The following is a 72,089-nucleotide window of genomic DNA, read 5'->3' on the forward strand; positions in this document are numbered from 1 at the left end:
TACCTATGTTGTATCCTTGGATGAGCCTGGAACCTAGATATCGTACTCACGTTACCTTGGATTCGATAACCTTTAGAATACTCTGCGGTGAAAGCTACATCGGTATCCGTACGCTTGCAGATTCTTTCATAAGGTTCAGCATACCCAGACATTCTCTTGTGCCGCTACTAGTTAAACTGGTAGCGATGTCAAGAAACGTCAACAAGCTTTCTGGCTCCGCAATCGAGAAACGGCAACTACTTTATCTTCAAACCCAGTCATCCTCGTATCTTTTCCCTTTTTCCTTGATTCTACCTCTACCCCCGCTACCCATGGAGAAGCTATCTTTAAAAGCCTATCTATCCAGATGTATTCACTGTACTTTTTAATTTTCTTTCTGCTATCTTTACCCCCGCTACCACGAAGTAGCCTTCTATCCACAACCTTTCTGCTCCTAGGGTGAGTTCTCTGAGCCATCATCACCTGCCTCATTTGGCTATGAACTCGACTCTTGCTTTATAGCCATGATTCGAAAGCAACCCTTCTCTGGGGAAATTGAAGATCCCTATGACCATTAGCGAGAATTCGAGGAACTGTGCTCGGGCCTCGTAGTCCTAGATGCAACATGGGCTAGATTCTTACGCCTTTTGGCATCTAGCCCAAACTTGTGTATACCCGAAGATATATCATTGAACATATTTTATTCGGGTTTAGACATGGAATCTGCCCTAGGGCTCAGCATTGCTGCCGGAGGATGGTTTGCACACGTAAATCAAATGGAAAAAAGAGAGATCTTAGATAGCCTCTTAGAAAACTCTTTCTTTCCTACCGACCATAGAGAACCCCATCGGGGGAAATCCACGTCGAGCCATGAGAATTTCTCAACACATGGATCTGAGCTTTAATCTTTCACATCCCCATATTTATCTATTGAGCCCTCTCCTGAACCATGAACACCGAAGGAAGAAGAAATTCAACCTTCGGAGTTCTCTTTTCGATTCGAGGATGACCGTTTAGGAAACATTAGAAACACCTCGAATCATCTTAGGCACGAAGAGCCTACAGAATCGTTATGTCTTTATGAGACCTTCGATGGATTTTCCTGCCATACACTCGCAATGGATTAGTTGAAGGAGGCAAGGCAAACTTCTGAAGTAATTCAGATTAGCCCAGCCTCCATGACCATCCCTTGTTCTATGAGAGGAATACCGTAGATGCTCTTTATGACCCTGCTGCTGAGGTTTGCATCATACCCGAGTATCTCATGGATACTCTTGTGGGTAACAAGCCTCTAACCCCAACCAACAAATACTTTAGAAGTCCCTCCAGACTCTTTGAATGTCGGGAGATCGCAAGGGACGTGCCTTTTATCATAGACAAAATCGAGATGTGCTTAGACTTCCACATCTTTGATATCCTCGATTTTGATCTTCTCCGAGTCTCCCCACTTGAAAAACTTCTCACATCTTATCAAGGGAGCCTAGATGAAATGCTAAGGGAAAATGCTTCTGCCACTGCTATTCCTTGCTTAGAAAATCCTTTGGCAAAGCCGCTTCCCGAGCTAAACCTGCTTGAGGAGATGATGCATCCATCTCCGTTCGTATTATTTGAGCCCGTTCTCTTGGAAGTTGCAAAATTTTCGAAATAGTGCAACTCGAAGGATACCCTTCACCTTTGTGAAGACGAATGATCATCATCATCATTGATCGAGTTTGAGCCTCCTTCCACTAGCCCAGAGTATGTTGTTCTCGACCATGATCAAAGATACAACCCTGATTTTTCACGATGCATCTCTTGAGATGGAGAATCAACGGGCCATGGAATTATGTGAGGCGCCGACTCTACAGTTCGAAGAAAAGGATTCCATAAATGAGCATAGGAGTTTCACCCCTAAAATACCATGAAAACTATGCTCATCCAATGCTTTGTCAGAGTCAGGCACACTTAGTGCCCCGCGCACACACGAGAAATGCAATCACCTCAACATCTTTTCCTGCAAAATCTTGAGGAGTGTGGTTGTAGACACATTTGTTTATCGTAAACATTGCAGATTTCGTGGGTGCACTATGGCACTAACCTTTTTGTCTAGCTTCAACAATTGGTGGTGAAACAATGACATATCACCAATGATAGCTACAGGAACTCTCATGGTCAAGCTTACGACCATAAAAACAAAGCACTGCCGGGAGATAACCTGGATTAGCTTATACTTTCCTTTTTAATAACAAGCAAGAGCATGTTTTAGAATAGTGTTTTCCTTTGGGTATTTTTGGTCGCTAATCATTTTAGGTGGGGATCAAAGAGGACAATGGATAGACAACACCTACGACATGAGCTACACCGACCGCATCACCTTGGAACGACTTGGTGAAGGAACAACAACAAAAGATAACTTGAACTCCGCACACTTGAGTTTTGTTGTCCAGCAATGCAAACTCCAAATGTAGGGGAGGTAAGTGAGCCCCCCCCCCCCCCGAGTATGTTCCATCCATGACTATCATTATCTTGGTTTGTATATGGTGTTAGTTCCTGCATCTCGCTCTATAAAAAAACAAAACATGTCCATATTTTCACATTAAACAAAGCCCTTCTGGGAGGTTGCCCGAGGATCACCAGATTTGTGCTCATACTTGTCCCTGTTTGAATAAAAGCTTACTCATGCTCCATACATCCTTCATTTGATCTTGCATGCGCTGGTTTGAATGCGTCTTGCAAAACAAATTCATAGGCCTTTTAAATTAAGTATGGTGCTTAGGTTAAAATGCCTTCTTCAATTAAACGAGACATGGAGTTAAGTTTGATTGATGAACCTAGAGTTAATACTTTCATGAATTTTCGTTGTATATATGCGGACTAAACCTCTGCAGGAATTTCATCAACTTTAAATCGGTGAGTCATTAAGCTGAATTCAAATAGGAAGGTAAGCCAAGGCATTGTATTCATATTGTATAGTATTCTCATATTGATGCAACATCAATTCAGCCTTGCTTGCGTAAGTTTCATGGTGAGAGTAATTTTAGTTCCAATAAACTTTTGGCTCCCCGGTGTTAATGCCGGTAGAGCCCCCCTTCGATTTTATGTTTTTGTCTTGTCTTTATGCATGATTTGATAAGCAGGTCGAAAACAAGTGTGTGGGAGATTACCACGACATTTCATACCTACACGATGCGATCACCTCCGAACGTCACGTGGACGTCTCGTCTCTTATCACAATTTTGCACACTCTCACTCATTTTCTCCCTACATCCTTTAAACATGATTTAATTTCCAATTTAAAATTATTTGAAACATGATAATATTTAAAAAGGGGTTCGTCAACTTGATAAACAAAAGCATGAATTTTATTTTTTACTAAACCCGAGTTTGTGAACCATATCTTTAGAACCCCGAGCCATTTGAATTGTTGCCTTTTGTGATATGATCAGATTTTATCATTTTAAGTTACTTACATTTTTTCTTGTGAGTTTGTGAATTTATTTTTTAAAAAAGACGAAAATAAATCATGGCCCTTATTCCCTTACATATACCTACCAGAGTCATATGCTGAACCAAATGAAATAAACCATATCCATAGCACCTAGCAATCACCTTAAGATTTATCAAATTTTTAGACCGTTGAATGATATGCTGAGTTTACTTTTCTGATTTAGTCTTGTGCACATAGGTATATTCATTCTTAATTACATATATACGCGTATATTATCATATTTGCTGCGATTGTCAATATTAGATAGTCCATCATAGTAGAATTCGCCTTTTGGATCGAGGACTTGCTCAACAATAAATCCGGACAATTGTTCTTGAACCGCCATAATCTTTTCCTCCGGTATGAGTTTATCGCGCATCTCCTCGACCTATGGAAAAAGGGGATAATTAATTTCGACTAATTAAAAGACAAGTTCAAATATTAACAAGTTTTTTACTTACTTCCTCCTCCCAATCTGTCCAGGCCCTTGGAGGACCTACCAGACCATGGATGTTCTCGCATACATAATATGCACATAAATTAGTGCCTTGTTTCTGCCTCATACACTTTAAGAGAGAAGAAATTATTAGGTATTTACATGAATATATAATAAAACTAATGAATTGTGCAATGAATTATCCAAGTGTGTACCGCAAAATCTGTCTTGATCTTCAATTCCTTGTCAAATTTGCCTGAATGATTTTTAGCGAATTATTTCCAAATCCTGTGCATGATTAGAACAATTATAGTCAAGTAACAAAGTGATTCAAATTATCGGTCATCGACGGAGTAGTGGTAGAATTACTTTTTCATCATGTTAAGAAGGTTTTCGTATTGTTCTGGATTTCTCCTCAATGAGTCCATAACCACGAGTAGGCTCTTCTCGGGAATTATGACAATTAGGACCCAGTGTTCACTGCAAGATTATACGGAGGCAGTTCTTGGTAGTTAAGGTTTAAACAATTCGATTACATAATAGAAAGAGTTAGACGGAAGGAATCACTCACGCAAAGTTGTAAGGAAACAATATCATTTGCTTGTTGTGATGAACGCTTATGTACTTGAACAAGTTTTGGAATAGCTCATCGGAAGTGTCGCGTAGAATCCTCCAATTACAAGTAATTGGGTCGATGAAGCCGAGGTGAGAGTATACCTTTCTCCTGCAAGTTTGTATCTCCATTCTACATGATACCGAATAAATCAAGGGATCAGTATGTTGAGATCATGCAAAACAATACGTAAGGAGAGTAAAATACTTATTGAACCCACAAGCCGACCATAGAGATGTCAAGGTCCTCCTGATGGAATAGTTGGTAAATTTCTTCCCAGTTTATCCATATAATGGCCTCCCCCCGTAAGAAATCATCATCTTTAATCTTTGCACCTACATGAAGATGCAATCGGCCATCGCACATATGTAGTGCTGGTGCAGCTTATACATTTGCGTTGGAAGCACGGACACTACTTCGGGGGGTACAAGAGTTTTGCCGATCTCATACGTCCATTTGACGACCACATCGGCCTTTGGAATATCTTCTCCCCCTGCAATCTGAGCCGCCGTCAGGTTTGATTCTTTCAAAAATGTAACAAAGTCTTGTTGTTGCGTCGTCTGTCCCACTACGAGAGGCTCTATTGATTGTTTCTTTTGGGCTCCGAGCTATGGAACGTCGGACGATGACGACTTTGATTGTCTCTTCTTTTTCTCAGTAGTTTTGATAATTGTGCGTTCGTAGTCTGAAGGGGGATCTCTCGGAATGAATTTTCTCTTATTTGCTTCGCACATTCCCTTAAAAATTTCAAATCTACCGGATTTATCACTTTCTCGGGCTCCGGCTTCGGCTTCAGCTTGAAGTGCTCTTTAACTCTTTCTTGAGTTATCCGATCGCATTCTTCAAGGCTCATGTCCTAGGGTTTAATAGGAGCCTCCTTGGTTTTCTTCTTCTTTTCCTTCTTCTTTGGAGGCTCCTTAGCCGGTGCAGCTACCTTCTTTGCCGGCGGCTGTTTCTACTTCTTTGCTGACGGCGGAGGGGGTGATCATGGAGGCGACGGTGACGGTTGAGTGTTCATCGGCGCATGAGATGATGGTGATGGAGAATGTGCCGGTGAACCTTGCTGAGACAGTGCTGCCCTTAGGGGGTTTTGCAGATATGATGGCCTTGGAGAGGCATGCTGAGATGCCGGTCTTGGTGTTCGATCATCCGACTTTAGGACAATATAGCGCTTATCCCATAGGATGTAGCCATGAATGGCTTCTGCTAGTGTCCTCTCCCCATCGCCTCCAGGAATATCAAGCTCGAGCGTCTCCCAACCCTGGCACACCTGCTCCATGCCAACTCTTGTATATCCTGCCGGAATTTGCTGCCCGTGGTACACATCGCCTAGTTGGGTTGGCTTGGAGGTACCGTACGCAACAGTGAACATTAAATTCTTAATGGCAGTCTGCAGGTCACAAGGTGTCCGCTGGGTGATCTCATCCACTGGAAATCACTGTGGGGCCATCGCTTCAACTGCGGCCCGGATCCCCATTGGCTCGACGACGACGTCTGTGGAAGCGCAGCTGCTTTTCCGATGAGACATATGATCGGCTGCGACATTAGGCTCTGGAGGCACTGTTTGCGCTTGCTGTTGCTGGCTCATTGCTATGGCCACTTGGCATTGAACCTCTTCCTCCAGTCTTTGATCGTGTGATATGAGCCATTCCTCTAGCCTTCGCAAGTGCTCCCGCTCATCATTCTTTCTTCTTTGCCGGTTTCTATATGATTCAATGTAATCACTGAACCCATACTTCCACGGAACCATGCCTTTGCCTCTTGTGCGGCTCGGATGCTCTGGATTCCCAAGGGCGTAAGTCAGCTCGTCCCTCTCTCTATCCGGCTGGAATGTTCCCTCGGCCGCTGCTTGTATGGCCTCCTATAGTCTCTGGGCTGCTAGCTGGATCTTTGGCCCATAGATGCAGTCCCCAGTCAATGGGTCTAAGCTTCCCCCGTGACCATAAAACTAGGTCCTTGACCTTTCAGGCCAGTTCATGGTCGCAGGTTGGATGCCTCTGTCAAGCAGATCCTGCTCTATCTTCTCCCATTTAGGTATTGCAAGCTTGTAACCTCCTTGGCCTAGAGTGTGATGGTACACTTTCTTCGAGGCGTTGTCTTTGGCCTTCTGCACCTTCTGAAGCCCAAGCTCTGAAGACTTGTATTCCACAAATGCATCCCAGTGACCCCTAAGCTTTTTGAGCTCGCCGGTAAATACAGGTGTGGTCCTGGTCTTGATATATTTCTTCGTCAAAATTTTCTTGAATGATTGCAGATATTCGGCCATCTTACCCAGGGTCCAGCCCTTGCAAATCTCTTTGGATTCAGCTTGAACCGTGAAGTTTTTCTCAAGCTCCCGCCAGCACCATTCTTTTTCTCTTTCGGGTACCGCATCCCGTTCCTCGCTTGGATTGGAAGCTTTCCAGAGCCTGAAGCTGATCGGGATGTGGTCCCTGACAATACATCCGGATTGTCTTATGGATTTTTAGCGGCAGCTTCTGGAGCGATCAGTTCGCCATCTGGACCAACTTCCGTCATAATGAACCGCCCTTCCAGTTTTTTTGTCGGGCCTCACTTCGTCTTTTTCTGCTGCGACGATGATCCAGACGGCTATAAAAAACATTCATAGTATTCATATAGATTCAGATGAAAATATGATTTTCACTACAAATAAGTATAGTTGTGATATGTACATTAGCACTTTGTTCACCAGCAGCGTCATCCTGAATAGATGGTGGCTCAATTCCATCACCGGACATATTCAAATATATGTCGGTATTGCTGCCATCATCAGCTTGTTCAGGGACATTTCCTTGACCTTCGGCAATCATATTCAATAGGAATTGTTCGTCTTCCGCATCTGTGTGTCACGGGTCCATCGTAACTAAAATATGAATACAAATAAAACCCTTAAAAAATTCTCTAAATAATCCACATATTTGAGAGCATTTGATCGGAATTCGCGGGTCCATCTTGACTAAAACATATAAGAAAAATCACTAATTGCCTATAGATGGACGAGGTCGAGAAATATTCTCAAAGTAATTCAAGAAATATACATGAAATATTTTGTAGTCACTAAGTAATATATATGAAATGTATAAGTCACAATATTCAATGAGTAACAATGTTCAAAAAGTATACATGAAATATTATAGACATTTCAATAAGTAATTCAAATATATGTACACAAAATATCACAGTCCAGGAAATACATGAAATTCTATCAATAATTTCACTAAGTAATGTTCTATCAAATATATGTTACATTTAGATGTCGGCGAGGGTTGAAGGTCGATGAACGAGGTCGAGAAGGGGGGCGGATGGTTTAGTGCTTGGTAATGATCGATCGGACGTCCGTGCCTACATAAATTTAAATACACTTTACGCACACATACAAACATACATACACATTCATACATTTAAAAATTAAATATACAAATTTTGATTTCATTCTAAATAACATGAACTCATATTCACATTCATACACCAATATGTTTTCAAATTTACACAACAATTTATGATGTCACTCCAAATAATATAATTTCAAAAGTAATTAACAAGTTAACAAATACTCTATATTTTAAACAATTATGATTTCACTCTAGTTGCCATCAATAATTATGATTTCACTCTAATTGTCATCACAATTAAATAAATTAACAAATAATCAATATGTTACAAAATAATTTGTAAACAAATTTGAACTCATGTAATCCATATTTTCAAATTTCACTAAAAAATAGACATTAGAGTTAGGGGGCGGCGTCGGCCGGCAGTGCACGACCGGGCTGCCAGTAGGGCCAGGGCGGCGCGCGGCGCACGTACAGTGAGAGTGCGCATAGGCGACGGCCGAGGCGCGGGCCAGGCAGCCTGGCCGGAGGCGGAGGTTGGGGAGGAGGACGACGACGTGGCGGCGTGCGGCGTCGGGACGGGGAGGAGGAGGACGATGGCGCGCTCGGGGAGGGCACGGGGCTCGCGGGCGGGGGCCGGTGATGGCGGACGACGGCGCTCGGGGACGCCGCCGCGCGGTGGGGCAGCGGAGCTCTGGCGGCGCGTCCTCTTGAGGTGGAGGTAGGCGGCGCTCGAGGACGACAACGACGGCGAGCAGGAGGCGGTGGGAGCAGGGGACGGCGGCGGCAAAGGGCGCAGATCAAGAACTGACAGTGTTGGGGGGAGGCGGAGGAAGAAGGGAGATATATGGGGGGGGGGGTCTTTTGTCCCGGGTGAAGCCACGACCCGGGACAAAAGGGGGGGCCTTTTGTCCCGGGTGCAGCCACCACCCGGGCCAAAAGGGCCTTTTGTCCCGGATCGTGGCTCCACCCGGGACAAAAGGTGTTTTTGGACAGGCCGGGAAAATTCCCAGCCCGCGGCCCACCTTTAGTCCCGGGTGGATCTACCACCCGGGACAAAAGGGGCCCGTTTTCCCTCGTTCCCGCCAAATCTTATGTTTGTTTTTGTTTATTTTTACTTCTCTTTTAAAATAGGCTTTCATTTGTTAATTCAGTTAATAAATTTTAATTTCAAAAATTATGGAACAAAATTTCTTATCTCTATATAAACTTGATACACACAACAAAAATAACTAATTTTCATTCAAGTGATTGGGTCAACGAAATATCTAACTTTTTTGAAATCATATTTGTTATTTTGACCATTCAAAAATATATTAGGTGAATTTTTTTTCAAACTATTGCTTTTCGACAGAAAGTGGATTCTATCACGATATTAACGTTTAAAAAGTGAATTTTACATAAAATTAAGCAATTTCATGATATTATTGAGTAGTGTGTGAGTTTGAGAGATAGTGTGTGTGTTAGTGAGATTGTGTGTGTTAGTGAGAGAGTATAGTGTGTTAATGTGAATGTAATTTCATGAAATAAATAAAATTAGTTGAGTAATCCATTATTGAATGAAAATTATAATTGAGTCTAGTAATTAAGTGAAAAATATAAAAAATGATATATATAACACATAAAGTATAATTGTACAGTACATATATAATAAAAGTATTCGAATTGCGATTACGTTTTTATACAATAATATAAAATGATTCAAGTACATGAAGGATTAGCGGTAACATACTTTCTCTTCACAAATGTTCCTTGATTATGATCACGGTGCAAGTATGGAGCATCATCATTGGCTAGCAGGATGCATGGATCAACATTTACTTCGAAAGGTGGAATGGCAACAAAATTATTATATTCTTCTGACAAGTCTGTCTTGTCCTCCACTCCAACGATGTTTCTCTTTCCTGATAGAACTATGTGTCGCTTAGGCTCATCCTTTTGCATGTTTATCCCCTTCTTTGGCTTGCTGGACATGTCCTTAATGTAGAAAACTTGAGCGACATCCTAGGTAGGACAAATGGCTCGTCTCTATATCCAAGATTGTTGAGATCAACAATTGTCATCCCATATTCATCTTTTGTTACCCCTCCTCCAGATAGCTTAACCCATTGGCAACGAAATAGAGGCACCTTGAAATTGGGACCGTAATCCATCTCCCATATCTCTTCAATGTAGCCGTAATATGTGTCATTTTTTCCATTATTGTCCGTGGCATCCATACGAACACCGCTGTTTTGGTTGGTACTCTTTTTATCTTGGGCTATCGTATAAAATGTGTTTCTATTTATCTCGTACCCTTGGTATGTTAAGATATTCCAAGATGGTCCTCTAGCCAATAAGAACAGTTGTTCACTTATATCCATGTTATGCATTAGATGTTTCTGCAACCAGCTGCAGAAAGTGTTCATGTGCTCACGTGTAATCCATGCCTCAGACTTTTCCGGGAAATTGGAGAACAGAATTTTCTTGTGTTCCTCGATATATGGGTCAACCAAGGATGATTGTTGAAGAACCATATAATGCGCTTTCTTGAATGAGAAATCATCTGTGCAGACATAAGATTTCTTTCCTAATGTACCCTTTCCAGTTAGTCTCCCCTCATATCGCGATTCAGGGACTCCAATCGGTTTAAGGTCATCAATAAAGTCAACACAAAAGTCAATGACCTCCTCAGTTCCGTAGGCACTGGCGATGCTTCCTTCTGGACGAGCTCGATTACAAACACATTTCTTGAGTACCCCCATGAACCTTTCGAATGGGAACATGTTGTGTAGAAATACTGGTCCGATGATATCAATCTCTTTCATAGGGTGCACTAGAAGATGTGTCATGATGTTGAAGAAAGATGGTGGAAATATCAGCTCAAAGCCAACAAGACATTGCACCACATCGTTTTGCAGCTTTATCAAATTCTCCGGGTCAATTATCTTCTGAGAAACTGCGTTGAGAAAGGCACATAGCTTCACGATGGTCAACCGGACGTTATCAGGCAGAATCCCCCGTAGCACAACCGGAAGAATTTCTTCTCCGCCAAATTTAAGATTCCTTTTATATTGGATGAGTATCCAGATGGAACCTTTATACTGCTCAAGCAATCAAACATGGTTTCTTTCTCTTCCTTGCTAAGAGTATAGCTGGCAGGACTTAAGTATTGTCGTCCATTATCTCGCTGTTGTGGATGTAAGGCATCTCGTTCTTCCATACGTTGCAATTCTTGATGTGCTTCTACTATATCTTTTGTCTTTCTGTACACTCCCAAGAATGCTATCAATTGCATGACGAACATCTAAGACTTCCCAATATGGTAGCTCCCAAAATATAGATTTCTTCTTCCACATGGGCGCCATTCTATTTTCGTTCGGAACAGGTTGGCTACCAGATCCCTTTCCAAAAATAACTTCTAGATCTTTTACCATGTTGAAGACATCTTTACCACTACGGTGCATTGGTTTTGTTCGGTGGTTCGCTTGGCCTTTGAAATGCTTGCCCTTCTTTCGTACCGCATGCCTGATGGCAAGAAACCGACGATGACCCATGTATACAACCTTCTTACAGTGAGTCAACCATATATTATCGGTATCATCTAAACAGTGTGTGCATGCTTTGTATCCCTTGTTCGAATGTCCTGACAAGTTACTAAGAGCAGGCCAGTCATTGATCGTTATGAATAGCAATGCTCGTAGGTTGAAGTTTTCCTGTTTGTATTCATCCCACACCCGTACACCTTTATCGCCCCAGAGCAATAAGAGTTCTTCGACCAATGGTCTTAGATACACATCAATGTCATTTTCGGGCTGCTTTGGACCCAGGATAAGCACAGGCATCATGATGAACTTTCGTTTCAAGCAGAGCCATGGTGGAAGATTGTACATACAAAGAGTCTCAGCCAAGTGCTATGACCACTGCTCATCTCACCAAAAGGATTCATGACATCCGTACTCAAACCGAACCTTATGTTCTTCGCATCCAAATCAAATTCAGGGTATGTTCTATCTATTTTTCTCCACTGCGACCCATCAGCGGGGTGTCTCAACATCGAGTCTTTCTTGCATTCCTCTTTGTGCCATCGCATCAACTTAGCATTATCTTTATTTCTAAATAGACGCTTCAAACGTGGTATTATAGGCGAATACCACATGACCTTCGCAGGAGCTCTCTTCCGGGGAGGCTCCCCCTCGACATCTCCAGGATCATCTTTTCTAATCTTGTAATGCAATGCACTGCATACGGGACATGCATCTAAATTCTCGTACTCACCTCGGTAGAGGATGCAGTCGTTGGGGCATGCATTTATCTTTTGCACTTCCAATCCTAAAGGGCAAACAAGTTGTTTGGCTTCATACATTGTGGTAGGCAATTCGTTGTCCTTAGGAAGTATTTTTTTAACAAGTTTGAGTAATTCACCAAATCCCTTGTCGGATACACCATTTGTCGCCTTCCATTGCAGCAACTCCAAGGTGGTGCCAAGTTTCTTCAATCAATTTTGACAATCTGGGTACAACAACTTACGGTGGTCCTCTAACAACTTCTGGAACTTCAACCTCTCTGTTTCACTCTCACAGTCTGCCTGCACATTGTGCAATGCCTGCCCCAGATCGTCGCTGGGATCATTTTCTGCTACATCTACTTCGGGCTCTTCCATGGGAATATCGTCATCGAATGCACCGATTCCAGCATTCCCGGGAAAGTGGTCGTCAAAATCTTCTTCTTCATTGTCTTCCATGGTAACCCTCTGTTCTCCGTGCTTCGTCCAACAAACATACTTCTCCATGAAACCATTTGCGAAAATGTGGCTGTGTAGGATTCTTGAAGATGAGTAATCCTTGTTATTGTTGCAATGAACACACGGGCAGCACATAAAACCATTCTGCTTGTTTGCCTTAGCCACAGACAAAAAATAATGCAGGCCATCAATGAATTCTTTTAAACATTGGTTAGCATTGTACATCTATTACCAGTCCATCTACATTTTAAATAAATCGATTTGAATTCTTTACACGTATCGAATAAATAAAATATATCAAACCTAAATTAAACTAAATATAACATAACATGAATAATTAAAAGATCTGCAATATCCATCATACATCTTGATTAATTAAAAGGAGTACTTAATCCATTACAGAACTTAACAAAGGAGTACTATACATGAAACTTAAAAATTCCGACAACAACACATAGGTTTTCAACCGTCCTTGCGTTGGAACGCAGAATGCTCTAACGGATTTCTTGCTAGCGCAGAAGAAGATGGTGGAGCTAAAACTTCCGAGTTTGGTGGTGACGAACTGTAACGCCACAATAAATCCTCAAGATCAAACGGAGGTTCCTCGTCCCCTGCCACGCATTCTCTATATTCTTTTTCCAAATAACGGAGCGCTGCCCTATGAAAAGCATTAGGTTTTTTGGACCGACGACCTACTCGAGTTGTGCCCTTCTCTCCAAAAGGACAACGATCACCCCCACCGGCGCCACTCCCTCCAACTGCTGAAGCCATATTTTACTGAAAAATACCTTTATTTTCCACAAAATTATAAATTCTTACCATGATAATGCAAATATTATTTACTATTACAATTACAATGATCAGATTAATAACTCTTGCAAATAACAATGAAATCATATAAAAAAACGAAATGTATCATTAATTGAAAGAAATCTCTAATTAATTGAAAGAAATCTCTATAACTTCTAATTACTTTGACACCCTTCAGTTCCAGGAGTACACTTTTTTCAATATCTAGAAACCCTCTAGAAGAAAAAAAACCTTTATTTTTGAAAATGTATATGTCAGTAACCTCAACCCTGCGGTGATGACACTGTCTTTCAGGGGGACACGGTGCGGTACAAGGATGTCACCAATCGGCCAGTCGTAGCACCAACATTTACGATTAATAGGCACATCACTTGGCACTGGCAGCGTGCTCGTTGATATGCTCTCAGTACAACAACGGCCATGCTGACTGCGTCAAATGATGTCTTCTTATCAATCGGAAGTGCTGGTGATGCGACCAGCCGATTCGCGACGTCCTTATAGCGCATCGTGTATCCCCGAAAGGTAGTGCCATCACCGTTGGATGGAGATTAACGACGTATACTTGTTTCGAAATAAAGATTTTTTTAGCTTCTAGATGGTTTCAATGTGAGCCTGAATAAATACATCACTAGAGTGTCAAAATAATCCATTCATAATACAAAAAATTCTAATATACTCATTTCATTAATTCATTCATGAATACAAAAATCAACTATCCACAATATGGTCATATATACAAGTACATCACATGAAGTGTCTACACTCATTCTAAAAATTTCTACTATCCACACACTCATCTAAATCTAAAAGAAAATCACACCTACATATGCAATCTAAATGTCCAAGAAATGAGCTAGCTACACATTTTCTCTATTTCTAAAGCATGAAATGAGCTATACAAGCCAAGGAAGAAGAGAAAAACAAGCCCCAAACCTTTAGCGCCGATGTATGGACGGGGAATCAAAGATCTTCACAAATGTGGTGAAGAAATGAGCAAGAACTCCTCTCTCCCGAGGCAAGAACAACAAGAACAAGTGAGCTGAATGGCTCGGGCGGGGGGAGAGGGAAGGGGATAAGGGGGCCAAGGAGTTTTGTCCCGGTTGGAGACACCAACCGGGACAAAAGGGGGCCTTTTATTCCGGTTGGTGGCTCCAACCGGGACAAAAGGCTGCGCGGGCCTTTTGTCCCGGTTGGAGCCACCAACTGGAATAAAAGGCCACCCTTTTGTCCCGGTTGGTGCCTCCAACCGGGACAAAAGGCCCCTGTCCCCCCGCTGGCCCGGCTAGCCGTTAGACCCGGGACAAAAGCCATATATTGTCCCGGGCCCAAAGGCTGCCGGGACAAATGGCCTGGAACAAAGGCCTATTCTGTAGTAGTGATGGCACGTGGTGTCCTCGCATTGGGCATAGCGAGCTGCCTAAAGGACCGTGCCGGGCCATAAATTTGCCGTCGTCCTACTGTGTACAAAAGCGTACGCTCTAGGCAGAATGGCAACTAGAGATGGAAACGGTAAGGAAATAGAAAAATGGATATCCGAGAATATCCGAGATATCCGAATCCGTATCCGTGCGAATCCGATCCGCTTCCATCCTAAGGGTTGGAAATTGGAAGGAAACACAAATATGGTTATCCGAGATATCCGAATCCGTATTCGTGCAAATCCGATCTGTTTCCATCCTTAATGGCAACGGCCATACACTTGGCGATGCCGCTACGGTGCATAGCAGCTAGGGGCCTAGGGCTCTCCATTCTCCCTTATCCATATCCAAATATCCAATAATAACTACACAAAAAACATATTGCCAGTTCTTGTATGTAGAGTTCCTTGAGAAAGGAATAACAAACTTACAATGAAGTTATCAGTGCTTGTTTGCTTTCTATCCTCAACTTCAAAGCTGTGCCAAACATTCTTGCCTAACTTGTGGTGATGAAAAATGGCGTCATTTTAGTCATCACGGATAGAGTCTACTGTAGTGTCGCCACTCTAGTGTCTATCACTACTACAGCACCTCTATTACCGCCGGTTCAAAAAACTATCACTGCCGGTTTTGGAGGATGCTGGATTTAAGTCGATGGTGATGGGGCGTTCATAAACCGGCAGTGATGAGTGTGCCGTCACACCGCCGGTTCAAGAAACAAAGCGGCAGTGATGAGCACTCATCACCAACTGTTTGAATCGGCGGCGAAGACCTTTTTCCCATAAAAAAATATTTATATAATAATATTACACTATTTTATAGTATATAAAATATATAATTGTAGCAACAGAATTCAAACTAAACAGCTTATACATTGAGATTAAACGAAAAAGTCCATGCATCAAGATTAAAATAAGGAGTCCATAAATCGAGATTGAAACAAAGAGTCCATACATCAAATATATTAGATAAGAACGATACATCTATGCAATAGACACTAGCACCTGCCGATCATGCAGCATACTATATGAGTTTGGGATCATAACAATGCACTTCAAAACTGATAGACTCATTTAAAACCGCCAATCATGTGGCCTGTCAAATCAAGGTTTTAGTCTTTTCAATTCAATTTTGCAATACACGACGATGCCTACATACAGAAATAGAGCTCTGCCTGTAGCTATGAGAGGAGCCCATGCCCGTAAACCTAACGCCGCCGGTTCGTAATACGAACCGTCGGTGATGAGTGTGCATCACCGCCGGGTCCATTTGGAACTGGTGGTGATAGGCTATTTGTAATGATCATATCTGTAGTAGTGTATGGCATGAAGAATGTGGTTAAAAAATGAAGTTTATTTTTTAATCCTAATACATTGTTTGTGATGAGAATTAACATGAAGGAGTTTAAGAGAGAACTCTTGTCCTATATTTTCTTTGCGGTTTGGATTTTAAGAGAGAACTCTTGTCCTATATTTTCTTTGCGGTTTGGATGGGAAAATTGTATCATAAATCAAGACGAACGGTCATGACACATTGACATTTCACTTAAACATAATTCGCTTCCAATTACCACCGCTAGCTTGTAAGTTCTCGGTCTGAGTTAGCTCCTATATAAGATCCTCTTTTCTATCCCCAAAACTCTGATTCCCACTAAACAAACAAGGGCTTTCTATGCTCTCATATCTAGATTCTCATTACCTTCTATCAATTTCCTCCAACCCAAGCCGATTACAATTAGTTAGAAAAGTATGAATCTTGGGTTGCATGCGCACATTAAAGAAATCAATATAGAGGGACAAGGACGCAAGGAGCATGAACCAATCCCCAATTATATTATAAAAAGGTTTGCTGAATTAATATAGGAGTATGAATATGATATTCCAGGCAAGGATGGTAGGACAACAAGGTACAAAACCGGGGAGGAGAGGAGTACAACCGGGGATTCGGTGGCCGGCTGCTTTCTTCAACCCCTTGTTTAGTCTACGGTTGGATTATTTTCTTGATCTCCTCATCCCTGTCGATCATCGGCAGCACATCCCAGTGGATGTCCAGCGTGGAACGCACGTTAATTCTCCGGTAATGTCAACCACCGGCCTTGCTACCAAATGTTAAGCCCAACAGACATCATCTAATTAAACGCGTCTTTAATTTCCAGGGAGATAGACTCTTCATCATCAGTTCAGAGAACATACATGCTGAGTTTTCAAACTGATGATTTCAAGCGGACTTTATATATATGTAAATCTCTCCAGAAATTTGACTTGAATTTCCAGTACATACTGTTCCAGCAATTTCAAGACCGAAGAGGTTTGAATTTTTGATATATGGTGGTGTGGAAAGAATATAATTCATAGGGTGATCCGCAGAACAATTCTCTAATCGATGAGAGCGATATGTCAAATGTAATATTGGCATCGTGTGGAAATCAGGCGGTCTCTGAAACGTTGATGGTCTACCGTGTGAATTGGAATAATCAAGGTGTGGTATTCGAAGGAAAATAAACTTCCATTGACTTGCCGACTTCAAGGAGGAGGAGGAAGATGTACTGACTCGGCAGGCATGTGATAGATAAGGTTAGTCTCAATAGGGGTTTCATGAAGGATTTCATAGCATTAAATATCATCAATTTTGGTGATATGACAAGAAGAGAGAATGATGGAGTTTCATCAGATGTGAGGAGAGTTTCATCACCATAAAACACATCTGGCACAGTTATCTAATTCCCAGTCTGTACCATTAAATTATGCACTGAGACTGGCCTAAGCTGTGCTCCTGCAATTCACCATTGGTTTCGGACGTACGGCGTCGCTCGATGAAGTACAATTTTCTTTCAGGTCTCAAATTAAATGGTACGGTGCTGAAATCATGTATACGGCCTGCGTTGCTCACTCGAAACGAAGCAGACAAGACCCGTGATGCTGAATTTTGCCGCGGAGAGAATGGGAGATCAGAGGCCATCCTTTTCTTTGCAAGTAGTAAATCATCAGAGACGACAACCTGGTGAGAACCAATGGTTTTTCTTCGTCAGCAATCAGGTGAACTGGCACACAAATGATTGATCTTCTTTTTTTGCTTCTATCTTGGATCTTCCTTGTGTACGATAAGATAATAACAGCCATGCTAACTGCCTGCTTATCATATGATTCTACCTCCAACTGTAACCCACTATTTCACGCTAATGTCTTGATTAGCTCACATTTAATCTGGTTCTCATGTCACATGACAAGATACAACAATGCTAACCGGTGTAGTGGTGCTCCTTGCTAGACATTACCGCTTCCGGAAGGAATATGAGAACCACCCCATGAATTCGGAATATTTGTATTTATATCACTTTGAAGCCGGCCACGAACTGTAGACATCAAGATCAGGCAGAGGCTGCTGGCACGTTTTTTTTTGTTAATTTAATAAACGGAGAAGTGGCATATTCCAGTAGCTAGTTACTCCGTCACCTTTTAGCAAAAGGGAGTAGTGTGAAAGATGACAATCGACTACACTACTGTTTGTTCGAAAAGAGAATGGACGGCAGCACATAAAACGTGCCCAGCAATAAATCCCTTTTCTTCCTAATAGGATAAGCTTAAGATTGGAGATGTATGGTGGCATTGTTTAAAGTCAAATTATTTAAAAATTATTGAATTGCATCGGACTACTACTAAAAGATTCTCATTTGTTGCGTGATGGAATAACCAATTATATTTGCTATTTAAAAGTTTAAAAGGGAAACAACATTTAGTATCTATATAAGACAACAGCTGATTAAATATGAAAGTGTATTATTTTCATATGAATGTTTATGTAATTAGTTAGTCAACAAATTGGTGACGGACGCTTGTCATTGAGCCTCTCCCACTTTTCCCTCCCTTTTTCCTCTCTCGAAAAATGGAGAAGCGAACCGCTTTGCAAAAGAAAACAAACAAGTAATAGTTGTAGTGGTGCGTTGGCGTCAAAAGGTCCAGCGTGGAAGCTCGAATTTTCTATATATACGTCTCCACATGTGAGTGTTGACGAGTCACCTTCACAACATCAACAAAATCAAAGTGTCGTAGGGAAAAGTAATAAAACCAGTAAAAAAAGAAGTAAAAGATGGTGGAAAGTTGCCTTCCTATCCGGTGTCCGTACGCAGTACGATTATAGTGCGTGGAGACCGACCTAAACTGGTCAGAAAAATCGGTGTGTGCAGATTATTCCAGAAGACCGAAATGGCCATCATGCCTGCTAGACACTGATTACGATGGCCAGGATTACAGTAAATTGGCGCCATTACATTTACATGCATGAAGTCGAAGGGACAAATAAACCAGCTGGCAATTCGCTGTGTTCGCTTGGCTGTGACTAATGGCTGGTGCTGATTTGTTATGAGACATTTTTTTAGTTTCGAACACGTCATTTTCTTTATATGATTTCTGCAACATGTTACATGTACAGTCTGCGGTAGAAGGCACTGCTCCCCCCAGCCCCTCTACACGTTGCATTTGGCAAAGGCAACAATACACACAAGAACCAACCTATATGTCAATACACACAGCTATACGTAAAGAATGGGTGTCGAATCCGGTTGAGCCTCTAAGGCCTCAGACACGGACATACCTTCTTTTTCTCCTTACCTCCTGCAAAAACTGGAAAACTGACACACGTGCCTTTTGGGACTATCTTGAGGTCACCATCATCCACGTCAAGTAACTGATAGCCTGGCTGCTGCAGGATGGACACCTCTAACAGCCAGCAGCCCTGAGGAAGTTGTCGTACGGGCTTGCCGCCGGCAGCTTCAGGAACTCTTGCTGGCAGTCCTGACCTGGCTGCGGGTGCGGGTTCTCGCCGTTGGGCGCGTTCATCACCTGCGGATAGCTTTGCAGGTTCTCATCGGCGAACGGGTTCGTGCTCCGCGCCGTGGTCTGCTCACAATTAGGATCATTGATGTCAATGCTCAATACCTTGTTCTGCATTGCGTTCATTTTGAAATGGATTCTGTGAGGGCAAAGGAATGGCCTTGAGAATGGGAGGTACTGTACCTGAGGCAATTGCTGGTCTTGGAAGAGAGCCAGCTCCATGTCGTGGGGCTGGCTGCTTGGCAGGCCTGACACTTGCACGCTCTGCTGGAAGCTCATGAAGGCAGACATCTTCTGCTGTTTCCCGATCGTCAGGGCTTCGCAGTGGCTGGTCATATCCTTGAACGCCATGTCTGCTGACAACGGTGCTGCTCCTGCCTGAGGTGCTGCGTCCGTGCCAACCTGAAAGGCATGAAAAAAGATTTTATCACTAAAAAGTAACCATGCCAAATGACCACTCATGCAAGGCCATATCAACATGACACTACCAGCCTAAGGGCAGAAAAAATAAGAAGTGAGAAAGGATGAGTTTCTAGGATGAAGAGCATACTGTTTCAAGAAGTTGATCAATACTCAGAAGATCTGATGCAGGTACAGAAGATGCGCAAGCTTCTGTCCTTTCTGAAGCTTCCCCAAAAACATCATGATCATTCCCCAGGTCAATCAACATAGCCTGTTGAAAACATATATTCTTTTAGCATGGAAATTAAGCTTCTGTTGATACGCGAACCAGACATATGTACCTCTTCATGATGGTGGTCAGCCTCCTGAGACTCTGATGAAGGATTATCAATATGTGCTTCAAAGAACTGAGTGCTTGTAGGACACATGTCATCTGGAGCGAAGTCGGTTAGCAATTGGCTTCTCACATTATGCAACTCCGCCTGCAGAACTAGGGAAGTCATCAGCAGCCGCGTTGAACTCGATCAAAACTATGAAAACAAGATACAATTAGGAATGCCAACATTACATCCATCATATTTGCAATGCTGTTCATGATTGTGGAGACTATGCATTCTCGAGATTGACTTTCTGATAATTCTATTTCTGAAAGGGACTTCAGTGCATTAGCATTGTCCTCCGGTGATCCATATATTTTTGACGGGTCATCTGGGGAATCTTTAACAGCCGTAAGTTTGCTCTCATCCACCAAATGAAGAAATGGATCAGCCTAAGCAAAATAGCAAACAAATGTTAAATATAAGGGCCACACCATACATGAAGAGTACATAGGAGTCAAGATGAAGCAGAGGTGCTTCAAAGATCAAGAATACAAACCTTATTATATTACAACAACAAATTGGGTGGGTGTCAAACCTATGCATCATTATTGACACCTAAAACCACATTTGTCAATTGAACTCTAAACCATAGGACACTGAAGGATAGCAAGGGACCATAAGATGGAAGGATGAAGAATCGATGTTCATGGGTACACAGTTGTTATACTGTCACTACTCAACTCAGTACTCACTATGTGGTACAAAAGATTTCCAGGAGCTTTCAAAAAATAAAAAAAGAGATTTCCAGGAACCATTAATATTGAAAGATAAAGATTTACAAACAAATATTAGGGTAGATACAGGAGAAACAATACAACATAGCAAGTTTGATTATTTAAAGGTTAATTTTATTCAGACCCTCAGCTTGGTTCCCTGATGTGTTTCTACTACTTCCCAACTAATATTCCCTCTAAAAAAAAACTAATATTTTATACCATCATTCTGTACAGTACTGTTTAGGGAGTTGAACTAACATAATCAAAAGAAATGCAGAAGAATAAAATGAGGGTTCAAATTTGTTCTTACATACCGCACGGTCATTGATCATTTGTTTACAGATTGGAATAAGTGGCAACACATTGTAAGCTCGCGAAGAGAAAATAATCATGGTTGTGGATAGGGTAAACAAGGACCGGCGCCGAGACGGTGGTAACGAATCTACAAGATAAAAGAAGGCAGTTAGAAAGGAGTCAAAACCACAGTTAAGTACGTGGAGCTCCTATGCCATCATGTACAACACGAAACTTTACATGGAACATTGAGTTTCTATTGACTTTCTAATGCTTCAAAGGGAATTTGACTGTATCACCTGCTTCAATGAGTGAATAGCCCCTCAAAGCAAAAGCAACCTGAAAACTCTGAGTAAGAGCCTCAAAAGTTGATGCCTGGAAGAGGAAAGGGGAGAAAACATCAGCATATATGACTCAAGTCATAATGATTGACATACCCACTCTCCCTCTAAGGTGCCTCCTTATGCTTTTATTGAGCTAAAGGAAGGCATGAGGTGCTAGTTCACTAGAAGAAATGGGAGGAATCCACATAAGAGCTGCTTAGGAATGAGGTAAGGGAAGATAATACATATTAAGAATGAGAGAAGGAACAGAACAGTAAGTTAAGGCATCATGGAATGTATAGACTATAGAACAATAGAAACTTGTGTAAACTTATGTGATTTCAAGATTATGAGGTTAGTTCCATATAGTTCTAATGAGCTCTAAAGAAAATTAGACTTTTTGTGTAATAATTCATAGTTATTCAAACCTTTGGCATATCATCGATTTAGGAGTGCTGTACAGAAAAGCTACTAAATAGTGTTGGGGAAATGAACCAGCTCACGTAGATAGACAGTTTCATGTAAGGCACATTTGTAATTATTGTACCCTCCCAAAAGGCTTGGCATATATTTACCTCTCCCTACCCTATATAAAGGACCTAAGGGATCACGAGGAGCGAACCCCTTTGGGGCTCTACTCATGCCAGAACCATTTATAAGATCCCCTTGTGTTCCTTCCCCCAAAAGTTTTCCAGATCCAAATAGAACTTGCAATGCAGAGACTCGGCCACCTCATCTCCATAACGAAATGTTGGACTTGGTGACAATTTAATAGTTATCAGGTTCCTCTCTTACAAGAAGGTAGTTATGTCAAGGAAACGAACAATGCATAGAAAGTAGGGTTACCTTGGATCCAGAGAACAACAGAAGCAAACTGTAAGTATGAGCAATGGCTTCATAGTTCGCAGGAGTATTTTCAGGAGATGTTGCTTGAGCCCAAATGGATGACAGCAAAAGTGTAATTTGACGAGCGCTCAGCTTTACCAACACTGATTCCTGAATGCATTCAGCACAGTGCACAAAAAGTTATTCATGATAAGAAATATTTGCTCAAATATAGCTCATTGTAATTCATGATAAATCCAGGTTAGAATCAGTTATACCGTTTCCTCACTCGAGGAGCTTTGGTCTTCTTTTACAGACATAGAAGATGCTCTCGAAGACATTGAAGGACCTCTCAGAGATATTGAGGGAGCTCTGATTGATACCGATGGAGCTCTTATGGCCATTGAAGGGCCTCTTTTCATAGAAAAATTAGGCATTTTCATGCTACGTCGACGGCTTTGAGACGCAGGCAGATTCTGAGTCTTGTGTTGTCCCGTCCCTTCACCAATGTTATGCAAACTATTGTCCTTGCTTTCTCCTAGTGAACTGTCCGAGTGCTTGTCCTTTTTCAACTTTTCAAAGATAGCAGCTGAAGAAGAAAATACAGACACAGCCCTAGAGAGTGTCCTCTGCATGTCATGTTTCTTTGCCTGCCCGGAGGGACTAGCTTGAATGGAAGGGGAAACAGAAGACGGGACTAAGACAATAGCAAATATGCGGTGAGCAGCAATACGAGCTTCATGATCGGGGTGGATCATTGTTAACAACAACTGATGAAACAGAGCTTCAGGAAACACCTGGCATCAAGTATAGAAGATACGTTTTAAACCAGAAGAAAGTAGTGTTTCTCTGAGATTATTTTTAACACTTCAAGTTGTTAGTTGTAACAATATACCTTATTCTGATATTGCAAATTTGGCACGGATGCAATTATTTGAGCTGTGCGGTAAACAGCAGCTGCAGTTGACCTAGCTACAACAGCAGTACTTGCAATGTTTTCTAGCATCACAGCCATCATGTCAAGAACTGGCCCAGCATCAGTTACCTGACCAACACAACAATCTTGGTAAGCCTTATATGCATTGTGCATAGATGTTCATTTATATGACTAATGAACATATTATACAGACCAATTGTAACAAGAAGGAAGCATAAAGCTTTAGATGGAGAGAAAGGCAAAAGCACCTTCTTTGACAGCTGAACTAGGCATTCATCTATGGCCTTCCGGAATTTTTCATTCCATTTTACTAATTCCAAATCTTTACTTCCAAGAGTAATATGGAATGTCCTTTTCAAATGCCTCACAAGATCACTTATGGCACCTATAGTTGCTGCTGAAGCCATAGCACTAGATTGCTCTGCAAGGGTAGTTGCCACCTCCACGAGGCTAAGCTGCATGTCTGGCTGCTTCACCACTGCCTTGTGCTCAATATGCTTTATCAGTAGTGATAGCATTAAGTGCATATTTTGGCCTGCAGAAATCGTTTAAGCAACATAAGTAACCACATTGCCCATATATAGTATACTTAGCCTCAGAGACTACAATGAAAAGGGAGCACCTGTGCTTTCTACTAAAAGTTGCATGTCCAACAAGACACATAGAGCAAGTCCATTCTCTGACAACCATGAATTATTGTTACCAAAGTACCGAAACAAACATTCCAAGATGCGTCGGAATGTGGTTGCTTCCCTAGAAAGCCTGGCCATATTGTGCACGCAAATTCTAGACCAAAACTTAGGATCCCTAGCGTCTTCCCTGCATCATAGGGATATGTTAGGAACTACTTACTATACAAGAAGAAATAACAAAGTCAATAAAAATGAGAAAAAAAAATATTATATTACTCTTGCAGTTTAACTCCTCCCTTAACATCAACTATGTTCTCCCAAGAGGGGAGCATAGGGATGACAAAAGGGGAAGGAGGATGCCCAGCATTTTGGTCTTCTTGCATCAATTGATTGTCGGCATCACTTTGACCATCATTTTGCATCTTCTGAGGTGTGTAGTTTTCCAGTACAACTTGAACAACCTAGAAAATAAAATAGAGAAACATGAGCTGTGATGAAACGTTTGTGGCTCCAATCTGCTTGCAAAAGTGATACCATGGTAGTAACCAAATGAACATAAGCAAGGAACCTTCCTTGCAGTACCAAATAATATTTCTTCTTTAGATGTAACTACAAGATTGGCATGTACATATTAAAGGAAATTAAGGCAAGAAAAAAGAACTTGCTTGATATTACTTACATTGTCAAACTCTGATGAGATATGAGAAAGCTCTCCCATAAACCAGATCTGCACAATGGAAGAAACTACATAATATTATGGCTTAAGATAATTTCATTTAAAAAATTTAGATGCTCCTAGTGGTTATGCTACATTAGAGGAATACTAAAAAACATAAATATTTGAGAAGACACAATTTTCATAATTCATTTGAGTCCAATCTACATAGTGATGGAGTATAATTGAAATATTTTTAACAGAGTTTGACGTTCTAAACAGCTACTCCGTGTTAGAGTACGTCATGGGGTGTTAGAGTACGTCATGGGCCTATTGGGCCTGGATTGGCTGTATAGCCCATTAGGGTTAGGGTTAATATTGCTTGCTTAGGGGCAAAGTCAAACCTCTCTATATAAGGAGGGGAGATGTATCAATCTAATCAAGCAAGAGATTAGAAGGAAACACCTTCTCTCTTGCCGGCCGTGGGCAAAGCCCCGCGGTTGGCGCTCCCAGCGCCCTAGCAGCCCTAGCTGTCTCTCTCTTCCTCCTCAATCCTCTCAGCCCAACAGCCACAATAACACTCCGTCTACTCACAATTCACAAAAACATGATGTGATCCTGCTGATGTCCAAAATGACGTGTATGCATGACTGGAGGGAGTATATATTTGCAGAAATATCTGGATCTTCTAAAGATAGTAACGGGATTACAATATTACATGTTTAGTTATAAAGAAGAAGCAGGAGTCCAAATTTGCATGAAATGGGATTTGAACTTGGGTGATCCAGGCATACATCCACATCCTCAAACAACTGAGCTAGCATAGTTCGTAAGTTAAGTAAATCTGAAGTTAGTCGCAAGTACTTATTGCATGTGATTTTCTTTTATCACATGATAAGAAATGTATTAAACTATGAATTAGACTTACTATTATGCTAGTAGTGTGTCAACATCCTTTTGGAACATGATATCTGTTTGATATGGCCTGAACACAGAACTTACCATAGCTGAAAGGGATTGCAGGGCTGCCGCTCTCAGGGTCCGTGCCCTCTCATCTTCTCCTACTTCTTGAGCTATTTCACATAATCTTGGCACCAGCCCTTCCAAATTAAACTGATATGTACCATCCATCTGGAATATAAAGACAAGAGATCACCAATAATGACATAAGCCTCTATATAAAATGAACATCTCTAATGGACAATGGTATCCACCCTGATAGGAATACCTGATTGACAGCAAAATCAAACAAGGTTTCACACCCAATGATGCGCATATCATCTCGCCTCTTTTGGTCTAAAAGAGTGTGTACAATGCTTAATAGGCTACTTGCGAACAGCGGCCTGCATTAAGAAAATAACAATTATAATTGTAACCACCAAAAGCAATAATAAAGTGTAAGAAGTATATCCATTGCAAACCAAATGAAAATATAACATAAGATTATTTACATTAGGGTGCTGCTAGATTAACACACGTAACTTCACAGAATCCAGTGTAATGAAAGCAAGAGAAACTTGAAAGTAAGACTCACATCTGTTCTTTACAAGAAACCAATAGCCTGCGATATATCAACATCACCACTTTGGCAAAGCCATACTGCTCACTTCTTAAGTCACGGTAAATACGTTGCTCCAAGTAAACTGTGATCTGCTCAAATATCAATATGCAAAAGACCACAAGCTTACTGAGAATCTGAATTTGTTAGAACAGATTGAGAGTCATTCATGTTTGGTAATATTAATAAATAAGGATTACTCTAAAACAAGAGCACCACAGAGAAAAGGGCCCTATACTCGAAACGTTAAGCTAGAAGCCTAGCACAATGTCCCAAGAGGCATCTCCAGTTTCCAGTTATACAGTGTCCCATTGCATTTATAATTTGTCATGCAGTCGCTATAATACCGACAAATTGTATTCTGAAGATTCGTTTAGCAGAAAGAATAACTAGCTCAAAAAGTTAGAACACTCCTGATATGAAAACGAGGAAGCAAGGGGCGGTTTGCTCGCTCACACTCTTAATAGCATGGGATATTGAATATAAAGCGGGGATTTTTTTGACTCCCAGCACTCGACGACGACTAAGACGCTGTTCGCAAGAATCAAGGAGGTGGCTGCACTCGGTGTAAAATGCCACAAAGAGAGAATCCTAATTGCTTCGAGCTCTCTTGGGGTGTTTTCTTTATTCTTTGTTGCCTCGTTTTTTACCTGCTCCAATTAAGTTTCCTTTTGTTTCTTGCTACTTCTTCTATATCAATGCAAGCATGGCAGAATCCTACCGGTTCTTTTCAAAAAAAAAAATTACAAGAACAAGAGCAATGGATGGACCTTAGGCATTCGAAGAGGGTTTTTTGAAGCATACTCGCACAACTTGCCAATCCTTCTTTCATTAGGTTCTTCATCCTACAGCAGGGAAAAAACATGCTCAACCAATAAATAGATCCACAACAGTGAAAGCGACAACATGGTCACACTTGACAAAATCACAAAAATAAAAGGGATGCAACAAACTCCAAACCTGTGTTCTGGGAAAGATTTCTGCAAGGATCTTCTTGTACCGCTTGACGGGCATCCTGGACCGTGTTGTCAGCCCAGGGCAAAAATAGCACAGGTTCCCGCACGCCATCCTTCACTGCTATGTTAACAGCTGATAATGTGCATGTTAGTGCCAAGTTAAAGGCAACCCTAACGAACATATCATAACCCAGATTCCAATAATGAGATGCTATAGGTTGACAAAAATGGGAGAAACTTTTGAAAGCATCTCAGTTGAATTTATAAAATGTGAACCAGCAACCGATAATCAATCAGACAGGTATAATTCAACTTTGAAGATTAGCACACAAAAGTGAAACCAAAATTGAAAACACGCAAATTTGTATTTTAGAAAAGAGAAAATCAAAACGGACCAGGAACCGATGATCGATCCGCAACACACCATCGAAAATGCGATTTCTAACAAATGGTGGAACGAAAACGAGGTGCAACACGGCACGACAACCCACCCGCGAACCCCAGTGACTGATCATCAGCACAACCAGAATGGACACGGCGGGTGAAGCATATGGGATGAGAGTGAGGCCATTACATGACTACGTGGCGCCCGCCGGCCGGCGAGTCGGTCGGTCGGATCGAGCTGCCCCGGCAACGGGTCGGGCGGGACCGGATCGCGGGAATGCTGGACGCCTATGCGCCGGCGCAGGTGGTGGTCCTCCGCTCCTCCGCCTCCGACCAGGAGAGACGCGACGCGACGCGACGCGCGCCGGGGGTGGGGGTGGGGGTGGGGGTGGGATGGGGGTGCGGGCGGGGAGGGAGGAAGGGAGCCACACACGCGCGCATGCCCCCCGGTTATTTGCGCGTCGGTGGCGCGGTGACAGGGAAGTTGGGTTGGGTGGTCGCGATGGGAAGGGGGCGACGGGAGAGGGGTGGTGGCGTCCCGCCGTTCGTGCGCCGGGGCTCCAGGACCGGCGGGGACGACCTCCGCCATCCTCGGGGGCACGCAGCGCCAGGCGCTCCAGATTTAGGTGCCATCCCCCCTCCCATCGCTACCATCTGTTAGGACCCTGCTGAGGCTAGAGGGGAATTTGTGGAGAATCTGAGCGGGAAAGGGACGAACGGGAGGAAAACGAAGAACAGGGGAAGTATTCGAGTGTGGGATTGTTTTTTTTTTTTGCTTAGAACATATTTTGGGCCCGCTTGGTTACTTGTCCTAATGAACAGTGATTCATCCTAATCTCTATGCATGGGCCACTAAACGAAATGTATTTGCAAAACCTCTTCATTGATGGGTGTAACTTTTTGTGACAAATCTAATGACGGTAATTAATCGAGGATTAGGTATAGTAATGCTACAGTAACTATCATCTAATCGTGCGGTCAAAGGCCTCGTTAAATTCTTCAGGATTCCTAGCGCGGGGATTCTGAAGTTAGTTTCGTAAACTGATTTTGTTTGACACCGTAATTAGTAGTCAAAATATTACTATTTTCTAGCATAACACAAAACAAACAGGGCCTTGCATTATTAAAAATAATAATCCAATTACAAATCCCAAATCCCATCTTGGATAAGGAATAGGATTGATCAAAAAATATTTCGGAAATAAAAAACTATTACACGACTAAAGCATAAAGGACCTGACCACCAAAAAAATTAAAGCATAAAGAGCAAGGTCAAAACTAGTAGACCTTTACAGGAGCCGACCTTTGCATGAGCTGACCGCGAAAGTTCTAAATCATCTTGAAAGACTTAGAGGACTCTCTGAACGTTGGGTGCAACTTTATCATACACGCAAGCATTCCGTTGCTTCCAAAAGATCCATGCTCCAAGAATAACCAAGGAGTTGAAACCCTTTTTTGTGTTGCTGCAAATTTTCCTCCGCGATTTTTCCACCAGTCCACCAAAGAAGCACATCTTTGACTTGGAACCAGTGTTGTCAAGTTCAATGGCTGTAGAATGCTAATCTAGAATTGTCTATCAAAAACACATGAAATAAGTAAATGTCGAACCATTTCATCATCCTGATCACAAAGGGGGCAACTGCTCTGGATGTGGAAGTCCTCTCTTTTGCAGACGGTCAGCTATTCAGCAGCGATTGCGGACGGCCAGCCAATAAGGTCATTTCCAGGTTTCCAATCCATTCCAAGGCTCAAAAGAGGTTGAACCAATGAAAAAAGCACGATAGGCCGACCTGGTAGAAAAGTTGCCTGATGGTTCAAACATCCACTGATGGCATCTGTATTATCATTAAGAGCAATGTTAGAGAGCATGTCCCACAACTGTAGGTATTTAGCAAGACTATGCCAATCAATAGCACCCCAAATATCTACTATCCAAGTCAACTCAAGGAAGGGCTCGGCTACAGTCCTTTTGTTCCTCAATTTTGGAGGAACACTCTTGAAAACATTGGGACTGTTGACGCTCACTCTTGAAAACTCAAGGATGATCCACCAATATGTCCAAAACATTGTGTTCTCACTTTTACCAGCAACTGAAGTTACCACTGAAATTACAAACATAACCGATGTGTCCATATGAAAAGGGATCTTAAGACCAGCCCAAGATCGCAATAGCTTAGTTTTTTCAATCCAAAGCCATCTCATTTGCAAGGACTGTTGACGCTCACTAACGACCATTTCCAGGTGTCAACTTGATCAGAAAATCATGAGAGTTTGCATTTCTTACACGCATCCTTATCCAATAAAGTCCATAAACCACACTTTACCTTTTAGAATATGCAAGTTATGTTTTCAAGCTAATATGCAGGTTACAAGCACACTTTGGCCCGACATAAAATCACAGAAATTATCAGAGCACCGATTCAGGCTCAAATGGACCAAAAGTGATGCAAGAACCCAATTCAAACAAGTCAAGACAGGCCAACCCCAATGTGGATCAGACAAGGAGGCCCAAGACAACCTACCAGAAGAAGTTGGGAGCGGTTGGTGGCCCGGGCAGGCTGACCGACCTACCTGGTCAGTCAACCTGGCCCGTGGGCCCCACCGCCTCAACCAGGGCACGTGGCGTCTCCCCATTGGTCCCCTACATCGGTTGTGAAGGCTTCACCCCGTGGCTCCCTGCTATAAATACAAGGGGGGGTGGAGAATTGGACACATAGGACACACACACACATCACACACCTCTCATCTCCTCTCTTGCATTCCTTGCAAAGTCTTTAGGTTTAGTGAAGTTTAGGAGAAGTCTAGGAGTCATCGAGTCGCCGGAGTTGCTCGAGAGTCTGGTATGGGTTCATCTTTAGCTCTCTCTTGTAATATTCGGTCATTTGTTAGACTATGGTTACCGATATCTGCTTGAAGTATATTCTGAGTTATCAAGTATATGCTTCTTGTCATGGTTGCGTTATTATTCAATGCTTGCATTGCATGATCGCCCTGTGCTAGAGATGGTTAGTCTTTTGTTCTTAGAACTCTATCAACTGCTCCAATATTCGTATGATTGCTCTAGTGTGATGTCTATCCATCTGGAGGGTGGGGGCTCCACGCGGGACACTAGAGTATCCTTTACTAGTGTAGACATGGTGTCTAGATTAGCTAAGAGTTGCTGGATGTCAACTATACCCACGGTTTGTAGAGGTAGCCGGCAGGTAGTGACAGCCCTGTTCGAGCCTTTTAGTAATCCTCCATATTCAGTATGGGGGGTAGGAGGTACATAGAGTCGCTGGGGTGTACGGCTCCTCCCGTTACTTCGATAACGATCTCCCTGTTGTGTAGTTTAATCTCGGATGAGCTAACCAATGAGAAAGTGCAGATATAGCTAGCCTAGCACAGCTGACTCGAGCTCTGACTTTTACCTTGCTCCCGGCCTAAAGCATCTTTTATCTTTTATTTATCCAAGAGGGTAGTTTGTGTGTGTGTCACACTACCTCCTACCATGTTATTATCTTACCCCTGTTTATGCATGAGAATATCCAATCTAGATAGAGTTCACCAACTAATCTATATATCTTCTCACTCATCGCCTTCCCTGCAGAAATATAAATGACATTCCGGTATACTCCCGGGTAAAATGCTATAGCGGTATTCCGTGCGCTTGCGGATTTATTCGTGGTTCATGAAATACTGCCACCCCAAATTGGCGTATGTGGGCGTCATCGCTGGTGACGTTGGTAGGCGCCAACAAGTATTTTTGGCGCCGTTGCCGGGGAAGGCACAGAGTGAAATATATAGACAAAGTTGTGAACAAAATCGAAATTGGTATTCGCTTGCTAAACAGGCTAACTTGGCTTTGTTTTCTTGTCTTTTTTTATATGAAAACAGGGTAGTGTATGACCGGTTTCGACTTGCCGCAAAACTTTCATTCCGATCCAGAGTCACTTTTGAGGAGGATGCGAGCTCATCTCGTATCACCTCGGAGACCACTCTCGGCAGTTGATCCAGTCATTGCATCATCGTCAGCTCCTAGAGCTATGGCCCAGAAGACACTCCGTGATTACTCTGCTCCGTTTGCTAACCAGGTCCCCATCGGGCCCAAGGTTAACACCGGAGGAGAAAATTTCGAGATCAAGACGGGTCTCATTACGATGGTGCAGGCCAACCCATTCTGTGGCAAGGCCAATGAGGATGCCAGCGCTTATCTCCAGCAGTTCCTAGAGCTCTGCAGTACTTTTGTTATTAAGGGTGTATCGCAAGATGCAATCCGGCTCCATCTGTTTCCGTTCTCTCTCTTGGGGAGAGCGAAGCAATGGTTTTATGCTAACAAGGCTATTGTGGATACTTGGGACAAATGTGCCAAGGCGTTCCTCTCGAAGTTCTTCCCGACGGGCAAAACCAATGCTCTTCGTGGTCGGATTTCGAACTTCCAGCAGGCATCAAATGAGTAAATTCCGGAAGCTTGGGAGAGGCTTCAGGAGTACATTCTGGTGTGTCCGCACCATGGAATGGATAATTGGCTCATTCTACAGAACTTCTACAATGGGTTGACACAGTCATCCCGTGATCATGTGGATGCCGCTGCGGGTGGAGCTTTCTTCTCACTAACCATTGAAAGAGCTACATCATTGATCGAGAAGATGGTTTCCAACCAAAGTTGGAGCGATGATCACCTCCAACCGCGCCAGCGAGGTATGCACTCCGTCAAGGAGGGCCTCATGCTCGCTATGAAGATTGATCTCGTCCTCAAGAAATTTGAGGATTATTCCCAAGATAAGGCTCAGATGCAAACACTTCAAGCCTTGGAAACTCGCATGATGTGCTAGGTCTGCGGGAATGTTGGACATTCGGGCGACAATTGCCCAGAAACCTAAGAAGAAGCTCTATTCCTCAATGGCAGTAATGGGTTTCGTCCACAAGGAGGTTAGGTGTGGAGTCAACCATGCCCATATTACCAAGGAGGTAATGGGAATTCGAATTCTTTCGGTCCTAACCAGCCTACCTTGAGAGATCTTGTCTACGGCCAAGCGAAGATCAATGAGTCCCTTCAGAAGAAGTTGGCCTCTATAGACAAATCTATGGAGACTGCCCATGCCAAGATGGACGGATTCTCCACGGCTATGAAGAACCAGTTGAGTTTCAATAAGGTGCTAGATACTCAATTGGCTCAACTAGCTGCTTCTACACCTGCTGCTGAACTAGGAATTCCGGTGCAACCCGAGTCTACTCTAGAAAGCGTGAATGTCATCAATGCTATGTGGAAAGAGCCCCTTAGCAGGACACCCGTCAGCTATGCAGAGAAGCTCACACGCCCAAGAAGAGGTGTGTGGGGTAAGTTAGCAGCCACAATAAGAGAAGATCCCGGAACCCCAGTGATCAGCTGCTCAGTCTCTGATTATGAATTTGATCACACCCTTTGTGACCTTGGAGCCAGTGTCAATATCATGCCCAAGGTAACTTTCGAGAAGCTAGGCTATCCATCAATTTCCCCTACCACTATGTGTGTTCAGCTGGCAGATTCCACGATAAGATATCCAGAAAGAGTTGTGGAAAGGTTAATGGTAAAAATCAAGAATACCAACATATTGGTGGACTTCGTAGTCCTTGATATGGAAGGAGATCTTGAAATTCCGCTCATACATGGGCGACCATTCCTCAAGGATACAAATGCCAGAATTGATGTGGGGAGAGGAAGAATCAGCCTCCATATTATAGAAAAGATCATGAAATTTAAGTCCAAAACAAGAGAGAGGTATTCCTGATTCATGAGGATAGTGAGAAACAAGGGCTATGGCAGAGCCCGGTTGGGATGATCAAGACTATCACCCCTCTTCCAAGCCAGCTTGGGAGGATTGGAAAATTCATACTCCACCAACCGAGCTAGTGGAAGATGATCAGAAGATCCCTGACTTCATCGCCAATACAGTATGGGAAGATCTGGAAATCGTCTATCCAGCATCTGAGGATCCTGTTCCTGCGCCGCCTACGCCACCCAAGAAGACCAAGAAGAAATGGTGCAAGAAGAACAAGACGTCATCGACCGCAACTACTTCTCCAGGTATGGACGAAACAACCTCAACCTGATCAGGTATGGAGAAAGGTCCTGCTTTTCGGACCCTAAACCAAGAGCTAGCTTGGGGGAGGTTCTCTCCCCTAAGTGTAACACCCTAATCTAATTTTCCTATTTAATAATAAATTTAATTGGTTTATTTAATTCTTCTAAGGATTTAATTTGCTTAGCTTGCATTTAATCTAATTTTGTTGCATAAGCAATTAAAATTTATTTTAGGTTTAAACTTGTTTGTGCATTCAAGCTGGTGCATAAGTTTTATTTGTTTGTTTGAGTGCATAGGTTTTTGAATTCAAATTTGATTTGAATTCAAATTAGTTTGGGTGTAGTTTGAAAAAGAAAAAGGGAGAAGAAATAGAAAGAGGAAACCCAGCCCAACCCCTCTCCTAACCCAGCCCAGCCTGCACCATTCTTTTCCCCGCGCGGCCCGCTCGCCCCGCTCCACCTAGGCCCAGCTCTCCCCCTTCTCCCAGCTGCGGCCCAGCAGCACGCGGCCCAGCTCAGTGCTCCGCTCGGCCCGCCCGCTCTCTCCGCATGTCGCCCGCGACCATTGACAGCCCGGCCCCACTGTCAGGCCCGTCTTCCACCTCGCGTAACCGAACCCCGCGATCCCCGCCGAGACGCTCGCCGGCCTTCCAAACCCGGGCGCGCATGCCCAGGTCATCTCGCCGCCCTATATATGGCCCTCTCGCACCTCTGGAACCCTATCCCCATGACCTAGCCGCCATCCTAACCCTAGCCGCCGCGCTAGAACTCTGCGTCGCCGCGGGCACGACGCTCCGCTGCGCCCAAGCCCCACCGGAGCCGTGCACTAGCTCCGCCCGAGCCCTAGGAGACTCCCCGAGCTCTCCTTCCCCGGCCTAGGCCCCTGCAGCGCCGGATCTTCGCCGAATCCGCATCACCGGTGAGAAGCTCCGCCGCCATAAATTCTTCGCCACCGGCAATCCCCGATCCCTTCCTGACCCTGTTCCACTTTCACAGCACCCCGGCGCACCGATTGGAGAGGATCCCAGGCTCGGAGGAGCATCCCGCACCCCGGACAACGAACTCCGTCTAACGGCTCCGCCCGAACTCGTCGTCGGCGATCCTGCATCACGCCATCGTCCAATTCTGAGCTCGGTGAGCTACACCCCAGCCCCCTTTTCCTTTTGCATGAGTTGTCGTAGCCCATGACCCACACCAGCGCTCAGGCACCGCACGCCGAGGCCTCACCGCCGTAGCTCCGCCGTGGCGGGTGCCCTACAGCGCCGCCTAGCCCTCACCGTGCCTTGCCTTGGCCTGCACCGGCTCTGCGCACGCACGCAGAACCCACAGACCCGGATCCTAGCCCTAGAGTCACCCAGCGCGAGCGCGCCGGCGATGCACCACCGCGCAGGGCCGCCGCCGACGCAGCGCGTGCCGCATCCAGCCTCCCCGATGCCCTCAAAAGCCCCAGGTGGACTACACGTGTCGTGTAGTCCCCTCCCGACCCAGATCTCATCCTTTTTGACCCCGGGAAGGCCGAGAATGGCCATCTCCGGCGCAGCGCCACCGCGGAGCTCGACTCCGGTGACCCCGCGCCGCCGCCGTCGCCCCCTTTCATCCTGATCCATCCGATCCGCAATCAACGGATCAGATTAGATCCCGCGTACCTCTGCATTTTGGCGCACACGATCGCGCTCCAACGGCCCAGGGCCGTTGACCACGCTAGATACAGGTCAGCCGTGGCAGTTTTGCTAAAGACACCCCCATCTTTCCTGTTATCAACCCGCAGTCCACCTCTTTTGAAAAATAATTGCGGTTTGGCCCAGTTTTTAGCATCTAAGTCCCTGGACTTCTACCTTTTAGAACCTACGGTCCTGACCTGTCTTTTTCATGAGTTAAACCCCAAAACTAACCTTTAATTATGTTTTAGTCCCTGGTTTTTGCAGAAAACCCCTAGAAGCTTAGTTTTTCTTGCAGAAAAGCCCCTGGACCTTATTTTAGGCGCAGTTTTCGCGTTCTTTCTCCGTTTTAGGCGTTCTTTATATCCACGCGATCGTTGTAACGCGTAGAATAGTTTTAGACTAGTTTGGTGTGCTGTTTTTATGTACTGATGTACTGTTTCTTAGCTTTTGTTAGTGTTTGCTTGTGTGCTTATTGTGTGCCTTGCTTTTGGCCATGTGTTCGTGAGTAGACGGTGATCCATCTGAGGAGCCCCAGTACCAGTACCCGGAGCAGCCGTCTTTTGACCAGTTTGAGCAGCAGCAAGAGCAGTACAAGGAAGGCAAGTATAAAATGAACAACACCTATCACCTTAAATACATTTTCATACTGCATTTTAATACTGTATGCTTATAAGGACTTTCCAAGCCACTTTATATCCTTTATATATATATCCCTTGGGTTGCATTTTGGTTAGTTGTGCTAGGTTGCTGCGCTATAACACACATGGTCCTTTTTAATTAATTTGATTAATGGTATATGCAACTTAATTCTGGGAGTGGCCCGTTTGAGGGGCTGACGTCTCGTTATAAAATGGTTTTGTTAGAAACATGGTTTAGGGGGCCAGCACAGTGCTTACTGCTGGGTTGGCCACTCTCCATAAGGACCGGTTCATAGAGCGACAACCTGGGACAACAGCGCTACCACAAGACTGGAATGGGACGGTCTTGGCGTAATAATTAGGTCTTTTTGGTATGGAGTAACTTACCTGCGGGGCAAGGGTGGTAAGCTTCTATGTCCCTCGTACTGAGTGGGCTCGTCTGTGGTATTCTTGACGCCCACTAGACCTGCTACATAGTCGCCGATCCAACCCGTCGCGGTTACTCCTTACCAACGAGATTCTTTGTAAAGGCCTCGTAGTGAGTTTGCTAGTCATCTCACCTAAGGAAGTGTGATGAACAACTAGCGTAGCTCACGACTTGTGGGTAAAGATGTGCAACCTCTGCAGAGTGTAAAACTGGTATACTAGCCGTGTTCACGGTCATGAGCGGCCCAGATCCTCCTTTTGATTAGTGGGGTTATCTCCTTCCGACGAGGGGGGTGCCTCTCGGGGTTACCTTGGCTTGGTTCGGTTTGGTTCTCAGTAGTATCATGATTAATTTTGATTAATTACTATGTAACTGGGTTTATGGTAATTCATCAACTTGTAGTAAATAGCTTTAATAAAATTTTGCCAAGATTAAAAGCTAATGCAGTTGAGTTAGCTAACCTTAGAGCCTCATAGTTTGTGTTATACTTGTTGAGTACGAGTTGTGTACTCACCCTTGCCTCCTCTACACTTTTTCCTCTTGTTCTTGGGGATACTCTACTGCTGCTCAGTTCCTGCCGACGCGAGGGAGTTCACCCGGAGTTACCAGGAGTACGAGGACTTCTAGGTGTTTCGTCTCCCAGTTGACGTCCCTGTGGTGCCCAGCTTCCGAGAGGCTTCGTTTATATATTACGCTTCCGCATACTCTGTATCAGACATTTGGTCATTATTACAATAAATAACATTCGTATTCACTTTATTATATCTTTTTACGTGATATGTGCTGTGATATACTGTTCATTCTGTTGTATATACTGTGTGACTTGATCCTGGCACGTATATGATTGCTCGGTTTATGTCCTTTTATAAACCGGGTGTTACCGAGTGGTATCAGATCTATATCGACTGTAGGACGAAAGCCTAGATAGGACTGGTCGAGTTTTAAGTCTTTTTCTCTCTCAGCCTTGTCTGCTGAAACTATTTTGCTATTATACTCCTTGAATTCTGAATTTCTTACTCGTCTTCCCTTGATTTTTCTCTATAGAATTAGTTTCTGTAGCTTTGGCCCTGAAGTATCTCACCGACCCTTTTCAGTCTAGGATTCCCTGACCTCAGCACGATAGAACGTTCTGCGACGCGTTGTGTTAGTCGAGTCGTGTGTTAAACTCGACTAAAGTGTGAACTTTTGAATGCTTGTTATTATTCTATATGGTTGATTTGGATTTTTGGTTGATTGCATAGCTTAGTAGTTAAATTTATTTAATGAAAATCAGTCTTAAGTTAAAGTTAATTAAATAATAAAATGAGTTAGATCGTTGGGGGTAAAACCATCCACTCTATCCTCTCTACCTTTTCATGCCTTAGGCTTCTCCTGTCTTGCTTGTTGAGAAGAAGGATAGTGCGGAGAGGATGTGATATCTAGGGATTCACCGACAAGGACGTCACCGACGAGGACGTCGGTTTCTGTAAGGGGGGTAGGGATGTGACACCCCGGCATACAGATAGTACTGGAGAATTTGAGAATCTCTCAGATGAGGCCGAAGAGTTATTCTATTGTTCTCTTTTGCGGGTTTATGTGACATCTATCTAGAGTTAGCAGCAGTGATGCATGGGTAGTGTTGTTCAAATAAGATAGAACCTTACATAGTGAGGTTTTCTCTCTTCTTTGACCTTACCAATCTATGCTTCCTTTTATCCCAGCTCAGATGTCGGCAGAACAAAAAGATCTTGGAGACCATGCAATGGGTGATGGTGTTCATGCAATAGTTTCCGTGAAGCAGCCGACAACAGTACAAGATCAGTCTTCGCAAACAACATACCACCCGAAGAATTGTGAGAAAGCTTGTCCGTGTTGCCAATTCTATGGTGTTCCCTATCATCAAGTTCGTGCGATTGAAGATGAAGCCACAACTAGGAGGAACCAGAGGTTGTTCTCCAGTACAAAGAGAAAGAGGTCTCATCAAGAGCAGCTAGCAGAGGATTCCCTTTTCCTTGACGGTCCATCGGTCGATGAGCTACAGACCATCCAGAAGAGAAAGTATCCTGAATGCTCTATAGATACACAGGTCAAGAACCAATCACTCTATGATTATGTGGATGGGTTGACTATCACTATGAAGGTGATTCAGCCACGCGGCCACAAGGAGTCCAAAAAGCAAGCAGCAGAAATAATGCCAGATGTGATGTTAAGTTCACAAGGAGGTCAACCAAATAGTGCCATTCACCGCCATCGCCTGTGCTACCAATGCAGGCAAGAAGGTCATTATGCCAAAAGTTGTCCTAAGAATCAGCTGTCACCAGTAGCACCAGTTCAGGACCTTTCAACCATCCCGCGTACCAGTAGTGACGAGACCCACCTTATTTCCGGGAACTGCTCCAAGCAGGATACTCAGAATGATCAGGATCAGCGGCAGGTGATACCAGTGTGCAGTGATCGAACAAAGCGTGAGCAATCCAAGAAGCGACCAAAAGAGTACCTCCAGGGTAGAGTTCACCATGTGTCAGCAGAAACCATTCGGGATAATAATCCAGTCATTCTTGGTATGCTTCTGGTCAACTCTTTCCCAGCCTCAGTGTTGATAGACCCTCGTGCTACACATTCATTCATCAGCACGCAGTTTGCTGCTAAGCATGAGATATTGAAGCTTCCCATGAGGAAGAGAATGGTCGTCAAATCATCAGGAAAAGAACAAATCTCCAGTTACATATGTCCTCGAGTCAGCATGAGGATAGGCGAGGCAACCTTCTCTGAGAACCTTATTGTAATGGAGTCAACAGGAATCGACATCATTCTTGGTTAAGACTGGTCAGCTCGAAACAAACTTGTGATGCAGCCTACCAAAAGAGTGGTAAAGGTTCAGACCTCGTCAGGAGAGCAAATTGAGCATGAGGTTCAACATACTTCCAACTCAAGTCATGTGGGTATCTTAGAACTTAATCCCATCCTTGTTTCTCTTTGCTAGCCAGCCCAGAATCTCGGGACGAGATTCCTGTAAGGGGTAGGATTTGTAACACCCTAATCTAATTTTCCTATTTAATAATAAATTTAATTAGTTTATTTAATTCTTCTAAGGATTTAATTTGCTTAGCTTGCATTTAATCTAATTTTGTTGCATAAGCAATTAAAATTTATTTTAGGTTTAAACTTGTTTGTGCATTCATGCTGGTGTATAAGTTTTATTTGTTTGTTTGAGTGCATAGGTTTTTGAATTCAAATTTGATTTGAATTCAAATTATTTTGGGTGTAGTTTGAAAAAGAAAAAGGGAGAAGAAATAGAAAGAGGAAACCCAGCCCAACCCCTCTCCTAACCCAGCCCGGCCTGCACCCTTCTTTTCCCCGCGCGGCCCGCTCGCCCCGCTCCACCTAGGCACAGCTCTCCCCCTTCTCCCCGCTGCGGCCCAGCAGCACGCGGCCCAGCTCAATGCTCCGCTCGGCCCGCCCGCTCTCTCCGCGTGTCGCCCGCGACCACTGACAGCCCGGCCCCACTGTCAGGCCCGTCTTCCCCCTCGCGCAATCGAACCCCGCGATCCCCGCCGATACGCTCGCCGGCCTTCCAAATCCGGGCGTGCACGCCCAGGTAATCTTGCCGCCCTATAAATGGCCCCTCCCGCACCTCTGGAACCCTATCCCCACGACCTAGCCGCCATCCTAACCCTAGCCGCCACGCTAGAACTCTGCGCCGCCGCGGGCACAACGCTCCGCCGCGCCCAAGCCCCACCAGAGCCGTGCACTAGCTCCGCCCGAGCCCCAGGAGACTCCCCGAGCTCTCCTTCCCCGGCCTAGGCCCCTGTAGCGCCGGATCTTCGCTAAATCCGCATCACTGGTGAGAAGCTCCGCCGCCGTAAATTCTTCGCCGCCGGCAATCCCCGATCCCTTCCTGACCCTGTTCCAACTTCGCAGCACCCCGGCGCTCCAATTGGAGAGGATCCCAGGCTCGGAGGAGCATCCCGCACCCGGACCGCGAACTCCGTCCAGCGGCTCCGCCCGAACTCGTCGCCGGCGATCTTGCATCACGCCATCGTCCAATTCTGAGCTCGGTGAGCTACACCCCGGCCCCCTTTTCCTTTTGCCTGAGTTGTTGTAGCCCATGACCCACATCAGTGCCCAGGCACCACAAGCCGACACCTCACCGCCGTAGCTCCGCCGTGGCGGGTGCCCTGCAGCGCCGCCTAGCCCTCACCGTGCCTTGCCCTGGCCTGCACTGGCTCTGCACACGCACGTAGAACCCACAGACCCGGATCCCTACCCTAGAGTCGCCCAGCGCGGGGGCGCCGGCGATGCACCGCCGCGCAGGGCCGCCACCGACGCAGCGCGCGCTGCAACCAGCCTCCCCGAGGCCCGCAAAAGCCCCAGGTGGACTACACGTGTCGCGTAGTCCCCTCCCGACCCAGATCTCGTCCTTTTTGACCCCGGGAAGGCCGAGAATGGCCATCTCCGGTGCAGCGCTGCCGCAGAGCTCGACTCCGGTGACCCCGCGCCGCAGCCGTCGCCCCCTTTCATCCTGATCCATCCGATCCGCAATCAACGGATCAGATTAGATCCCGCGTACCTCTTCGTTTTTGTGCACACGATCGCAATCCAACAGCCCAGGGCCGTTGACCATGCTAGATACCGGTCAGCCGTGGCAGTTTTGCTAAAGACACCCCCATCTTTCTTGTTATCAACCCGCAGTCCACCTCTTTTGAAAAATAATTGCGGTTTGGCCCAGTTTTTAGCGTCTAAGCCCCTGGACTTCTACCTTTTAGAACCCGCGGTCCAGACCTGTCTTTTTCATGAGTTAAACCCCAGAACTAACCTTTAATTATGTTTTAGTCCTTGGTTTTTGCAGAAAACCCCTAGAAGCTTAGTTTTTCTTGCAGAAAAGCCCTGGACCTTGTTTTAGGCGCAGTTTTCGTGTTCTTGCTCCGTTTTAGGCGTTCTTTATATCCACGCAATCATTGTAACGCGTAGAATAGTTTTAGACTAGTTTGGTGTGCTGTTTTTATGTACTGATGTACTGTTTCTTAGCTTTTGTTAGTGTTTGCTTGTGTGCTTATTATGTGCCTTGCTTTTATCCTTGTGTTCGTGAGTAGACGGTGATCCATCTGAGGATCCCCAGTACCAGTACCCGGAGCAGCCGTCTTCTGACCAGTTTGAGCAGCAGCAAGAGCAGTACGAGGAAGGCAAGTATAACATGAACAACACCTATCACCTTAAATACATTTTCATACTGCATTTTAATATTGTATGCCTGTAAGGACTTTCCTAGCCACTTTATATCCTTTATATATATATCCCTTGGGTTGCATTTTGGTTAGTTGTGCTAGGTTGCTGCGCTATAACACACATGGTCCTTTTTAATTAATTTGATTAATGGTATATGCAACTTAATTCTGGGAGTGGCCCGTTTGAGGGGCTGACGTCTCGTTATAAAATGGTTTTGTTAGAAACATGGTTTAGGGGGCCAGCACAGTGCTTACTGCTGGGTTGGCCACTCTCCATAAGGACCGGTTCATAGAGCGACAACCGGGGACATCAGCGCTACCACAAGACTGGAATGAGATGGTCTTGGCGTAATAATTAGGTCTTTTTGGTTTGGAGTAACTTACCTGCGGGCAAGGGTGGTAAGCTTCTATGTCCCTCGTACTGAGTGGTTTCGTCTGTGGTATTCTTGACGCCCACTAGACCTGCTACATAGTCGTCGATCCAACCCTCGTGGTTACTCCTTACCAGCGAGATTCTTTGTAAAGGCCTAGTAGTGAGTTTGCTAGTCATCTCACCTAAGGAAGTGTGATGAACAACTAGCTTAGCTCACGACTTGTGGGTAAAGATGTGCAACCTCTGCAGAGTGTAAAACTGGTATACTAGCCGTGCTCATGGTCATGAGCGGCCCAGATCCTCCTTTTGATTAGTGGATTTATCTCCTTCCGACGAGGGGGGTGCCTCTCGGGGTTACCTTGGCTTGGTTCGGTTTGGTTCTCAGTAGTATCATGATTAATTTTGATTAATTACTATATAACCGGGTTTATGGTAATTCAACAACTTGTTGTAAATAGCTTTAATAAAATTTTGCCAAGATTAAAAGCTAATGCAGTTGAGTCAGCCAACCTTAGAGCCTCATAGTTTGTGTTATACTTGTTGAGTACGAGTTGTGTACTCACCCTTGCCTCCTCTACACTTTTTCCTCTTGTTCTTGGGGATACTCTACTGCTGCTCAGTTCCTGCCGACGCAAGGGAGTTCACCCGGAGTTACCAGGAGTACGAGGACTTCTAGGCGTTTCGTCTCCCAGTCGACGTCCCTGTGGTGCCCAGCTTCCGAGAGGCTTCGTTTATGTATTACGCTTCGGCATACTCTGTATCAGACATTTGGTCATTATTACAATAAATAACATTCGTATTCACTTTTTATATCTTTTTACGTGATATGTGCTGTGATATACTGTTCATTCTATTGTATATACGTGTGACTTGATCCTGGCACGTATATGATTGCTTGGTTTATGTCCTTTTATAAACCGGGTGTTACACTAAGTCAACTGTATCTCTTTATTTGCTTTCAATAAAATTTAATAAAAAACTTTTAAAAAAAAATAAAAACTTACTGCTTTATTTTTCTTTTCCATGATGCGCGGTAAGAATGTTTTAACTCCCTTTTGATAAGTTGAAAGGATGAGTTTTGCTTTGCTCTATCATGTCTGTTGTGCCTAGTTTGAAAATAAGAGTTCTCTTGAGTTTATATTCGTTGGTTATACAAATATCTTGCTAATAAACCTGAAAGTTCCATGAGTTGCATATGCTTGATCCGAGTCTAAGTTGTTATGAGTTCAGATATGGTAAATAAGGTTATGCAAGCTTGTTCTAGTGATGCTTGAAGTCTGGAGTTGTTTTTGAAAAAAAAATTAAAGGCAAGTTCCCCAGCGATATGCAATGTCCTACCAGAGCCATATGTCATATTCCATAAAAAAACCCTTATACATATGCTGCTTGATGTTCTGTTGAATTTCGTCAAATTGGGTGACCCTAGTGAGACACTCTTCATGCTTTCTCGATCATAAGCACGTACACGTCCCATCCATTTGCTATATTCCTACACTGGGAATTAGCACCACCATCCATTCCACATCTATAAATACTCCATGTCTCGATGATATCTCTCGTAGAACATCCCTGAAATAAAATAATGTTAGATTATGGTTGCCCCAAAAAGAGAAAAGATGGCATGCCAAAGAAGCATGACCCAAAAAAGAGAGAGAAAATGGGTAGCCATGTCTCAAAAAAAAAAGAGAGAAGAAAGAGACATAGGGATGATTCGAGAGAGAAAAGCCATTAGCTCAAGGAGTAAGCCATATTCATCCATCCATCCATCCACTCATACACTTGCACCTTTTGATCGAGATTGCATGACTTGTTTCTCCATGGATCCTCTCTTTGACTTAACAATAAATAGAATACAAGTGTGCCCTGTTCTTATCCTACCTTGAGCTCCACAAAGGCTTGTAGTAGTATGTAGCGAAAATGGCCTCTCATGCCATATTTCAATATAATGTTTTGGTGATTGATATAGACAACACAACACTTGGACTAATATGATTGTTAAGAAAACCATTCTCAGGCTTTTAGGTTCAAGTGATGACAAATAGAAGATAGGCGTAGCTAGGCCCGAAGGGCCACCCCTACGGGGGTTCCGCTACCCTAGGGTTTGGCACCGGATTAACCGGCGTTGGGTATTTTACACTCGTCGGTGCATTGACTTGGAGCACGTCTGGAAGTTTGGTTTCACCGGTTGAACCGACGTTAGGAAATTTGTATACGTCGGTGCATTGACAGATGAAGACAGAGGAAATTCTATACACCGGATGAACCGACGATTGGGTCTTGGTGAACGTCGGTGCAGTTGTCCAGAGAGTTGGTTTTTAGAGTTCAAATGGCAACTACATTCACCGGTTAAACCGACGTAGCATCGGTTGATTGCCTGTACATGTAACGGCTAGTTTTTGAGGCAGGTAGTTTTAGTATCACCGGTTAAACCGACGATGGCTTTGGAGGTACGTCGGATTAACCGGCGTTAAGTGTTTTTCTGGCAGCTTTTCTCCAACGGCTATATTTGCTTGGGCTGCCTATATATACGCCCAAGGCTGGGTCATTTGAGGTTGCTGGAGTTCAAGAAAGTATACAAGAGCTAAAGATCATCTCCAACCACCATAGAGCTTCATTGTACATCATATAGGCTTAAGCACACTTGTGAGAGTGCTTAGTGCTTGTTTAGGCTTAGTTCTTGAGAGAACTAGCTTGAGAGAAAGCCTTGCTGTGGCAAGCACCTTGTGTACTCGTCGTGTGACCCTCCGACTTGGTGTGGAGTGGCATCGACACTTTGTGCGGGGAAGGAGGCCCCTACTTGGTGTTAAAACTCCAAGATAGTGAAGACGGTGCCGTGGTGACGCTTCGAGATAGACGGTGGCGGTGACCTCGTCTTTGTGACTTGGTGTCACTTAGCCTTTGCTTGTCGGGAGCCTTGGAGGCGTGGCAAGACGGTGATCAAGCGAAGAGACTCAGCATCACACTTGTTCGTGTTGGACAAGTGGCCGTGGACGTAGGGAGGGACTTTTGGTGTCCTAACCGAACCACGTTAAATCATGTGTCTTGGTGTCTTCACGGGAGTTTGCATATCCTCTCCCTTACCGCTTTACTTACCGCATTACGTTTCCGCATTTACTCTTACTTGCTTCCCTTTACCTTCCTAGTTAGTTTGATTAGGATTGGCTATAGGTTGCAAGTCTTTTGAGGTAAGTAGAGGGTACCATAGATAAACCTTAGTCATAACTAGCATGTGTAGGACGTGTTAGGTTTATCTTATGCAATTAGATTGAGCCCTAGGTTAAAAAGCGATTAGCGACCCTATTCACCCCTCCCCCTCTAGGGTCGGACACCCCGGTGATCCTTACATAGTAGGGAAGACCAAAGACAGTCACTGCCCTGGTAAGGAAATACAAGATGAGTGCCTCGAGAGAGTTATCCTGGGAGCTTTGCCATGTTTTCAAAATTCTTTCAAAAAAGTGTCTCCAGATGGATTGCGGATCTATGAACAAGTGAGTACTACTTTATGCACCGTTCTAACTCTCAACAGCCCAAGACAAAGAGACAGCTAAAAAGCCCCATGAGGGAGGAAGGTAATTGAGCAAAGGTATGGTAACCAACTTATTTAAGTTATAGATGAATCTCTTTGCTTCAGACTATGACATGACAGGCAAGGTACGAGTCAAAGTGATTTTCTGAACAACAACTTGATTTGTTCTACTTTGCTCGGGACAAGCAAAGGACATCTTGGGGGATCTTGTTGACGCTCACTAACGACCATTTCCAGGCATTAACTTGATTAGAAAATCATGAGAGTTTGCATTTCTTACATGCATCCTTATCCAATAAAGTCCCTAAACCACACTTTACCTTTTAGAATATGCAAGTTGTATTTTTAAGCTAATATACAGGTTACAAGCACACTTTGGCCCGACATAAAATCACATAAATTATCAGAGCACCGATTCAGGCTCAGATGGACCAAAAGTTATGCAAGAACCCAATTCAAACAAGTCAAGACAGGCCAACCCCAACGTGGATCAGACAAGGAGGCCCAAGACAGCCTGCCAGAAGAAGTTGGGGCGGTTGGTGGCCCGGGCAGGCCAACCGATCTACCTGGTCGGCCGACCTGGCCCGTGGGCCCCACCGCCTCAACCAGGGCACGTGGCGTCTCCCCATTGGTCCCCTACGTCGGTTGTGAAGGCTTCACTCCGTGGCTCCCTGCTATAAATACAAGGGGGTGGAGAATAGGATACACACACACCACACACCTCTCATCTCCTTTCTTGGTTTGCTTGTATAGTCTTTAGGCTTAGTGGAGTTTAAGAGAAGTCTAGGAGTCATCGAGTCGCCAGAGTTGCTCGAGAGTCTTGTATGGGTTCATCTCTAGCTCTCTCTCTTGGTTACCGATATCTGCTTGAAGTATATTCTGAGTTATCGAGTATATGCTTCTAGTCATGGTTGCGTTATTATTCAATGCTTGCATTGCATGATCACCATGTGCTGGAGATGGTTAGTCTTTTGTTCGTAGAACTCTATAAACTGCTCCAGTATTCATATGATTGCTCTAGTGTGATGTCTGTCCATCCGGAGGGTGGGGGCTCCGTGCGGGACACTAGAGTATCCCTTACAAGTGTAGACATGGTGTCTTGATTAGCTAAGAGTTGCTGGATGTCAACTATACCCACGGTTTGTAGAGGTAGTCGGCAGGTGGTGACAACCCTGTTCGAGCCTTTTAGTAATCCTCCACGTTCGGTATGGGGGCTAGGAGGTACATAAAGTCGCCGGGGTCTACGGGCTCCTCCCGTTACTTCGATAGCGATCACCCTATTGTGTAGTTTAATCTCTGACGAGCTAACCAATGAGAAAGTGTAGATATAGCTAGCCTAGCACAGTTGACTCGAGCTCTGACTTTTACCTTGCTCCCGGTCTAAAGCATCTTTTATCTTTTATTTATCCAAGAGGGTAGTTTGTGTGTGTGTGTGTCACACTACCTCCTACCATGTTATTATCTTACCCCTGTTTATGCATGAGAATATCCAATTTAGATAGAGTTCACCAACTAATTTATATATCTTCTCACTCATTGCCTTCCCTGCGGAAATATAAATGACACCCCGATATACTCCCGGGTAAAATGCTACAGCGGTATTCCATGCGCTTGTGGATTTATTCGTGGTTCATGAAATACTGCCACCCCAAATTGGCATCTGCGGGCGTCATCGCTGGTGACGTTGGTAGGCGCCAATAGGGACCATCCTATAATTTCTAGGTTGTGAGTGCACAGCCCTCCTAACCCAAGCAGTTGCATGACTTTCTCCCAAGCTACTAACAAAACCCACCATTTGCCTCCTGTCGGTGTTTACCGCCAAGCCTGCTCAGGGATACCCTTAGCAGTAAGGTTTGTAGGTAGGGATCGGCTGCTCTGGAACTCTATGGTACAAGGAACACAAAGATTTAGACAGGTTCGGGCAGCGAGTTGCGTAATACCCTACGTCCTCTGTGGTTGTTTGTATTGCCTTAGGTGTTGATGTGTTTTGAGGGGGTCCCTGCCCACCCTTATATATCTGGGGGGACAGGGTTACATGGAAAGTCCTAGCCGAGTATAGTTGGAGTCCTACTATAACACAATCGGGTAGTTTCCTTTGTACTGCAGCTAGTTCTACGCCTATTTGGGTAGTTACAAAAGAGGTAAGGTACATCCATGAGCTATCCCTTACTCTAGAACTTTCTATGCCTATAAGCAGTCCCACTGTCCCGGGTCTGACAAGCCCCCGAGCTCTTCATAGCCGAGTCCTGCAAGCGTTGAGTACTTGGCTGGGCGTCTTCGAGTACTTCAAGTAGTCAGAACATTCTTCTGGTTGCTTCTGAGCCTTCCTTCAGACACGTCGAGTAGTCCTCCAAGTACTTCTGGTTGCTCCGAGGCTGTGAGCTGCTCAAGCCCCGAAATCTTGATCATATATGGTGCGCGAAGTACTCGCGCTCCATATGGAGTCGCCCCCGAGCCTTAGGTTGAATCGCAGAATCAGGCTATGGGTCACTTCAGTCTTTTTTCGTCATTACTTTCCAAAAAAAAATTGAAAATTAAATCTCTGATGCACATATCCCGCAGCCCCCGAGTCTTGAATTTAAATCTCTCAATTTAGATTTAAGAATAAAAAACTCATGGCAAAATTTGTGATGAAACTTTCCCGAAAAGGAAACAATCCGTTGATCTTCCAGGTATTCACAAAATTGCCATCAGAAACCTTATAAACCCGTTCAGTAACTCCTAGGTTTTTTATCCTCTTAACTCTTGGCCACCGTCAAATTCATATTTACATTTTTCCAGTGCTTGTGGCATCTGTTAACCCCTCTCGTAGCCCCCGAGCCTGAATCGTGACATTGAGATGGCTCCCAAGAAGAACAACTCCAAGATCGAAGATGAAGCTATTGCCAATCTTTCCACAGGCTGGCGCAGAAGCAAAATGTGTGAATCAGTTGTACAAGAACTAGAGAATATGGGTCTTCTCTAGACTCAAGGTGTAATTCAATGGCGTGCAGGCAAAGGAGAGGATTATCCTTTTGAAGGTACACTTGAAACCGTCATGTTCCGTGATTTTGTGGAACATGGTCTTGTGGTACCTGTGTCTGAGTTTTTCCATGCTCTTCTGCAATTCTGGGGAATCCAATTGCATCATTTGACTCCTCAATCCATCTTGCATCTTTCTATATTTACTCATTTCTGCGAAGCTTTCCTTGGTATCCTTCCCCACTTCCATCTTTTTCAACATTTCTTCACCCTTGTACCCGTTCCGAATGCCGCCAAACCCGCCGTAATTGGCGAATGTGAACTAGTGCTTCGTCTTGAGACCCGAGACGAGTATTTGGCTTATGATCCAGCGGGTAAAGGAACCGAGTGGAAAAGTTTCTGGTTTCATGTCGGAAACTTTGAATCTCCACTTCCAGAAAGAGTTGCTGGTACCCCCCAAGTCCAAACAAACTGGTCAAGTGCGGGACCTGGTGGCAAACAAGTTGAGTGCATTCTTCATGCTATTGCCAATTTCAAGAACAAAGGAGTCACTGGTGATCATGTGGTTCCTTTGTGACTCGTCGGATCCAACCTCTCCAATATCGAAAACATCCTGCCTTCAGATATGAAGGTACAAAGGATCCCACCAGGCTCTCGCCAGAAGCAATGGCTTATTCCGAAGCAATCAAGAGATGTTGTAAATTACTCGATAACTTTGACAAGTCTCTGAAACTACCAACACTCTTTTCGGCAGTTAATCCTCCCGAGAATACCTGGGTAAGTTTTGAGTCACACTGTCGAGTACTTGTAGACAAGGGTTTGATCTTCTGACAAATCCTTGCTTTCTTTTGCAGAAAAATTATAGAACATGGTACTACATGCTTCCAACCTCGGAAGATGCTGCTCCTTCTGATGATAGAAGGAAACGGAAGGCAACTCCTAGATCTTTGTTACAGAGGAAAATTCACCGTCCCGACAGTGGCCAGTAAGAATTTGACATTCTTTGATTAGATCCTCTTTGCCTTAGCTTTCTTATTGTGAATCTTGCTTGGCTAGGATCCAACATCTCCCAGCGTATGAAAAGGATCAGATCCAGGATTTTCGTAACTGGGTGCAGAGTGATTCTGACACAACTACTCGATCAGCCCCTGAGTCACCAGTAATTGGGATGATTGAGAACTCAACTGTCAACTTGCCAAGTACGGACACGCCGAGAACATCGAATGAGACAAATCCTGAAGCACCCGAGATTACTCCTGTGGTGACTAAAGGTACCTCAAGTGCTGCTAGAACTAATAGTGGTAGAGCTGAAGGATCGAGAGATCCTGCTGTTCTAGTAGTACCCTTCCAGTCCATGCCACAATCTACCTAGGAGGAATTGGGTAAAGAGCTCTTTGATGATCCATTGTTGTCTATAGACAACGTGAAGAAACTCGCAGACTATATGCAGTGGAGTTTTAAATATACCAAGTTAAACCTTCTGCTGCTGCTACTTTGCTTAAGTCGAGTAGTTGATGGCGTCTGACCAATCTTTCTTTGTATTTCGTAGGAAGTTGCCAATCGGTCCTTCTTCAAATCTCATGCTTTGTATAAGACTGTTGACAATCAAAAGATCTTGGAGCAGCAAAATGCTCTTATTGCCAAACGCCTTGATGAGTCTCTTGCTGCACGGAATAAGCTTTATGAAGCAAAGCGACAGCATCATATGGAGCTTTGCGATATGAGGCAGCAGATCAAGAGCCTTCAAGAAGAGAAAGCCAAACTCTAAGAACAACTACAGACTTCTCAAGCCTGTAAGTATTTTGACCCTTGTCTTGACATTGTTTCACCTATAATTTGAATAATTATTAGAATATGCTTTTATCAGGCACTCCAAGCGATCATAATCGACTAGTAGCAGTGTTGGCGCCTACCAACGTCACCAGCGATGACGCCCGCAGACGCCAATTTGGGGTGGCAGTATCTCATGAACCACGAATGAATCCGCAAGCTCACGGAATGCCGCTGTAGCATTTTACCCGGGAGTATACCGAGGTGTCATTTATATTTCCGCAGGGAAGGCTGTGAGTGAGAGAATATATAGATTAGTGGGTGAACTCTATCTAGATTGGATATTCTCATGCATAAACAGGGGTAAGATAATAACATGGTAGGAGGTAGTGTGACACACACACACAAACTACCCTCTCGGATAAATAAATAAAAAGAAGATAAAAGATGCTTTAGGCCGGGAGCAAGGTAAAAGTCAGAGCTCGAGTCAGTTGTGCTAGGCTAGCTATATCTACACTTTCTCATTGGTTAGCTCGTCAGAGATTAAACTACACAATAGGGAGATCGCTATCGAAGCGATGGGAGGAGCCCGTACACCCCGACGACTTTATGTACCTCCTACCCCCATACCTAATGTGGAGGATTACTAAAAGGCTCGGACAGGGCTGTCTCCACCTGCCGGCTACCTCTACAAACCATGGGTATAGTTGACATCCAACAACACTTAGCTAATCTAGACACCATGTCTACACTAGTAAGGGATACTCTAGTGTCCCGCGCGGATCCCCCACCCTCCGGATGGACAGACATCACACTAGAGCAATCATACGAATACTGGAGTAGTTGATAGAGTTCTAAGAACAAAAGACTAACCATCTCCAGCACAGGGCAATCATACAATGCAAGCATAGAATGATAACGCAACCATATCAAGAAGCATATATCCTATAACTCAGAACATACTTCAAGCAGATATCGGTAACCATAGTCTAATTCTATTACAAACAACCGAATATTACAAGAGAAAGCTAGAGATGAACCCATACCAGACTCTCGAGCAACACCGGCGACTCGATGACTCCTAGACTTCTCCTAAACTCCACTAAGCCTAAAGACTATGCAAGAAGGAACTTGAGAGGTGAGTGAAGTGAGGTGTGTGTGTGTGTGTTATATTCTCTACCCCCTCCCTTGTATTTATAGGAGGGAGCCACCGGCCGCAACACCCCAAACTGACCTAAAGGAGCAACAGGGAGGCGCCACATGGCAAAGTTGAGGCGGTGGGGCCCATGGGCCTGGTCAGCCGACCTATAGGTCGGCCAGTCTGCCCTGGCCGCCAACCGCCCCCACTGCTGTGGGTTGGGCTTGTCTGGGCCTCCTTGTCTGATCCACGCTAGGGTTGGCCTGTCTTGACTTGTTTTGCTTCAGTCCATGGGCTACACTTGGTCCATTTGAGCCTGAATCGGTACTCTGATATGTTCTGTGATTTTCTGCTAGGCCAAAGTGTGCTTGCAACCTGCATATTAGCTCAAAAACACAACTTGCATATTCTAGAAGGTAAAGTGTTGTTTAGGAACTTTATTGAATATAAGTGCGTGTAAGAAATGCAAACTCTCATGATTTTATGATCAAGTTGACACCTAGAAATGATCATTAGTGAGCATCAACAAGATCCCCCAAGCTGTCGTTTGCTCGTCTCGAGCAAAGTAGGACAAATCAGTTGTTGATCAGAAAATCACTTTGACTCGTACCTTACCTGTCATGTCATACTCTGAAGCAAAGAGATTCATCTATGTAACACCCTAATTTAATTTTCAGCTTTTAATAATAAATTTAATTGGCTTTGTTTGATTTTCTAAGGTTTATTATGCTTAGACTCACATTTAAATTAATTTTCTCTCACAAGTAATTAAAATTTGTCTAAGTTTAAAATTGTGTTGTTGCATTCATGCTGGTGCATTGTTCTTTTTGTTTGAGTTCTAGGGTTGAATTCAAATTTTGAATTTGAATTCGAATAGATATAGTTTGAGTTGAGTTTGAATAGGGAAAAGAAAAAGAGAGAGGAAATAGAAGTAGAAAAGGAAAACCCAGCCCAGCACCCAAATCAGCCCAACCCGCTCTTTTTCCATGCGGGCCCAGCTCTCCCCTATCCGCGGGCCAGCGCCGCTCGATCGCCCCGCACGACCCACCGCGCGGCCCAGCTCACCCGCTGCCTCCGCACGCGCTCGGCCCGCTAGTGCACATGGCCCAGCACACTGCGCGCCGCTCAACGCCCGCTCTGCGTCGCTCGCCCCGCCGTTGACCAGCGGGTCCCACCGGTCATCCCCCTCCTCCCGTGTACCTCGCCCGCGCAGCAGAGTCTGGCCGAGATCTCCGCGGCCCTTCCTTCCCTGCTCCCACCCCAAGATCTCCGGCCCGTCTCCTTTAAACTGCCCGCGATCCCCTGCGCCCCCTCCCATCCACGAGCACGCCCCTAAACCCTAGCCGCCGCCTTGGCGCCGCTCTGCCTCGCGATGCCGCCGCCGAAGGTGAGCACAATCGCGAGCAATTGCTCATCGCCGGTGATACTCGAACCTCCCTGAGCCCCAGTATACCTTCTCAGGACCACCTTAGAGCCGCCCGTGGGATCCAGGAGCCGGAAGCACCCCTGCGTCTACCCCTCCGCGAGCTCTGCCCCCCCCTCCGCCACCGGTCAACGCCGTCGATGCCCCGCACGGCCTCGCAGCTCGAATTCGAACCCCGGTGAGCACCCTCGCGGACTCCTTTACCTCCTATGCTAGATCTAGGGCCTCCTTCACGCCCTAGACAGGAACACTGTGCGCCGGCGCCTCGCCGCCATACGTGCCCCTGCTCCGCCGTGGCGGATGCGCTGCAGAGCACCCCAAACTTGCGCGACCCTTGTTTTGGGTTCGCGTTAACACCACACACGCTCACGGACCCCCTTGCACTCGGATCCAAGCCTAGCACAGCGTGAACGCATCCACGCCGGCGTGCTCCACTGCACGTGTCCGCCCTCATCGCCGCGTACGCCATACCAAGCTCCGTTTCTCCGATCTGAGCGCACGTGTGGATCACGCATGATGTGTAGACCCTCCCAGACCTTAGCCTCGCTCGAATAGAGCCCTAGAGCACCAAGATTGGTGAACTCCGACGGGTTTCCCCTGCGCGCCGCCGCGGAGATTGGCCTCCGGCGGTTTGCGCCGCCGCCCCGCGTGCGAAACACTCCCTGGCCGCCCGATCCCAGACGGGTGGCCGAGATTAGATCGGCGTACCGCTTCGCCCTGAGCCGCGTGATCACGATCCAACGGCCTGGATCCAAACATACCGGTTCACCTGGCGCTTTTGTTAAAGAGCCCCTCGGTTTTCTTAATATCAACCCGCAGTCCACCTCTATTCAAAAGTAATTGCAGTTTAGTCCAGAAATTAGCGCCTAGCCCCCTGAACTCTTTAAATTTTGAACCCACTGTCCTTGGCTGCTGTTTTTGCAAGTTAGACCCTAGAGTTGTAGTTTAATTATGTTTTAGTCCTCGGTTTTGCCAAGAAACCCCCTGGAACTCCAGTTTTCTTACAAATAGGTCCCTGAAACTTGTTTTTGGCCTAGATTTTGCATTTTAGCTCCGTTTTAGGCGTTCTTTATGTCCACGGGATCGTTGTAACACGTAGAATAGTTCTAGCATAGTTTTGTCTGCTGTTTCATGTATTGATGTATTGTTTCTTAGTTTTTGCTATTGTTTGCATGTATGTTTATGTTGTGTATTGTTTTTGGTCCATGTGTTCATGAGTAGACGTTGAGCTACCGGAGGAGCCCCAGTACCAGTACCCAGAGCAGCCATCTTCCGACCAGTTTGAGTAGCAGCAGGAGCAGTACGAGGAAGGCAAGTATAACATGAACACCACCTATCACTTTTAAATACAATTTCATACTGCATTTTAATACTGTATGCCTATAAGGACTTTCCTAGACACTTTTTACCCTTTATATATCCTTTGGGTTGCATTTTGGTTAGTTGTGCTAGGTGCCGCGCTATAACACACTTGGTCCTTTTTAATTGATTTGATTAATGGTTTATGCAACTTAATTCTGGGAGTGGCCCTCTGTGCTTCGTGCTTGGGTGGCTCACGTCTCGTTAAAATATGTTTTGATAGAAACTTGGTTTAGGGGGCCAGCACGGTGCTTAGTGCTTGGTTGGCCACTCTCCATAAGGACCGGTTCATAGAGCGACAACCTGGGACAACAGCGCTACCACAAGACTGGAATGGGACGGTTTTGGCGTAATAATTAGGTGTTTTTGGTTTGGAGTAACTTACCTGTGGGGCAGGGGCGGTAAGCTTCTATGGCCCTCGTGCTGAGTGGCCTCGTCTGTACTTCGTGTCTTGACGCCCACTAGACCTGCTCCATAGTCGCCGATCCACCCTCGCGGTTACTCCTTACCAACGAGATTCTTTGTAAAGGCCTCGTAGTGAGTTTGCTAGTCATCTCACCTAAGGAAGTGTGATGAACAACTAGCGTAGCTCACGACTTGTGGGTAAAGTTGTGCAACCTCTGCAGAGTGTAAAACTGGTATACTAGCCGTGCTCACGGTCGTGAGCGGCCCAGATCCTCCTTTTGATTAGTGGGGTTATCTTCCTTTGACGAGGCAGGTTTCCCCGGGTGGCTTGGTTTTGCATAGTTCTCAGTAGTAACATGATTAATTTTGATTAATTACTATGTAACTGGGTTTATGGTAATTCATCGACTTGTAGTAAATAGCTTTAATAAAATTTTGCCAAGACTTAAAAGCTAATGCAGTCAGTCAGCCAACCTAGAGCCTCATAGTTTGTGTTATACTTGTTGAGTACAAGTTGTGTACTCACTCTTGCCTACTCTACTCCTTTTCCTCTTGGGGATACTCTACTGCTGCTCAGTTCCCGCTGATGCGAGGGAGTTCACCCGGAGCTAACAGGAGTACGAGGACTTCTAGGCGTTCATTTTCCCAGTCGATGTCCAATGGCGCCCTGCTCAGCTTCCGACGAGAGTTATCGTTTATGTATAACTCTTACGCATACTCTGTATCAGACATTTTATCATTAATGTAATAAATAACATTCGTACTTGCTTTATTATATCTTTTTACGTGATATGTGCTGTGATATATTGTTCATTCTATTGTATATACGTGTGACTTGATCCTGGCACGTATATGATTGCTCGGTTTATGTCCTTTTATAAACCGGGTGTTACAGAGTGGTATCAGAGCTATATCGACTGTAGGACGAAAGCCTAGATAGAACAGGTCGAGTTTTAGGTCCTCTTCTCTCTAAGCCTTGTCTGCTGAAACTATTGTACTATTATATTCCTTGAAATTCCAAGATTTTTACTCATCTTTCCTTGAATCTTCTTTATAGAATTAGTTTCCGTAGATTCTGGCCAGGAGTAAATCATCTGACCATCATAGGTGTAAGCTAGATGACCCCTTTATAATAATACGATAGCACGTTCTGCGACGTGTTGTGCTAGTCGAGTCGTGTGTTAAACTCGGCTAAGTTGTGAAATTGTATGCTTGTTATTATGCTACATGTTTGATTTGGATTTTTGGTTGATTGCATAGTTTAGTAGTTAAATTTGTTTAATGAAAATCAGTTTTAAGTTAAAGTTAATTAATTAATAAAACGAGTTAGATTGTTGGGGTAAAACCATCCACTCTATCCTGTCTACTTTATCATGTCTAAGTCTTTCTTGCAGAAAAATATCGTATCCATCTGAATTTATTTATGCAATATCCTTACTCATGAAATCTTTTGTCCAAAATTAGATGGTGAACACCAGGCGTGGTTCTGACCAGCAGGGGCAGAACAACCAGGGTACTGGGATCCCGATGCCTCCGCCTCTAACCCTGGAGCAGTACTTCCAGCTCCAGATGCAGATGATGGCTACCCTAAACAACACTGTTCAGGCACTTCAGCAGGCTCACACTCAGCCTCCACCTCCTCCACCGCCGCAAGCCCGCGACAGGCGTGCTGAGTTCTTGAGGGGTCACCCGCCGACGTTCTCTCACACGTCCGACCCTCTTCAGGCTGACGACTGGCTCCGTGCAGTGGAGCGCCAGCTGGACATTGCCCAGTGCGATGATCGGGAGCGAGTCTTGTACGCAGCAGGACAGCTGCGAGGGGCAGCTTTGGACTGGTGGGAGTCCCACCCAGTTCAGGACCGCGAGGCTCTCACCTGGCTCCAGTTCCGGGAGCGGTTCTGTAGTCACAACGTCCCCGCGGGTGTTATGAAGATGAAGCAGAAGGAGTTCCTTGCACTGAAGCAGGTAATCTCAGATATAATCATTCAGCGTTTCCTTTTGAGCTAATACCCCCTTGTTCTATCTTTCTGAGTCATGAATTAATCCTTCGATATAAATATCTGTCTTTTTCGCTTCAGGGGACTATGACGGTCACGGAGTATCGTGATCATTTTCTGCAGCTTGCTCGCTACGCCCCTGCCGAGGTTGCGGATGACCGCAAGAAGCAGGAGCACTTCATGGAGGGTCTTGAGGACTACCTCTAGTACGCACTGCTCAACCTCCGCTTCGACAACTTCAACCATCTGGTTGACAGCGCGCTCAACACGGAGCGCAAGCACCTAGAGATGGAGGACAAGAAGAGGAAGATCGTTCCCGTTGCTTCCGGTAGCAACACCCGTCCTCGCCTCCAGCCGCCTCAGTAGTACCAGCAGCAGCAGTACCAGCCTCCCTAGTAGTACCAGCAGAGGCCGCAGCAGTACCCGCCTCGACAGCAGCAGCAGGCAGGTTAGGGCCCGAGGTTACCGGCACCTCCGGCTCGTACTGCTCCACTAGCTCCGCCAGCACCTCAGGCTCCATGGCAGGCAGCTCCTCCTACCGGACAGCAGGCTCAGGGACCCCCTCGCACCTGCTATCACTGTGGCCAGCCGGGGCACTACGCTAACTCTTGCCCCCGGAAGGCGCAGGAGGGACAGCAGGGGCGCCCAGCTCAGCCCAGGGCGCCAGCACAGGGTCGGGTGAACCACGTGACGGCCGAGTCAGTGGCCGAGGCTCCTAACGTGGTTATTGGTACGTTCATGGTCAACTCTCACCCCGCTACAGTGCTTTTCGATACCGGTGCTACTCATTCTTTCATTTCCAAGTCATTTACCGAGAAGCATGGTATACCATTTTCTTGTATGAGGACAGCTATGGTAGTTACCTCACCTGGGGGCCAGATACATATATGTTCTATATGCTCCAGAGATATTATGGTCATAAAGGGGGTAGAATTCCGCACTGGTTTGATCATCATTGATTCCTCGGGGATAGATGTGATTTTGGGTATGGAGACCCTTACCAGATAGGGAGTCCGTATTGATTGTGTTCAGCGGACGGTTCACTTGTCAGCATCTAATGGCCAAGAGGTGACAGTCAGTGCTTCAGAGCCCTCGGGATTTCTTCATCAGATGGAGGCTAGACCCACGGACGGTATTCGCGTGGTGTCTGAATTCCCGGATGTCTTTCCGGATGATTTGCCAGGTATGCCGCCTGAACGCGACATCGAGTTTTCTATTGATCTCTTGCCTGGCACAGCTCCTATTGCAAATCGGCCCTACCGCATGGCACCTATAGAGCATGAAGAAGTCAAGAAGACTATTGATGAGTTGCTTGCCAAGGGCTATATCCGTCGCAGCTTCTCTCCTTGGGCTTTTCCATTGTTGCTAGTAGATAAGAAGGATGGCTCGAAGCGAATGTGTGTCGATTATCGGGAGCTGAATGCAGTTACCATCAAGAACAAGCATCCACTGCCCCGTATTGAGGATCTCTTTGATCTGCTTCGAGGTGCTCGCATATTCTCGAAGATTGATCTGTGTTCGGGTTATTTTCAGTTGAGGATCCGTCCTGGGGATATTCCGAAGACGGCATTCACTTGCAAGTATGGGCTATATGAGTACACGGTCATGTCCTTCGGCTTGACTAATGCCCCGGCTTTCTTCATGCATCTAATGAACATGGTTTTCATGGATTATCTGGATGACTTCGTGGTGATCTTCATTGATGATATTCTGATCTTCTCCAAGACAGAGGAAGAGCATGAAGAGCATCTGAGGCTCGTGTTACAGAGATTGAGGGAGCATCAGCTGTATGCTAAGTTCAGCAAGTGCGAGTTCTGGATTGACGAGGTTCCATTCCTCGGTCATATCATCTCCAAGGGAGGTATTGCAGTTGATCCGAGCAAGGTGAAGGATGTGCTCGAGTGGGAGACACCGCAGACGGTGAAGGAAGTCCGGTCATTCTTGGGCTTAGCAGGATATTATCGGAGGTTCATTGAGAATTTATCCAAGATCACAAAGCCTTTGACTTCCTTGCTAGAGAAGAATGCGGCATTCATATGGACCGATGAGCGTCAGATGGCTTTCGATGAGCTGAAAAAGAGGTTGACTACGGCGCCAGTCCTTACTCTGCCAGACTAGAGCAAGAGGTTCACGGTGTATTGTGATGCTTCGAAGGATGGTCTTGGTTGTTTTCTGATGCTGGAGGGCAGAGTGATTCCTTATGATTCACGGCAGTTACGCCGGCATGAGCTGAATTATCCTACTCATGATCTTGAGTTAGCTGCAGTTGTGCATGCTCTGAAGATTTGGAGGCATTACTTGTATGGGCAGCAGTGTGATATCTATACTGATCACAAGAGCCTCAAGTATATATTCACGCAGAATGAGCTGAACATGCGGCAGAGGAGATGGTTAGAGTTGGTCAAGGACTATGACCTGGAGATTCACTATCATCCGGGTAAGGCCAATGTTGTGGCAGATGCTATGAGCAGAAGAAGCTATGCCAACATGGCCGTTGCTTTCCAGATGCCTCCAGAGTTATGCGAGGAGTTTGAGCAGTTGAGTCTGGGTTTCTTGCATCATACTTCGAGTGCGACATTCGAGGCAGTACCCACTTTAGAGGCAGAGATCAGGCAACATCAGAAGGAAGATGAGAAGCTGCAGGAGATTCGTGAGTTGCTCAAGAAAGGCAAGGCTCATCATTTCAGAGAGGATGATCAGGGTACCTTGTGGTACAAGAACCGGATCTGTGTGCCAGATGTGAAGGATCTCCGGAAGTTGATTCTGAGTGAGGCTCATGATACATCTTATTCTATTAATCCGGGCAGCACGAAGATGTATTATGATCTCAAGGAACGTTTCTGGTGGTATGGGATGAAGCGTTCAGTGGCAGAGTACGTGGCTATTTGTGACACTTGTCAGCGTGTCAAGGCTGAGCATCAGAGGCCAGCGGGTTTGTTACAACCGTTGATGATTCCCGAGTGGAAATGGGAGGAGATCACGATGGATTTCATAGTGGGATTACCTCGTACTCAGAAAGGGTACAACTCCATATGGGTAGTAGTGGATCGTCTGACGAAGGTTGCTCACTTCATTCCAGTGAACACTACTTACTCCGGTGCTAGACTTGCAGAGTTGTACATCTCTCGGATTGTCTGTTTGCATGGTGTGCCCAAGAAGATCATATCAGATAGAGGATCTCAGTTCACTTCACGGTTCTGGGAGCAACTCCATGATTCGTTGGATACGAAGCTGCGTTTCAGTACCGCCTATCATCCTCAGACAGATGGGCAGACAGAGAGAACCAACCAAGTATTGGAGGATATGCTGAGAGCTTGTGCTATTCAGTATGGTACTAGTTGGGATAAGTGCCTGTCGTATGCTGAGTTTTCCTACAACAACAGCTACCAGGCCAGTTTGAAGAAGTCCCCCTTTGAGGCATTGTATGGCAGGAAGTGCAGGACTCCTCTCTATTAGGATCAGATTGGTGAGAAGCAGCTCTTTGGCCCTGACATTATAGAAGATGCAGAGCAGATGGTACAAGCTGTGCGGGAAAATCTGAGGATTGCACAGAGTAGGCAAAAGAGCTGTGCAAATGGCAAATGGAGAGACCTGACTTTCAGTGTTGGTAATCATGTATACCTGAAGGTGTCTCCGATGAGAGGAATCCACAGGTTTAATGTCAAGGGGAAGTTAGCACCTCGGTATGTTGGTCCATTCAAGGTGCTAGAGAGGAAAGGCGAACTTGCTTATTGCCTGGAGTTGGCCACCAGCCTCTCAGGAGTTCATGATGTCTTCCATATTTCTCAGCTAAAGAAGTGTCTGCGAGTACCTGAGGAGCAGGCACCACTGGATGGAGTAGATGTGCAGGAAGATCTGACTTATATTGAGCATCCGGTGAAGATTCTGGAGACATCAGAGAGGGTCACACGGAACAAGCGCATCAAGATGTGCAGAGTTCAGTGGAGTCATCACACTGAAGCTGAGGCTACATGGGAGCGAGAAGATGAGCTGAGGAAGACATATCCAGATCTCTTTGCTAACCAGCCCAGCTGAATCTCGGGGACGAGATTCCTATATGGGGGTAGGGTCTGTAACACCCTAATTTAATTTTCAGCTTTTAATAATAAATTTAATTGGCTTTGTTTGATTTTCTAAGGTTTATTATGCTTAGACTCGCATTTAAATTAATTTTCTCTCACAAGTAATTAAAATTTGTCTAAGTTTAAAATTGTGTTGTTGCATTCATGCTGGTGCATTGTTCTTTTTGTTTGAGTGCTAGGGTTGAATTCAAATTTTGAATTTGAATTCGAATAGATATAGTTTGAGTTGAGTTTGAATAGGGAAAAGAAAAAGAGAGAGGAAATAGAAATAGAAAAGGAAAACCCAGCCCAGCAACCAAATCAGCCCAACCCGCTCTTTTTCCACGCGAGCCCAGCTCTCCCCTCTCCGCGGGCCAGCGCCGCTCGCTCGCCCCGCACGACCCACCGTGCGGCCCAGGTCACCCGCTGCCTCAGCACGCGCTCGGCCCGCTAGCGCACACGGCCCAGCACACCGCGCGCCGCTCAGCGCCCGCTCTGCGTCGCTCGGCCCGCCGCTGACCAGCGGGTCCCACCGGTCATCCCCTCCTCCCGCGTACCTCGCCCGCGCAGCAGAGTCCGGCCGAGATCTCCGCGGCCCTTCCTTCCCTGCTCCCACCCCGAGATCTCCGTCCTGTCTCCTTTAAACTGCCCGCGATCCCCTGCGCCCCCTCCCATCCACCAGCACGCACCCAAACCCTAGCCGCCGCCTCTGCGCCGCTCTGCCTCGCGAAGCCGCCGCCGAAGGTGAGCACAATCACGAGCAATTACTCGTCGCCGGTGATACTCGAACCTCCCTGAGCCCCAGTATACCTTCGCAGGACCACCTTGGAGCCGCCCGTGGGATCTAGTAGCCGGAAGCACCCCTGCGTTGTAACACCCGGTTTATAAAAGGACATAAACCGAGCAATCATATACGTGCCAGGATCAAGTCACACGTATATACAACAGAATGAACAGTATATCATAGCACATATCATGTAAAAAGATATAATCAAGCGAATACGAATGTTATTTATTACATTAATGACAAAAATGTCTGATACAGCGGAAGCGAAGTACAAATACGATAAAACTCTCCGAAGCTGAGCAGGGCGCCACAGGGACGTCGACTGGGAGACGAACGCCTAGAAGTCCTCGTAGTCCTGGTAGCGCTGAGCGAACTCCCTCGCGTCGGCAGGAACTGAGCAGCAGTAGAGTGTCCCCAAGAGGAAAAAGAGTAGAGTAGGCAAGAGTGAGTACACAACTTGTACTCAACAAGTATAACACAAACTATGAGGCTCTATGTTGGCTGACTGACTGCATTAGCTTTTAAGTCTTGACAAAATTTTATTAAAACTAATTACTACAAGTTGATGAATTACCATAAACCCAGTTACATAGTAATTAATCAAAATTAATCATGTTACTACTGAGAACCAAACCGAACCAAGCCAAGATAACCCCGAGAGGAACCCCCCTCGTCAGAAGGAGATAACCCCACTAATCAAAAGGAGGATCTGGGCCGCTCATGACCGTGAGCACGGCTAGTATACTAGTTTTACACTCTGCAGAGGTTGCACATCTTTACCCACAAGTTGTGAGCTACACTAGTTGTTCATCACACTTCCTTAGGTGAGATGACTAGCAAACTCACTACGAGGCCTTTACAAAGAATCTCGTTGGTAAGGAGTAAACGCGAAGAGTTGGATCAGTGACGATGGGGCCCACCTCACGGGGGTACAAGCACAGGTGCGCAAACCAAGCACAGACCAAGCCGGAGGAGCAGGGACCATTGAAGCTTACCACTCTTTGCCCCGCAGGTAAGTTACTCCAAACCAAAAAGACCTAATTAGTAAGCCAAGACCGTCCCATTCCAGTCTTGTGGTAGCGCTGTTGTCCCAGGTTGTCGCTCTATGAACCGGTCCTTATGGAGAGTGGCAAACCAAGCACTAAGCACCGTGCTGGCCCCCTAAACCATGTTTCTAACAAAACCAATTTTTAACGAGACGTGAGCCACTCAAGCCACACAAAGGGCCACTCTCAGAATTAAGTTGCATATACCATTAACCAAATTAATTAAAAAGGACCAAGTGTGTTATAGCGCGGCACCTAGCACAACTAACCAAAATGCAACCCAAAGGATTTATATAAAGGATATAAAGTGGCTAGGAAATCCTTATAGGCATACAATATTAAAATGCAGTATGAAATTGTATTTAAAGGTGATAGGTTGTTCATGTTATACTTGCCTTCCTCGTACTGCTCCTGCTGCTGCTCAAACTGGTCGGAAGACGGCTGCTCCGGGTACTGGTACTGGGGCTCCTCAGATGGATCGACGTCTACTCACGAGCACATGGCCAAAAACAAGGCACACAATAAGCATACAAGCAAACACTAACAAAAACTAAGAAATAGTACATCAATACATAAAAACAGCACACTAAACTAGTCTAAAACTATTCTACGCATTACAACAATCATGTGGATATAAAGAACGCCTAAAACGGAGCTAAAACGCATAATCTAGGCCAAAAACAAGATCCAGGGACCTATTTGTAAGAAACTGGAGTTCTAGGGGGTTTCTGGGCAAAACCGAGGACTAAAACATAATTAAAGGGTAGTTCTGGGGTCTAACTCGCGAAATCGGCAGCCAAGGACGGCGGGTACTAATTTAAAGGAACTCAGGGGCTAAAACGATAAAAACAGGACCTAACTGGAATTAGTTTTGAATAAAGCTGGACCGCGGGTTGAAACTAGGGAAAGCTGGGGTCTCTTTTGCAAAAAGTACAGGCTGAACCGTTATCTTTGCTCAGGGGCCGTCGGATCTTGATCAAGAGGCTCAGATCTAATGGCCTCGGGATCTAATCGTAGCTGTCGCCTTCAGATCGGGCGACTCAGCAGCGATGGGGGCGCGGGCGGCGGCGCGTCGCCGAGGTTGGCTCTCCTGGCGTTTCTGGGCTCGTTTTGGGCTGCGGGCTGGTGAAAAGGAACAAGGGCGTCGTGCGTAACCCACTGGGGGGGTTAAGTCAGGTTCGGGGAGGCTCGGAGCGTAGGACTCGGCGACAATGGCGGCTCTTGCGGCGAGACCTCGCTGGAGCAGGCGGTTCGGGGTCTCCAGGGGGCTACGGCTACCAAAACTAGCGCAAAAAGGGTAACTGAGAACTGGGTGGTGCTCACCGGGCGCGGAATCGGACAGAAGAGCGATGTAGACGAGCCGGCGGCGAGCTCGGGCGGAGGAGCTGGACGGAGATCGGGGAAGGAGTCATTGCAGAGGTGCGCCGGGCTCCTAGACTGCACGGATCGAGTTCAGGGTTGCCTGCGAGGGAGATACGGCGGTCAGGTCGATCCGGGGTGCTCCAACGGCGTCGAATTGCCGCGGAGAAGCAATTCACCGGCGGCGGGTCGTGGGTGGAAATCCGGCGCAGCTCGGGTCTAACCTTCGATCAGGCGGCACGGAGTGGTTCTGGATGTTGAGGCGGCTCCGTGGCGGGGTTTGCGGAGGCTGGGAGCGGTGGAGTGGTGAGAGCGCGGCGGCGCAGAGGTGGCTCCGAGCAGAGGCAATGGCGGGGTGGTTGTTAGGGTTTGGGGCGGCGGCGCTAGTGGGATGGGATGGGTTCCTGGGGTGCGAGGTGGTTTAAAGGGGAAGCCGGGGTCGCGGGGCGCAGAAGGGGGAAAGGAATACCCGGCAATCTCGCCGGTGAAGTCGGGGTGGTTGCGCGGAGTGGAGGCGCTGAGAGAGGAAGGGGGAGGAGGGGGATGACAGGCGGGCCAGCGTTGTCAGTGAGCGCGGGCGACGCGCAGGCGTGGGAGGGGGCGTCCGATGAGCGGGTCCCAGGTGGCAGGCGGGTGAGAGCGGGGCGAGCATGCGCTGCAGGCCGAGCGGAAGAGGTGGGCCGAGCACGCTAGGCGGGCCGGGCCAGCGCGGAGAGAGGTGAACGGGCCGCGGGGGAAAGTGTGGGCTGGGCTGTTTGGGTTGGAGGAGGAGGTTGGACAGGCCGGGCTGGTTTGGGTTTGGGTTTTTTTTGGTTTTCCTTTTCTAATTCTAACTCTATTTCCTATTTCTATTTCTAACTCAAACTCAAGCCAAATGAATTCAAATTTGAATTTGAATTCACTCTAGCACTCAAACAAATAAAGCAATGCCCAGCATGATGCAACAACGAAATTAAACCTAAGATAAAATTTTAATTACTTAAGGTACAAAAATTTAGATTAAATGCAAGACTAACACAATAATCCTTAGAAATTTAAATAAAGCCAATTAAATTTATTATTAAATGCTGGAATTTAAATTAGGGTGTTACATGTGTCTACTCCTCCGCGAGCTCTGCCCCCCTCCGCCGCCGGTCAACGCCGTCGATGCCCCGCACGGCCTCGCAGCTCGAATTCGAACCCTGGTGAGTACCCTCGCGGCCTCCTTTACCTCCTATGCTAGATCTAGGGCCTTCTTCACGCCCTAGACAGGAACACCATGCGCCGGCGCCTCGCCGCCATAAGCGCCCCTGCTCCGCCGTGGCGGATGCGCTGCAGAGCACCCCAACCTTGTGCGACCCTTGTTTTGGGTTCGCGTTAACACCACACACGCTCATGGACCCCCTTGCACTCGGATCCAAGCCCAGCACAGCGTGAACGCATCCACGTCGGCGTGCTCCACTGCGCGTGTCCGCCCTCGTCGCTGCGTACGCCATACCAAGCTCCGTTTCTCCGATCTGAGCGCACGTGTGGATCACGCATGATGTGTAGACCCTCCCAGACCTTAGCCTCGCTCGAATAAAGCCCCGGAGCACCAAGATTGGTGAACTCCGGCGGGTTTCCCCTGTGCGCCACCGTGGAGATTGGCCTCCGGCGGTTTGCGCCGCCGCCTCGCGTGCGAAACACTCCCTGGCCGCCCGATCCCAGACGGATGGCCGAGATTAGATCGGCGTACCGCTTCGCCCTGAGCCACGTGATCATGATCCAATGGCCTGGATCCAAACATACCGGTTCGCCTGGCGCTTTTGTTAAAGAGCCCCTCGGTTTTCTTAATATCAACCCGCAGTCCACCTCTATTCAAAAGTAATTGCAGTTTAGTCCAGAAATTAGCGCCCAGCCCCCTAAACTCTTTAGATTTTGAACCCGCCGTCCTTGGCTGCTGTTTTTGCAAGTTAGACCCCAGAGTTGTAGTTTAATTATGTTTTAGTCCTCGGTTTTGCCCAGAAACCCCCTGGAACTCCAGTTTTCTTACAAATAGGTCCCTGGAACTTGTTTTTGGCCTAGATTTTGCGTTTTAGCTCTGTTTTAGGCGTTCTTTATGTCCACGGGATCGTTTTAACATGTATAATAGTTCTAGCATAGTTTTGTCTGCTGTTTCATGTATTGATGTATTGTTTCTTAGTTTTTGCTATTGTTTGCATGTATGTTTATGTTGTGTGTTGTTTTTGGGCCATGTGTTCGTGAGTAGACATTGAGCTACCGGAGGAGCCCCAGTACCAGTACCCAGAGCAGCCGTCTTTTGACCAGTTTGAGCAGCAGCAGGAGCAGTACGAGGAAGGCAAGTATAACATGAACACCACCTATCACATTTAAATACAATTTCATACTGCATTTTAGTACTATATGCCTATAAGGACTTTCCTAGCCACTTTTTACGCTTTATATATCCTTTGGGTTGCATTTTGGTTAGTTGTGCTAGGTGCTGCGCTATAACACACTTGGTCCTTTTTAATTAATTTGATTAATGGTTTATGCAACTTAATTCTGGGAGTGGCCCTCTGTGCTTCGTGCTTGGGTGGCTCACGTCTCATTAAAATATGTTTTGATAGAAACTTGGTTTAGGGGGCCAGCACGGTGCTTAGTGCTTGGTTGGCCACTCTCCATAAGGACTGGTTCATAGAGCGACAACCTGGGACAACAGCGCTACCACAAGACTGGAATGGGACGATCTTGGCATAATAATTAGGTCTTTTTGGTTTGGAGTAACTTACCTGCGGGGCAGGGGCGGTAAGCTTCTATGGCCCTCGTGCTAAGTGGCCTCGTCTGTGCTTCGTGTCTTGATGCCCACTAGACCTGCTCCATAGTCGCCGATCCACCCTCGCGGTTTCTCCTTACCAACGAGATTCTTTGTAAAGGCCTCGTAGTGAGTTTGCTAGTCATCTCAACTAAGGAAGTGTGATGAACAACTAGCGTAGCTCACGACTTGTGGGTAAAGATGTGCAACCTCTGCAGAGTGTAAAACTGGTATACTAGCCGTGCTCACGGTCATGAGCGGCCCAGATCCTCCTTTTGATTAGTGGGGGTTATCTTCCTTTGACGAGGCAGGTTTCCCCGGGTGGCTTGGTTTGGTATGGTTCTTAGTAGTATCATGATTAATTTTGATTAATTACTACGTAACTGGGTTTATGGTAATTCATCGACTTATAGTAAATAGCTTTAATAAAATTTTGCCAAGACTTAAAAGCTAATGCAGTCAGTCAGCCAACCTAGAGCCTCATAGTTTGTGTTATACTTATTGAGTACAAGTTGTGTACTCACTCTTGCCTACTCTACTCCTTTTCCTCTTGGGGATACTCTTCTGCTGCTCAGTTCCCGCCGACACGAGGGAGTTTACCCGGAGCTACCAGGAGTACGAGGACTTCTAGGCGTTCGTCTCCCAGTCAACGTCCCTGTGGCGCCCTGCTCAGCTTCCGACGAGAGTTATCGTTTATGTATTACGCTTCCGCATACTCGGTTTATGTCCTTTTATAAACCGGGTGTTACAATCTATAAGCTTAAATATGTCGGTTAGCATACCTTTGCTCAATTACCTTACTCCTTCATGGGGCTTTTTAGCTATCTCCTTGTCTTGGGTTGTTGAAAGTAAGAACGGTGCATAGAGTGATACTTACTTGTTCATAGATCCGCAATCCATTTGGAGATTTTTTTTTGAAAGAATTTTGAAAACATGGCAAAGCTCCCAGGATAACTCTCTCGAGGCACTCATCTTGTATTTCCTTACTAGGGCAGTATCTGCCTTTGATCTTCCCTACTACTACAAGCCTTTATGGAGCTCAAGGTAGGATAAGAACAGGACACACTTGTATTCTATTTATTGTAAAGTCAAAGAGAGGATCCTTGGAAAAACAAGTCATGCAATCTCGATCAAAAGGTGCAAGTGTATGAGTGGATGGATGGGTGGATGGATATGACTTACTCCTTGAGGTAATGGCTTTTCTCTCTCGAATCATCCCTATGTCTCTTTCTTCTCTTTTTTTTTGAGACATGGCTACCCCCTTTTCTCTCTCTTTTTTTTGGGGTCATGCTTCTTTGGCATGCCATCTTTTCTTTTTTTGGGCAACCATAATCTGACTTTATTTTATTTCAGGGATATTCTACGAGAGAGATCACCAAGACATGGAGCATTTATTATGTGGAATGAATGGGTGGTGGTGCCAATTCCCAGTGTAGGATTGTAGCAATTGGATGGGATGTGTACGTGCTTATGATCGAGAAAGCATGAAAAGCATCTCACTAGGGTCACACAATTTGACAAAACTCAACAGAATATCAAGTAGCATATGTGTAAAGGGTTTTTCATGGAATATGACATATGGCTTTGGTAGGACATTGCATATCGCTGGGGGACTTGCTTCTTTTAGAATTTTTTTTTGAAAACAACTCCAGACTTCAAGCATCACTAGAACAAGCTTACACAACCTTATTTACCATATCTGAACTCGCAACAACTTAGACTTGAATCAAGCATATGCAACCCACGGAACTTTTAGGTTCATTGACAAGATATTTGCATAACCAGCAGATTTAAACTCAATAGAACTCTTATTTTCAAACTAGGCACAACAGACATGATAGAGCAAAGCAAAACTCATCCTTTCAACTTATCACAAGGAGTTAAAACATTCTTACCGCGCATCATGAAAAATCGAAATAAAGCAGTAAATTTTTATTTTGTTTTTGAAAGTTTTTTTTATCAAATTTTATTGAAAGCAAATAAAGGGATACCGTTGACTTAAGGGAGGGAACCTCTCCCAAGCTAGCTCTTGGTTAGGGTCGAAAAGCAGGACCTTTCTCCATACCTGATTAGGTTGATGTCGTTTCGTCCGTACCTGGAGAAGTAGTAGCAGTCGATGATGTCTTGTTCTTCTTGCGCCACACCTTATTGGTCTTCTTTGGTGGCGTAGGCGGCGCAGGAACAGGATCCTCGAGCGTAGTAGCCCTTGGTTTACCCTTCTTAGACCTTTTTGTGCTCATTGGATCTTCTTTCATAAGTGTCTTCATAAAAGGTATAAGACTATCTTTCTGAGAGGGTGTGACTTCGACTTCTTTGATTTTCTGAGGGTTTGGCCCAAATTTGACTCGGATCATCAAGCATTGCTCTCTCTTGGGTCAGAAGTCAAATTTCTCCTCTTTATCATTGATATGGAGTCGGATTTCTCCAGCCCCAACATCAATATGTGCATCTGCTGTATTGAGGAATGGCCGTCCTAGAATGAGAGTAGTCTCTTTCTGATTATCCATATCAAGTACCACAAAGTCGACTGGGTCGAAACAATCCCGAACTCTCACTGGGACATCCTCAGCGATTCCTTCTGGGTGCCGAACTGAAGAATCAGCCAATTGCAATTACATTGGTGTTGGTGTCAACTCTGTATAGTTGAGTTGGTCAAATACCACCTTCGGCATCACACTAACACTGGCCCCCAAATCACATAAGGCTTTGTCGAAGTTCTGTGTCGCTATTGAACATCTGATAGTGGGGAATCCTGGATCCTTTTTCTTCTCGGGCAATTGTTGAAGTATAGCTGCACTGCATGCCTCAGTGGGCTTGATTACTTCGGTAGTTGGCAGCGGTCGCTTGTTGTTGATTATGTCCTTGATATAGCGAGCATAGGTCGGAACCTTCATCGCATCCATCAAGGGTACATTGATGTTCACTTGTTGTATTATCTCAACAAAGCGGCTGAACTGCTCGTCTGTACTTGACTTCTTTGCCCTCATAGGGAACAGCAATAATTGAGTGTCATAGAATTCATGCGGAGCCATCTTCCCTTCGTGAACCTTCTCGGGTTCCTCCTCCCGAGGTGGTTCTTCTGCCACCGGGCTTGCTTTTTCCTGTTAATATGGTTAGGATAAGGCGGGTCTTGTGTAGTTTTACCTCCTCGTGTGGTTATCGCCTTAACGTTCTCCAAATCAGGGGGCATGGTAGCAGCCACTTGAGCTAGTTGAGTCTCAATCATCTTGTTGAAACTCAACTGGTTCTTGATGGCAGTGGAGAATCCATCCATCTTGGCATGGATAGTCTCCATAGATTTGTCTATAGCGGTCAACTTTTTCTGAAGGGACTCATTGATCTTCGCTTGGCTGTAGACAAGATCTCTCAAGGTAGGCTGGTTAGGACCGAAAGAATTCGAATTACCATTACCTCCTTGGTAGTATGGGCATGGTTGATTCCACCCCTGACCTCCTTGTGGACGAAACCCATTGGTGCCATTGAGGAATAGAGCTTATTCTTGGGTTTCTGGGTAATTATCGCCCGAATGTCCAACATTCCCGCAGACCTCGCACGTCATGCGAGTCTCCAAGGCTTGAAGTGTTTGCAATTGAGCCTTATCTTGGGAATAATGCTCAAATTTCTTGAGGAGGAGATCAATCTTCATAGCGAGCATGTCGGCCTCCTTAACAGAGTGCATGCCACGCTGGCGCGGTTGGAGGAGATCATCGCTCCAACCTTGGTTGGAAACCATCTTCTCGATCAATGATGTAGCTCTTTCAATGGTTAGTGAGAAGAAAGCTCCACCTGCAGCGGCATCCACATGATCACGGGATGACTGTGTCAACCCATTGTAGAAGTTCTATAGAATGAGCCAATTATCCATTCCATGGTGCAAACACGCTAGAATGTACTCCTGAAGCCTCTCCCAAGCTTCCGAAATTGACTCATTTAATGCCTGCTGGAATTTCGAAATCCGACCACGAAGAGCATTGGTTTTGCTCATCGGGAAGAACATCGAGAGGAATGCCTTGGCACATTTGTCCCAAGTATCCACAACAACCTTGTTAGCATAAAACCATTGCTTCGCTCTCCCCAAGAGAGAGAACGGAAATATATGGAGCCGGATTGCACCTTGCGATACACCCTTGATAACAAAAGTACTGCAGAGCTCCAAGAACTGCTGGAGATGAGCGTTGGCATCCTCATTGGCCTTGCCACAAAATGGGCTGGCCTGCACCATCGTAATGAGACCCATATTGATCTCGAGATTTTCTCCTCCAGTGTTGACCTTGGGCCCGGTAGGAACCTGATTAGCAGATGGAGCAGAGTAATCACAGAGTGTCTTCTGGGCCATAGCTCTAGGAGCTGACGATGATGCGATGACTGGATCGACTGCCGAGAGTGAGATCTGAGGAGGTACGATACGAGGTCGAACTCTTCTCCAAAGTGACTCTGGATCGGAATGAAAGTTTTGTGGCAGATCGAAACCGGTCATACACTACCCTGTTTTCATATCAATAAAGACAAGAAAACAAAGCCAAGTTAGCCTATTTAGCAAGCGAATACCAATTTCAATTTTGTTCACAACTTTTCTCTATATATTTCACTCTGTGCCTTCCCCGGCAACGGTGCCAAAAATGCTTGTTGGCGCCTACCAACGTCACCAGCGATGACGCCCGCAGACGCCAATTTGGGGTGGCAGTATTTCATGACCACGAATGAATCCGCAAGCGCACGGAATACCGCTGTAGCATTTTACCCAGGAGTATACCGGGGTGTCATTTATATTTCCGCAGGGAAGGCGGTGAGTGAGATAATATATAAATTAGTGGGTAAACTCTATCTAGATTGGATATTCTCATGCATAAACAAGGGTAAGATAATAACATGGTAGGAGGTAGTGTGACACACACAAATTACCCTCTCGGATAAATAAATAAAAGGAAGATAAAAGATGCTTTAGGCCGGGAGCAAGGTAAAAGTCAGAGCTCGAGTCAGCTGTGCTAGGCTAGCTATATCTACACTTTCTCATTGGTTAGCTCGTCAGAGATTACACTACACAACAAGGAGATCGCTATCGAAGCGACGAGAGGAACCCGTACACCCCGGCGACTTTATGTACCTCCTACCCCCCATACCGAACATGGAGGATTACTAAAAGGCTCGGACAGGGCTGTCACCACCTGCCGGCTACCTCTACAAACCGTGGGTATAGTTGACATCCAGCAACACTTAGCTAATCTAGACACCATGTCTACACTAGTAAGGGATACTCTAGTGTCCCGCGCGGAGCCCCCACCCTCCGGATGGACAGACATCACACTAGAGCAATCATACGAATACTGGAGCAGTTGATAGAGTTCTAAGAACAAAAGACTAACCATCTCCAGCACAGGGCGATCATACAATGCAAGCATAGAATGATAACGTAACTATATCAAGAAGCATATATCCGATAACTCATAACATACTTCAAGCAGATATCGGT

General features: G+C 45.4%; 1 protein-coding gene and 1 non-coding gene across 4 annotated transcripts; both read right to left on the reverse strand.

Moving 5' to 3' along the window:
- Window positions 1–19,143: 19,143 nt before the first annotated feature.
- LOC120691857 (protein SEMI-ROLLED LEAF 2-like) lies at window positions 19,144–28,392 on the reverse strand. 3 transcript variants are annotated; one of them, XM_039975057.1, is made up of 20 exons: window positions 27,859–28,392; window positions 27,289–27,402; window positions 27,099–27,173; window positions 26,305–26,420; window positions 25,999–26,113; window positions 25,773–25,901; window positions 24,795–24,842; window positions 24,392–24,576; window positions 24,106–24,302; window positions 23,732–24,018; window positions 23,442–23,591; window positions 22,825–23,343; window positions 22,568–22,717; window positions 21,698–21,773; window positions 21,419–21,546; window positions 20,577–20,777; window positions 20,350–20,490; window positions 20,157–20,279; window positions 19,790–20,008; window positions 19,144–19,672 (listed from the first exon to the last, which is right to left on the reverse strand). In XM_039975057.1, exons 2-20 carry the CDS (start codon window positions 27,394–27,396, stop codon window positions 19,493–19,495), a joined length of 3,147 nt encoding a protein of 1,048 aa, XP_039830991.1. In that variant the 5' UTR covers window positions 27,397–27,402; window positions 27,859–28,392; the 3' UTR covers window positions 19,144–19,492. The 3 variants fall into 3 exon arrangements, with proteins under 3 accessions (XP_039830991.1, XP_039830990.1, XP_039830992.1); XM_039975056.1 differs by having other exon boundaries at window positions 27,289–27,417; XM_039975058.1 differs by lacking the exons at window positions 25,999–26,113; window positions 26,305–26,420; window positions 27,099–27,173; window positions 27,289–27,402; window positions 27,859–28,392 and having other exon boundaries at window positions 24,795–24,859; window positions 25,773–25,890.
- A 3,667-nt stretch (window positions 28,393–32,059) lies between these two features.
- On the reverse strand, window positions 32,060–32,166 carry LOC120693631. The gene has a single exon (XR_005683089.1). It is a non-coding gene; the product is annotated as a small nucleolar RNA R71 (small nucleolar RNA).
- Window positions 32,167–72,089: the final 39,923 nt, after the last annotated feature.

This window comes from Panicum virgatum, chromosome 9N (genome assembly GCF_016808335.1).
Source record: "Panicum virgatum strain AP13 chromosome 9N, P.virgatum_v5, whole genome shotgun sequence".
Taxonomy (NCBI): Eukaryota; Viridiplantae; Streptophyta; class Magnoliopsida; order Poales; family Poaceae; genus Panicum; species Panicum virgatum.

Excerpts from the sequence above, each read along its gene's own strand:
- LOC120691857 (XM_039975057.1), bottom strand. The coding sequence starts at position 27,396 with ATGGCGTGCGGGAACCTGTGCTATTTTTGCCCTGGGCTGACAACACGG. Across the intron at positions 27,174-27,288 it reads AAATCTTTCCCAGAACACAG|GATGAAGAACCTAATGAAAG; the intron begins GTTTGGAGTTTG and ends TCCCTGCTGTAG. Across the intron at positions 20,491-20,576 it reads GCATTGCAAATATGATGGAT|GCGGAGTTGCATAATGTGAG; the intron begins GTAATGTTGGCA and ends CTAGTTCTGCAG.